General features: G+C 41.9%; 7 protein-coding genes across 8 annotated transcripts; 6 read left to right on the top strand and 1 right to left on the bottom strand.

Annotated features, from left to right (window-relative positions):
* Positions 1 to 4,454: 4,454 nt before the first annotated feature.
* Positions 4,455 to 5,507, top strand: LOC120111201 (flavonol 3-sulfotransferase-like). The gene has a single exon (XM_039127762.1). It carries the CDS (start codon positions 4,455 to 4,457, stop codon positions 5,505 to 5,507), a length of 1,053 nt encoding a protein of 350 aa, XP_038983690.1.
* Positions 5,508 to 11,685: 6,178 nt separating this feature from the next.
* On the bottom strand, positions 11,686 to 13,023 carry LOC120111101 (flavonol sulfotransferase-like). The gene has a single exon (XM_039127573.1). The coding sequence runs from the start codon at positions 12,949 to 12,951 to the stop codon at positions 11,884 to 11,886; it is 1,068 nt and encodes a 355-aa protein (XP_038983501.1). The 5' UTR covers positions 12,952 to 13,023; the 3' UTR covers positions 11,686 to 11,883.
* Positions 13,024 to 17,367: 4,344 nt separating this feature from the next.
* LOC103698193 (cytosolic sulfotransferase 12-like) lies at positions 17,368 to 18,687 on the top strand. The gene has a single exon (XM_039127572.1). It carries the CDS (start codon positions 17,416 to 17,418, stop codon positions 18,529 to 18,531), a length of 1,116 nt encoding a protein of 371 aa, XP_038983500.1. The 5' UTR covers positions 17,368 to 17,415; the 3' UTR covers positions 18,532 to 18,687.
* Positions 18,688 to 25,843: 7,156 nt separating this feature from the next.
* Positions 25,844 to 27,022, top strand: LOC103722316 (flavonol 3-sulfotransferase-like). Its single transcript, XM_008812826.3, has one exon. The coding sequence runs from the start codon at positions 25,951 to 25,953 to the stop codon at positions 27,001 to 27,003; it is 1,053 nt and encodes a 350-aa protein (XP_008811048.2). The 5' UTR covers positions 25,844 to 25,950; the 3' UTR covers positions 27,004 to 27,022.
* A 2,389-nt stretch (positions 27,023 to 29,411) lies between these two features.
* Positions 29,412 to 31,009, top strand: LOC120111100 (probable monogalactosyldiacylglycerol synthase 3, chloroplastic). 2 transcript variants are annotated; one of them, XM_039127571.1, is made up of 5 exons: positions 29,412 to 29,842; positions 29,963 to 30,132; positions 30,234 to 30,296; positions 30,379 to 30,453; positions 30,641 to 31,009. In XM_039127571.1, exons 2-5 carry the CDS (start codon positions 30,004 to 30,006, stop codon positions 30,644 to 30,646), a joined length of 273 nt encoding a protein of 90 aa, XP_038983499.1. In that variant the 5' UTR covers positions 29,412 to 29,842; positions 29,963 to 30,003; the 3' UTR covers positions 30,647 to 31,009. The 2 variants fall into 2 exon arrangements, with proteins under 2 accessions (XP_038983499.1, XP_038983498.1); XM_039127570.1 differs by having other exon boundaries at positions 29,412 to 29,893.
* A 7,649-nt stretch (positions 31,010 to 38,658) lies between these two features.
* LOC120111099 (flavonol 3-sulfotransferase-like) lies at positions 38,659 to 39,888 on the top strand. Its single transcript, XM_039127569.1, has one exon. It carries the CDS (start codon positions 38,698 to 38,700, stop codon positions 39,721 to 39,723), a length of 1,026 nt encoding a protein of 341 aa, XP_038983497.1. The 5' UTR covers positions 38,659 to 38,697; the 3' UTR covers positions 39,724 to 39,888.
* A 20,795-nt stretch (positions 39,889 to 60,683) lies between these two features.
* Positions 60,684 to 63,982, top strand: LOC120111098 (ACT domain-containing protein ACR4-like). The gene is made up of 8 exons (XM_039127568.1): positions 60,684 to 60,933; positions 61,502 to 61,574; positions 61,670 to 61,715; positions 61,812 to 61,926; positions 62,023 to 62,102; positions 62,192 to 62,785; positions 62,895 to 62,999; positions 63,318 to 63,982. The coding sequence occupies exons 1-8, from the start codon at positions 60,927 to 60,929 to the stop codon at positions 63,657 to 63,659; spliced, it is 1,362 nt and encodes a 453-aa protein (XP_038983496.1). The 5' UTR covers positions 60,684 to 60,926; the 3' UTR covers positions 63,660 to 63,982.
* Positions 63,983 to 70,272: the final 6,290 nt, after the last annotated feature.

The following is a 70,272-nucleotide window of genomic DNA, read 5'->3' as shown; positions in this document are numbered from 1 at the left end:
CAATTTATAATTGTCACGCCCCGAGCCCGGAGCGCGGCAGACGCTGCACACCCGCACGACGGGCCGCACAGTCATGCAAGGTAGCAGATCATATCAGAGCAAATACAGATATTTAAAGATGACATAATTATTTAAGTTGGTTAAAAGCAGTCTTACAAAATTTCAAAATAGCACATGCCAACATAATTCAAATGTCCAAGCTAATCTAACTAAAATGCTGATAACTGAAGAAATCATCGAAAAATTTAACGCACTCCCCGATCCCGTGCGATCAAGCCTCTGGATCTGAAAAATAGAGAAAATAAAATAATGAGCTACACTAGCCCAGTAAGCAACAAAATACCCCAAAGTAGGGTCAGAGCATATCCGATCAAAATAAAGGATAATGTCTGGAATAAATCATAAATAACATCGTTTTACTATTTTCAAAACTTATTATCATTTTTTCAAAAACTCTGATACCAGAATCTCAACATAATAGGCTACGGCCACGTAACCCAGCGGCATGGGTTGCACAAAGTATCAAATCCACTATTTTTACCCACCGATGGCAGCTGGTGTCCAAATCCACTATTCCAATCACTGGTGGCACGGTGTCGAAACCGGTTTCTCACAGATTATAAGTCGACATGTCCAACGTATAATCCTCATTGGCGGGGCCAGAACAGAACATAACGGATCATAGCTATGCTGAGAATGCATATATATAAAAATAGATTTCATAAATTGTCCAGTCATATTCACGGATTTCAGATCATATAACATGATTTTCAAATAAAATTTAACATGCGTGACCCATTTTACTGAATACAAAATATATTTCGAAATTTAATTCACTAATAATTATTTTACCAAATAATTTCAAAAATGCACTTTGAAGTATTAAGTTACTTACCTCTTCTCGCTTAACTTCTACTTCAGGTAGGCGGATCAGGTTCACCTGTTTAAATTTAATTAATTTCTTTGTTAATTTCAGAGCTAAGCAAAAATCAAAAATAATACTATTGGGTTTCGGGTTCGGATTTCGGGTTTCGTGTTCCAGATTTCGGGTTCCGGGTTCGGATCTGAACTGGGCCCAAGTTGGGCCCACAAGGGTACTGCCCAACTGGGCCCAAGTTGGGCCTGCAGTGGACTGGGCCCAAGTTAGGTTTTAAATACTCATATAAGATCAAAAAATTTAAATAATACTTTTTAACGAGCCATTTTTTTGATGAATTTTTAGATTGTGACAAATAATATCAGAGCAAACCCAGATCATGGCTCATATGGGTTAGGAGACACTGCAGCATGGGTCTATTTGAGCTGACCATGAGGAGATCATGATGTTTGTGCTTGGATTTGTGGTTTTTGTAAATAAATTTGAAATATTTGTTTAGTGAGGATGCAAGGACTTAAAAATCAAAAAAGTATGTGAGGATCATATGAGTATATATTTAGTCTCATATCGACTATATATTGCATAGATTTTGGGTACTTATAAAGAGCCATAGAATCTATATATTATCATCTAGCTAGCCTTTTTGGGTGTGGTCCTAGGTTGTTATATATTCTCTCTTAATTTTGTACCCCTAAGCTAAAAACATTTTCAACAGGTGGTGAAAAGATAAAGTATTTAAGCAAGATATATAGGACACATTTGGTTTGCAACCGTAATCAAAATTAAAATCAAAATCTGAATGAATTGGAATGAGAATAAGAATGGTTATATCCCTCGAAACTTTTGGTTCGTGACCGGAATCGGAGTCAGAATGAAATTTGAATACTAGAGGAGAGGGTAGGGATTGGATTTTAAGGGATTGAGACATTTTTATTCTCATCTAAAATCGGAATAGGAATGGAACTCTCCCCAACTAAACAGTTAGAAGCCATGCCTTTCCCTAGGTTCCTTCAAACCCACTTGCGTTACCAAGTTGCCAAATTGTGTGCCTCTGTCGGGATCCAAAGGACATGCTAGCTCCTGGTGGCACTTCAACAACAAGATGATATTGGCGATGGCGAACCCGGTTCCATTTGCAAAGGCCTTTGAGTTGTTCTGCAAAGGTGCTTTTCTGTTTGGAGAGGTATGCGACCACGCTCTCGAGTACTAGGAGGAGAGCTTGAGGAGGCTCGAGAAGGTGTTGTTCTTGAAGTATGAGGATATGATGGAAAAGCCAGCGGCGAACGTGCAGAGGTTGGCGGAGTTATTGGGGTGTCCCTTCTCCCCTGAGGAAGAGAATGAAGGGGTGGTGGAGGAAATTATAAGGTTGTGTAGCTTTCAGAAGCTGAGCAAACTGGAGGCGACGAAGGCTAAATTAGGCTAGAATCACCTTACTGTGACCCCTCAAACATTTGCAGCATTCTTCAGGAAAGGAGAGTTGGGGGATTGAAGGAATCATATGATCAGTTTGGAGATGGCTTGAAAGTTGGACCATCTCATAGAGCAAAAGCTAAAGGGATCCGGTTTGACCCATGGACGTGGGACTGATGGCTGCTGCCACCACTGGTCGTATACCTTGCTCATAACATACAATTGCAATCTGTGATGCATCTCAAGCGATTCATCTTTGGGAACTGTTTGTATGCTTAATTAATCTTATATACATTATATTTCATATATTGCAGTTTTATGATTCTTTGTTGCTTGATATTGAGGTTTCCTGCTTTTTCACTGTTGATGTATTTGGATGTACTCTGAAAAATAAAAATCATGGCATTGTATAATGTCTTGTATTCTTTGAAATTACAAAGTATTTTGGATTAGTTGGTTTCCGATAGTAATAGAAGATTCTACAAAATCTTTCATATGGTGGAATTAGAAAATCTCACTTAAAGTTAAAATTTATATCTCTTATTTTCTCTTGCAATTTTTTTTTGAGCTTCCTCCTTCTAGCGACAAAAAAGAAAAATCAAGTTTTTTATAATATTCTAAAACTTTTGAATTAAGGAGTAGACAAAATAATAATTTTAGAATTCGTAATGTTTAAAGATTATCTAAAATTTTTGAGTTTTTTTTGGCTGCTCGTCCTTCCGCTCATGACTTGTGGGGTGCAATTACTTGCGTGATACATGGAGATAAGCAAAAGAATGATATACTTTTCCAGTTTATTAGGCTTTTTCCATTAAACATCTTTTTCAGAAGGGTAGAATATTATTGCAGCAAGTAGGCTTCACCTAACTCGTCCCTGCAATGTTTCTCTTCCTCCAATCCAATTTTTTTTAGTCTTTTATCGAAATAACGTGTGATTTAGGAACTTTGTATATGATTCATTTTAGAATGATTGATGGCACTCAAATATATATATATTATATATATATATATAAAATAAAATAATAATAATAATAATAATAATAAGCACTAGTTGATTCGTGCACGAAGTAAGTTCAACAAGGACATGCCACCTTTCAAAAAAGAAAACAAAAAATGTTACATATAATGATGATGGATGACAACTGGTAGTTCCATGTGATGCGGGATTTGCACCCCGTCACCAGCACAGCCCACACACCAGCCGAGTAGGGAAAGCGACCGCGTCCTCACCGAGGTATTGTCCGCTTTGGGGATCGGGGATCGTGACCGCTCCCGGGGGTCTGCGCTCTGACGGCGCCCCGGGTGGAACCACCCATTCCACCCCTCACGGATTTGCTCTTCAAAAGGCGTTTCGGTGAGAAGAGGTTATTGAGCCCCCAATTTAAGGCACAGACCTTTCCGCTGATTAGCCGATGTGGGACTAAATTCGGGGAACCCCCCGTAACACAGCCCCCCAGCGGGAAGGTCCTGTGCCCGGGTCGACTCCTTGCTGGATAGGCGGAGGGCCAGGCCCTCCTTCTAGCGCCATCTGATGCGGGATTTGCACCCCGTCACCAGCACAGCCCACACACCAGCCGAGCAGGAAAAGCGACCGCGTCCTCACCGAGGTATTGTCCGCTTTGGGGATCGGGGATCGCGACCACTTCCGGGGGTCCGCGCTCTGACGGCGCCCCGGGTGGAACCACCCATTCCACCCCTCATGGGTTTGCCCTTCAAAAGGCGCCTCGGTGAGAAGAGGTTATTGAGCCCCCCATTTAAGGCACAGACCTTTCCACTGATTAGCCGATGTGGGACTAAATTCGGGGAACCCCCGTAACACCATGATATAATGGTTGTCTTCCCCACCTTTTCTTGTTTCGTTTTCCGCCTTTCTTTTTTTTTTTTTTTATCCTTAAGTCTAGCATGTTTCTTCTGCTCTCGTTAAGAAGAGGTCGAATCCATCATCTGAATGAATTCAGCATGCATGGACTCGTTCAACTGGTTCCGATATGACCCTCGGAAATAGAAGGCATTTCGAATTGGATATTTTTTTAATTGTTTCTGTTTCAATATGCGATTCTAATAGAATTCCAAAATAACCAGGCATGGGCTCGGCTCTACAAGTCCAGGAGGAGACCCGCTTCCCGCGGTTACCTGCAAAAAGCCTCCATTTCGCGTGATCTCGGTCATGGCCACGCCTTCTTCCGTAATTCCCAATAGCGGACGTGCCTTAGCGCCCGAGGAAGCAAAGCGAGAGGATGCTCCAAAACCTCGGAAAGAGTTCGATGATCTCATCTCAACCCTGCCTCTAAATCAAGACTGGATACCCATCCGCCTCCGAAAATACCAAGACTTCTGGATCCCCGAGCACTCTCTTCCAGAAGTCATGGCCATGCAGCAAAACTTCCACGCTCGCCTCGACGACCTCTTTGTGCTGAGCTACCCCAAGTCCGGCACCACCTGGCTCAAAGCGCTAGCCTTTGCCATCATGACCCGAACCCGCTACTCCATGGCCGACCACCCTCTCCTCCGCTCCACCCCCCACGACTTCGTGGTCTGCATCGATAGATTCTTCTCCGGCGGCAGGCCGTCCAAATTAGAGGCCATGCCTTCCCCTAGGATGCTCAGCAGCCACTTGCCATACCCTCTGCTACCGGATTCCATGAAAGGAGCCGGCGGCCGATTCTTGTACGTTTGCCGGGAACCCAAGGACGTGTTCGTCTCCCGGTGGCACTTCAACGACAAGATGAGGCCCGACTCCGTGGAGCCGATTCCATTCGGCAAAGCTTTCGACTTGTATTGCGATGGCGTCAGCCCCTACGGATCGATATGGGAGCACGCTCGCGGTTACTGGGGGGAGAGCTTGAGGAGGCCTGAGAAGGTGTTTTGCCTCAAGTACGAGGAGATGCTGGAGGAGCCGGCGGGGAGTGCGAAGAAGTTGGCGGACTTCATGGGGTGCCCTTTCTCGCCGGAGGAAGAGAAGGAAGGGGTGGTCGAGGAGATTACAAGGCTTTGTAGTTTTGATAGTCTGAGCAAACTGGCCGGGAGCATGCCGCGCAAGCTCAACACGAAGCTGCCGCTGCAGACTACTTCATTCTTTAGGAAAGGAGAGGCAGGGGACTGGAGGAACCACATGAGCGAGGAGATGGCTCGGAGGATGGACGCGGTAACCTCGCAGAAGCTGGAGGGATCTGGTCTGACCTTCGGGATTAGCGCGGGCGTGGAAGCTAATGGAATGTGATTTGCATTTTGCTGTGTTTTACCTCTTCCAATCTTGGTTGGAATTGTTCCCCCAGTAATCACTTCATCTTGGGGTGCTTGGGTTAATAAATTTCTGGCTTAATCCCTATGTATTGCTGCCTTTTGCAATACTTAAATATAATACTATGATCTGCTATCAAGGGCTTGGTGTGATACTCAAGATTTGGGTTGAAAAGTTAGATATGTCCTCCTCCATTCTCCCAGGGTCTTCTATTTTTTTTCTTAATTTTTTATTTATTTCTATTTTTTTGGTTCAAAATCATTTTGTGAGTATTTGTAAGTATGTGTATTTTATTCTACATTGCTATGCATTGAATAGATTTTAGATACTTATACAAGATCAAATAATCCAAATAATATCTTTTCGATGAGTTTTCAAATTATAACAAATGATATCAGAGCAAACTCAGACCATGGCTCAAATGGGATAGGAGACACTGCAGCATGGGGTCTACTAAAGCTGACCATAAGCAGATTGTAGTGTTTGTGCTTAGATTTGTGGTTTTTGTAAATAAATTTAAACCCTTTGCTTAGTAAGGATGTCAAGACATAAACAAAAAAAGTATGTGAGGATCATGTAAGTGTATATTTAATCTCACATCGGCTATATATTGAGTAGATCTCGGATACTTGTAAAGAGCCAAAGAATCTATATATTACCATCTAGCTAGCCTTTTTGGCAAGGCCCTCGGTAAGCTAAAGACATTTTCAACATGTGGTAAAAAGATAAAGTATTTAAGCAAGATATATAAAGCACATTTAGTTTACAACCGGAATTAGAATTGGAATCAAAATCAAAATGGATTGGAATGGAAATTAGAATGGCCACATCCCTCGAAGCTTTTGATTGAATCGAAATCGAAATGAGATTTAAATAATTGGAAAGGATAGGGATCGGATTTCAAGGGATTGAGATATTTCCATTTTCCTTTGAAATCCGAATAGGAATGGGAGTAGCTCTTTTTTATTTCTATCTCATAGTTCAACTTCTTCTAACTAAATATATTCTTAAGTCAATATGCTGCTTTTATTTTTAATTTTTCAGTAATCTGTGCCGTAACTCAATGGCCATACTCTTCTACTCATGAACAGGAGGTCATGACATGCATCCTCTAAATTCTCAGAAAAAGATGATTACTCTTGCGTTAGCGTTCTGGTCAATGTAGCCTTGTTAGTAAAACTACATGGGTTGGCACACCTTCGCAAATAGCTCGTACAAGTTTCAGAGTTTAAATTCTGAATATCGTTGAAAAACTACATCGGTTCGGAATTGGGTTTCTGATTAGTGTTCTGGTCTTCTTTCCTTCTTTTAATGAAGCCAACGCCTGTAGTAATCTTGGAAAAGTGATTCACTAAAACTTACCTTCACGAAGCATCTAGCGAGTGATATTTAATATGAGAATTTCCACAAAGCCTTTGAGACACTAATTAAGGAGGACAACCATGGACCACCTGAGATATTATATTTATTTTCTAAAGCGATTAGTACAGCATCCAAGTATTATATAAGCGAATGGGACGACAGCCAAATCCCTCAAGCAGCCCACAAAAGATTCTATAGGACTTGGTGGTGGACCTCTATGGGGGCGCCGTTGGCTCTGATTGAAACCTACCACAAGGAACTCATAATTGCCTTTCATTCCCTTCCACCTACCCCCAATAATGGAGATCCATTCTTGGGCCTGGATCCCCTCCGATGCCAGATATTTGAGTTATGATGCTAGAGGGAGTCACGAGCGAGTGGAACAACTATAGAATATATCATTCCATTTTTCTAAAAAAAGACTAAATTATATTTTGTTAATTAAATTTAGCAGTTTTGAAAAAATAATTATTAAAAGCTATTAGTTCGGTAGTTGGCACCAAATGCGACATGGTACGATTGGAAACCACGTTGTTGACATAAGAAATAACACCTCTCAAGATGCATGATAATTTCCTCACAAAACACGATACATTCAACATATAAGAGATTGAGTGGACTCGCCAAAAAAAAATGCAGTCTTTTAAGCCCACGAACGGAAAGGAACAGGTTAACTCACCACCAAAAATAAGCACAACATGTGGAAGAAGGCCCAAGATGCTGTCCCAAAAGTATACCCAGCGAGCACTGCGGTCCAAATCCACACATTCTGTGCAACTTTTTTTATTAGACACCTTCATACTTTTGGTTGTATATTTTTTTTTTAAAAAAAAAAGAGAGAGCCTCTTATGCATCCTCGTATCATAGATTTGTCATTATTGCCGCAATCAAAAAAAAGTATATAAGTTAAAGTTGATGAGTTCAGTGAGAGACATATCTAAGCCTTGGTATTGGTATTAGAATTTAAAATTTATTATTTTAGTAGTTAAACGATCATAGAAATTTCTGGTTCAATCGATACATTTCTTTTTGCTGGGGACTTAGAAATAACCATCCCATTTACACTGGAAAACTGGGTATTGCAAATCGCTGTTTTATGCAGCAAATCAGCCATTGAACAAGAATGTATGGTAAGGGATAGAGGTGGTTACAAATTTCAAATTTGCACTATTGGCCTCTCTTTTTTTTTTCCTTCTATTTGGTGAAAATTAAAATGGAGGTCACATTCAATATATTATATTTCCCTTGAATTTGATAATCAAAAGGTATGGGCGAGTGATCACTAGTGGTCTCGGCAAATATGTCAATGTGCACGTAGGCGTGACTTTGGGTTAGGTTATGTGCTTTTAGCTTGATGGAACGGCTTAGGACTATAGACCCAAATCTCTTTCAAGCTGGGTTCAGGCCAAACCTGGCTAGATTCTATCTCAATTCTATTCAATAATATATTAAATAAATTTGCATATCGTAGTTAATATCTCATACTAACAAATAATATCTTTAAAAATACCGGTAAATTCAGAATTGTCCACTAATTCCTTGTTTTAAGAGATATTATCATTGGGTTGTTGATTTATTTGTTGAGAGGGTTGTTGATTTATTTGCTAAGTGATGAGTCAACCACCTAAACATGCTATTTGATTACTCGAGAAGTGTGAAACAGTGATAGTTTTCTCCAATATCTACGCAGACAAATGGATGATAGAATATAGATCACTGTGCAGTGGTCGTTGGATGTGAAGGTAAGCTGTATCCATCCTCGAAGATCTAGCCACTTGTAACAAAAGAATATCCGAATGTTTTATGAACCGCTCATCGTCTTTGTAGCAAAAGATTTGTCTCTGCCGCTTTCTAAAAGAGTTTCCTGAACCACCATTTATTGACGGGCACAGAGACGGGAAGTCACATGGCGTGTTGGTTTGGTAGGTTTTTGGTAGGTGTTGGATCTGCCTCTGGAGCATGAGGGGTCGAATTCATCAGGCTGTTGATGATGAGCACAAAACTCCACTGTATCACCAAGCATGGGTATGGCTAGGGGTACAGCTCTCATAGTATATATCTTGGCCTCTAGATCCACCCTTGTTCAAAGATGCTTGACAACAAGGAGAAGAGAATATCGTCAAATTATAGATTCAATCAGAGCTAGATTCAGCAGTTATGACTTCAATACTAACTTATAAAAATTAATAAAATAATTCAAAATAGGAAAGCTCCTTTAAAATCCCATCTACTATTCAAATTATATCTTCTAGCTTAATTTTTGTTGAAATTAGATTTCTATTATTGTAGTTGAAATTAGATTCTCTAAGCCTTTACCTAAGTCGAGCAAGACCAAAAGAGTGATCCAACAATCTTTCTCCAGCGGCAATCCAAGAAAAAACTCGAGAAAAAGCTTGGTAATCAATTGTGATTACTTACCATTTCCATGGCGGAGTCCATAGGACTAAGAGGATATCCTTTATATAGATGAAATCCTAGGGTTCTAGCCGTATTCAACTTGCCCTCAAACTTTTGGAGTCTGCCGGCATTGGGAGGAAAGAAGGCTTATAACCGGAGTCTTCTTCTCCGCCATCACGCAAAAAGCATGCACGGGTCAATGGGCCCAAACCACTTCTGGCCGGCCCCAAGGAGAAACTCGGCAAAAAGTTCGGTAATCAATTGTGATTACTCGCAATTTCTATGGTGGAGTCCATAGGAGGAAGAGGATATCCTTTTTATACATGAGAACCTAGGGTTCTAGTCGTATTCAACTTGCCCTCGAATTCCTGGAGTCCGTTGGCATCGGAAAGGAAGAAGGCTTATATTCGGAGTCTTCTTCTGCGCCATCTCGCGCAAAGCATGCATGGGTCAATGGGCCCAAACCTCTTCTGGCTAGCCCACTGACCTAAATGTGTTATCAGAAAATGAAACATATTTACTGGAGATGTTAGAAAATTTTAGTCTTTGGATTGTTGCATACCAAATGCAGTGCCCTTAGATCACTGCAGATTAGATAAACTAGTAGATTAGATGAGGTCACAATTTAATCCTATTAAATAAGTCATGGGCAAGGCCTCTTGTGTGGTGCCGGACAGCTATTTCACGTTTTTATTTTTAACTTTTTTTTTGTTATCGTCATTCTTTGTTGGCTTTATAAGAGAAAAAAACACATCTCTGCTAGTCCCCTATCAACAACATCAACTACTGCCTGCTATTAATTTTGCAGGAAGTAATGGTACGGAACCCATGTGCGTGGGGAAGGGAAAAATCCTTTTTAATTTGAAGCCAGGGTTGGTATCCTTTGGATTAGTAGCACCTCACATGGTGTGTTTCTAGACGCACACAAAAAAAGACATGTTTTGGAGAGATCAATTTTCTTGATTTTCTTATTGTATTTTGTTTTACAATGCTAATATTTTGAGAATTTTATTTTTTAAAAAAATAAAAAAAAATCATACAATAGTTCTTTAATTAAAATAATACAACGATATCTCTTTAATTTTTTACCATTTGCACTTAAACACCAAAAATACTATTTTTTCAATTAAATCTTAAAATTTTGATTTTGATTGCAATATGATCCAGCTGCTTATCTCTATGATAATAGATAAAAAATTTCACCGATACCCTTGATAGCTGGATTATAAGAGAAGTTGTATTTTAGCGGAAATAAAAACTCAAGAGTATATTAGTAATTTCACAATTGCGTTAGAGCTCGGATGGAAGTTGGGCATATTGCAACCCATTCGAATTCGTTGGATCTAATTGAAAAAATTAGAATATTTGAGGTGTAAATATAAATCACGAAAAGTGGAAGAGGTACCTATATAATTTTTTCTAAAATAAAACACCTACCATCCTATCTACTGAGTAAGATACTTACATTTTCTATAAATAAAATCTCATATAAAAATCCCTAGAAAATTTCTCCCATAAAGAAAAATAAATCCCGAATGTAGATGAAAAGGTCGACTTTCTAAGGTTTCTTTATAATATTTCATTTCACCATTCCAATGATGTCTAGATTTTCAGATTTTCTTTGTCCACTAGCTACACTGCATATGCCCGTGTATTAAAACATTATATTTCACGAATTAGAAATGCTAAATAAGAGGAAACATGGAAACAACTATTTTAGATAATCATTTGCTAGTAAAACCAAAGCCGATTGACTGTATAAGTAAGCATTCAAACCCAAATCAACTGCAACTCCAATATTTTTCTGCAAAGAATAATTTGCAGGGGATCCAACAAAAAGAGTTTTGAGTAAATGAAGCTTTTAATTAGAAAAGATAAATTAGAAATTTTAATTGCGGTAGAAATTTTAAGAGATATCTTTTTCTGTAAGAGAAGTAGGGTAGAAGAATCTAGTTAGCTTGAAATTTATTTGGTAGCGTGCGCGAATTCTCTATTATTTTTCAAGCGTTTCTTCTGGATGTTGGAAATCAATAGAGTTTCCTCTTTCCTATCCGGTTAATAGATAAAGAGATTCCTACAGTCAAGATTTTTAATGCTTTTGCGATTCATAGTGGTAACAGAAATGCTGGACAAACAATAGTTGGGCTTCCTATCCAAGACCAGAAACTTCATCATCATTTAGGGAAGACGGCCATATTGGAAAGAGGGTATCATGGGCAGCAAAATTTCCATAATTTATTTAAATAATTATTTTTTTCACTATTTCAAATACATAGGCGAATCAGAGTAGGCTCGAAAGGGATTTGGTCCATTTAAGCCCCTATTCTAGCCCATTCACTGCAATATGACTCACTGTTATTTATATTTTAGCAATTATTCTAAAGAAAACAAATAAGTGTAGCATCAATAGCGTGAGACAGAAACATCACAAAGACACCTCGATGGTACAAGTAACAGACGGCTCTGGGGTCAACAAAGGTTGACAGCAAGAGCAGAGACAGAGACGCTATACGGGGGTTACAGGATTGCAGCAACTTCTTATGTAATCTCACACCAAACATCGAAAAAATAAAAAGAAGATCACAAACAACTTCGACTATGCTTGCGCTTGGACATCACAATTGGTGGCCGCGGTTTCCACATCCACACCATTGAGGGTAAGACCGGACCCCTCAAGCTTTTGCTCGGTGATGCGGTCCAACTTCCGCGCCATCTCCGGACTCATATGATTCCTCCAATCCCCTGCCCCTCCTTTCCGGAAGAGAGAATCATTGGTTTGGACGAAGTCGGGATGCAGTTTACCCGTCTTGTTGACCTCCAAGCTCTTCAGGTTGTCAAAGCTGCACAGCTGTATGACCTCCTCCACCACCCCTTCCTTCTCTTCCTCTGGAGAGAAGGGACACCCCATGAACTCGGCCAACCGCTTCACAATCCGCAGCGGATCCTCTAAGATCTCCTCGTACTTCAAGAACAGCACCTTCTCTGGCCTCCTCTGGCTCTCCTCCCAGTACTCGAGAACATGATCCCATATCGGCCCATAGGGGCAATTGCCCTCACAGAACATCTCGAAGGCCTTGGTAAATGGAATTGGCTCCATGGGTTGCGGCCTCATCCCATTATTGAAGTACCACCGGGAGACCAACACATCCTTGGGGTCCCGGCACACATATATGACCTTACAGTCTAAGCTCTTGATGGTGTGTGGTAGGATAGAGTATGGCAAGTGGGTATTGAGGATACGAGGGGATGGCATGGCTTCTATTTCTGAGGCTTGGCCTAAGGAGTAGGTTCTGTCCAGGAAAGGGACGCACTCGTGAGGATTTCGGCGAAGGAGAGGGTGGTGATCGAAAGGGTATTGGGCTCGTGTCATGGTGGCGTAGGCGAGGGCTTTGAGCCAGGTGGTGCCGGACTTTGGGTAGCTCAGCACCCAGAGGTCGTCGGGGCGAGCCTTGAAGTTTTGCTGCATGTCCATGATGCCGGGGAGAGCACGTTGGGGGATCCAAAAGCCTTGGTATTTTCGGGTGCAGATGGGTGCCCAGCCTTCCTCCAAGGGGAGGGTTGAGATGAGGTCGGTGTAGTTGGAAGGAGGTCTTGGATCCGCACCTTTTTTCCCTTGAGACTCCATTGGAGGGGGGCTGTTGCAAAGAGATGGTTGAGCAGCCATTGAAAAACGGATGCTATGTTATGCTCTCTAGCGGGTGTTTGTTTGCAGGGACTATGGTTCAACTTCTCCCGGAGTGGCCTAGTTATCCCCTAAATAGAATAGATATATGATAGTTCCTAGACTCTATCACAAGTGCATGGGTGGTGACAAATAAAATAGGACAAAAAAATATCATTTCCACAACAAGACGATTCAAGTATCAATTTATAAATTTTTTATATTATGTAGACAACCCCAAATTGATGTGATTAAGTACAATTTCTTAACCGAAAAATCAAATATGAAAGGTTTCTAGGGTTTGGATTTCATCAATTAAATTTTTTCAATGAATTTAAATCTGATTGTTAATATTCTGTTAATTACAATGACCGAATCCCTTTTTTTTTTAATGTGATATTCTCTTTCAAGATATAACACCTATACCTATATTAATCCTATATCTACTTTCGTTATCATATAGATTAATATAAATTTATTATGATATGTGAAATTCTTGAATGTAGGTCACAAGGGTATGCATTTATTTCTAAACTACACTGCCAATGTTTGATAAATTCATCAACTAATATTGAACTTTAACTTTCGTTATTTCAGTCAACATCTTAAGCATGCAATTCATGGCCAGTAAAATGCAAGAATGAAAACCGAAATTATCAAATTGTAATTAACAAAGGATATTGAATACAACCATACTCAATTTATATCAAAAATTCAATAACTACGTCCTAGCCCTAGGATAAGAAAACCAGCAAATCATAACTAATAAATCAATCCAATTATTTCTCAAACATAAATTTCGCATTCAACATCCTTAATAACAATTCAGCAAATAAAAAAAATATCAGAGAAAGGAAAAGAACTCTATATTTGCAAAAACCCTCCGTTCCGTTCTTGCTCCTGGAATTCCAGCTTTTTTTCTTCTTCTAGAATTCCTGGCTTTTCCTCCTCTCGAAATTCGAGATTTGTTCTTCTTCCTTATCTCCTTGCCACCCCCCTAGTATCTGCTGGCTCTCAGCTTCTCCCAACCGAATCTTCTTTTTTTTTTTGAATTTTAAAACAGATTTCCCCCATATCTACTGGCTGAAATGCGGAATTCTAGGCTGATTTTATTACTCGACTCCCAGCTAGATTTAGAGTACCAAAACGATACACTTTGGAGTTGGACCCTTCACGAAAGTTTTAGATCTCGTTCTCAGCTTTCCAACGCACCTAGGCTTGCATTATTCTGACGTCTAGAACTCCATGTATAAGCTGAAAGCCGAAACAGGGTCTGGACTGCAGTAAACTTCTGGACAGATTCGGGCTTCTCCGTTTCGGCTAAGTTTTGAACTTCAAAATGGCAGAACTGGGTTTTGTGCTCTTATAAAAGTTTTAAGCCTACGTCTTATCTTTCCAACAAGCCAAACAATACCTAAAACCGAGGTCTGTAGCTCCGGTTAGAACCCAAAAGTCGAATAGTATTCTGGTTTGACTAGACCAGCCCAACTAGGACTTGCTCTTTACGCCTAGCCCAAATTTTACCTTTTCACATCAGCCTAATTTCAACCTAATTCAATAATTAAACACCTGCAAAATATCAAAAATTTTTAAGAATTAAATAAATATAAAAAGTACTTAAATTCTAGATAAATGAGCTAAAAACATATCAAACATCCTAAAACAAAATAAGGAGGGCTAAAAAAAATGTGTGAAATAAATTTTCACATCAATGTACTAAGAGAGTGACATGTTCAAATTAAAAGGTACGGCACGAGGGGCCGGACCACGACATATTTAATAGGTTAACTTGTGAACTCGGCTGTGGCGCATTAAATTATTGTGCCTATGGAGGTATCTCTTGGAGTGATAAGACGGAGTCACGAGCGAGTGAAACAACTAGGATCTTCATTTCGTAAAATAGATATGATTAGAATTGAGTCTCGAAAGTTGGACCATCTCGTAGAGCAAAAGCTAAAGAGATCCGGTTTGTCCCCACTGGTCGTATACCCTGCTCATAACATTCAATTGCAATCTGTGTTGCATCTCAAGCGATTCATCTTTGGGAACTGTTTGCATGCTTAATCTTACATACATTATATTTTAGATATTGCAATTTTATGATTCTTTGTTGCTTGATATTGAAGTTTTACTCTTTTTCACTGTGGATGTATTTGGATGTACTCTAGAAAATTAAAATTACAGTATTGTATAATGTCTCATATTTTTTGAAATTACAAAATAGCATTTTGGGTTAGTTGGTTTCCGATGGTAATAGGAAATTCTACAAAATCTTTTATATGGTGAAATTAGAAAATCTTACTTAAAGTAAAAATTTCTATCTCTTATTTTCTCTTGAAATTTATTTTTGAGCTTCCTCTTTCTAGTGATAAAAAGGAAAAGTCTCAATTTTTTTAAAATTCTAAAACTTTTGAATTAAGGAGTAGATAAAATAATAATTTTAAAATTTATAATGTTTAGATATTATCTAAATTTTTTGGATTTTTTTTGGATGCTCGCCCTTCCGCTCATGACTTGTGAAGATAAGCAAAAAAAATGATTTATTTTTTTCAATTTATTAGGCTTTTCTCATTAAACATCTTTTTCGGGAGGACAGAATATTATTGTAACAAGTTGGTTTTACCTAATCCGGCTCTGCAATGCTTTTTTTTCTCCAATCCGAATTTTTTAGTCGTCTATCGAAATAACGTGTGATATAGGAACTTTGTATATTATTTATTTTGGAATGGTTGATGGCACTCTATCATTGTTCTGTCAAAAAAATAAAATAAAGAGAAAATATATAACAATAAGCACCAGTTGATTCATGCACATTGTAAGCTCAACAAGGACATGCCACCTTTCAAAAAAAAAAGTTAAAAAACAAAAAATGTTATAATGATGGATGGCAACTGGAGCAGTTCCATTATATAAAGGAAGGACAAGACAGCAATAGCAGGAAAAATGGTTGCTTAGCCCACCTTTTCTTTTTTTTTTGTTTTCTGGCCTTTTTTAATTCTTCGGTCTAGCCTCTCTCTTCTGCTGACGTTAGGAAGAGGTCAAATCCATCATTTTAATGAATTCAGCATGCATGGACTCGTTCAACTGGTTCCGATACGACCCTCGAAAATAAAAGACATTTCAAATCGGATATTTTTTTAATTGTTTCTGTTTCAATAATCAATATGCAATTCTAATGGAATTCCAAAATAATTTTTGTATCGGATCATTAGATGCAGTTTAGCGGAGATCGATCTGATGCGATCAAAAACAATTTTTTTTTCTAAGGATCAAAGAAATATAAGCCAAATCTGGGGAGGAAAAGGACGGTTTTGCCGGTCAGCAGTTGGAAAAGGTTGGTGGGAAGCAGTTGTGACGCTCGCTTGTAACTTATTCTGCACCAAAGAAAAAAACGTCTGTTTTATCACATGAAAATTTCCATCTCCGAATTTTCTCAAGATCAACTTCGACGAATCGGTCCTGAATGAAGGTGTGCGAGGTGGTACAGATTTTATGATACGGAGTCCGCACTCCAGAGTGGTGGCAGCAGGAGGCTGTCAGTTGTTCGGCACATCAGTTTCCGGGACAGAGCTACAAGCTGCCTGGGCAGGTCTTCGATGTGCGAGGCAGGTACTGCAGGCTGGCTCGATTGTCTTGGAGGGCGACTCGGCTACAGTTATCAGTTGGATCCAGGGAGGGCTGAGGGGTGAGGGCTCAGACCACCCCTTGGTTCGGGATATTGGGATGATGTGTGGGGTTGGGGTAGCCATTCAGGCCAAACATGTATTCAGAGAAGCTAATGGGGCAACCGACTGGATGGCTGCCTTCGCGGCTCATCATTCAGGGTACACCTTTTGAATGGGGAAGGGAGAGCTGCCACTGGCTCTCCGTGAGTTAGTGTTTTTTGACTTTATTGGGTATATTCGTACACGCACTGTATGAGAACCCGTTTTCAGCAAAAAAAAGAAAAAAAAAATATTGGTCACATCATGAACATGGCGACGGAATTATTTTGAACCGCTCCTCTAAGCAGTGTCAGTACTTTCCATCCTATGTCACAAAATAGTTAGCTTGAAATTTTTGAGGTAGCGATGCACGAATTCCCTATGATTTTTCAAGCATTTCGATGTTGAGAATCATAGAGCTTCCTTTTTCCTAGCTGGCTAATAGATAAAAGAGATTTCTATAATCAAGATTTTTAATACTTTTACGATTCATAATAGTAACAAAAATGCTGGTGCAAATAAATAAGGGGAAATTAATCACCCACCCTCTTTTAGACCACGCTATAACAAAAAGTCCCCGTTGACCGGTCTTAAAATTTTTCGTCCATTATCTCTATTAATTTCCCCTTTAATTTGAACATGTCACTCTCTTAGTATATCTATTATATTTAGGGGATAACTAGGCCACTCCGGGAGAACTAGAACCATAGTCCCTGCAAACAAACACCCGCTAGAGAGCATATAGCATAGCATCCTTTCTTCAATGGCCGCTCAACCATCCCTTTGCAACAGCCCCCCTCCAATGGAGTCTCAAGGAAAAAAAAGTGCGGATCCAAGACCTCCTTCCAACTACACCGACCTCATCTCAACCCTCCCCTTGGAGGAAGGCTGGGCACCCATCTGCACCCGAAAATATCAAGGCTTTTGGATCCCACAACGTGTTCTCCCCGGCATCATGGACATGCAACAAAACTTCAAGGCTCGCCCCGACGACCTCTGGGTGCTGAGCTACCCCAAGTCCGGCACCACCTGGCTCAAAGCCCTCACCTACGCCATCATGACACGAGCCCAATACCCTTTCGATCACCACCCTCTCCTTCGCCGAAATCCCCACGAGTGCGTCCCTTTCGTGGACAGAACCTACTCCAGAGGCCAAACCTCAGAAATAGAAGCCATGCCCTCCCCTCGTATCCTCAACACTCACTTGCCATACTCTCTCCTACCACACACCATCAAGAGCTTAGACTGTAAGGTCATATATGTGTGCCGGGACCCCAAGGATGTGTTGGTCTCCCGGTGGTACTTCAATAATGGGATGAGGCCGCAACCTATGGAGCCAATTCCATTTACCAAGGCCTTCGAGATGTTCTGTGAGGGCAATTGCCCCTACGGGCCGATATGTGAGCATGTTCTCGAGTACTGGGAGGAGAGCCAGAGGAGGCCAGAGAAGGTGCTGTTCTTGAAGTACGAGGAGATGTTAGAGGATCCGCTGCGGATTGTGAGGCGGTTGGCCGAGTTCATGGGGTGTCCCTTCTCTCCAGAGGAAGAGAAGGAAGGGGTGGTGGAGGAGGTCATAAAGCTGTGCAGCTTTGACAACCTGAAGAGCTTGGAGGTCAACAAGACGGGTAAACTGCATCCCGAATTCGTCCTAACCAAGGATTCTTTCTTCAGGAAAGGAGAGGCAGGAGATTGGAGGAATCATATGAGTCCGGAGATGGCGCGGAAGTTGGACCGCATCACCGAGCAAAAGCTTGAGGGGTCCGGTCTAACCCTCCATGGTGTGGATGTGGAAGCGGCGGCCACCAATGGTGATGTCCAAGCACAAGTCTTGTCGAAGTTGTTTGTGATCTTCTTTTTATTTTTCGGATGTTTAGAATGAAATTACGTAAGAAGTTTGCTGCAATCCTGTAACCCCCGCTTGTTGCAAGCTAGTCTTGGCTGTAGCGTCTCTGCCTCGGCTCTTGCAGTCAACCTTCGTTGGCCTGAGAGAGCGTCAATAGGGTGTAACTGCGAAAGACGTCTGTTACTTGTGTCATCGACGTGCCTTCGTGATGTTTTCGTCACATGCTATTAATGCTACATTTATTTGTTTTATTTAGAATAATTGCTAAAATATAAATAACAGTGAGTCATATTGCGGTGCCAGTGGATGGACTGGAATGGGCCAAATCCCATTCCAGCCGACTCTGATTCGCCTATGTATTTGAAAGAGTGTAAAAAATAATCATTTAAATAAATCATAAAAATTTCACTAAATAATCAAAAAGTTTCAAGTCTTGGATACGGAGCCCAACTATTGTTTGTCCAACATTACTGGTCCTTTATTTATTGGGGAAATTAATCACCGGTACATTTATTGACCGGTCTTTAACGTTTAATCCCTGTTGACTGGTTGTTTAACGATCAGTCCAGCCATATTTCAATACTTTATTATGAGACGAAAACGCCCCCTAAGAATATTAAAATGCCCCTGCCCCTTTTGATCTCCCATTCCCAAAAGAAGAAGAAGAAACAGGGGCATCCGCCACCGACCACGGCCCGTCCCCGCCCGAGCTCCCTCCCGCGGTCGCCACCGGCGCCGTCTCGCTCCCTACCGAGCCCCATCCCGCGGCCCCGCCACCTCCCGTGCCCCTTCCCTTCCTAATCTCCCGTTCTCAGAAGAAAAAGAAGAAGAAGAAGGCCCGGCCGCCGCCGACCATAGCTCGCCTCTGCCCGAGCTCCCTCCTGCGGCCGTCGCCGGCCCCTGCTCGCCCCCTCTCGCGGCCTCTTCCCTCCCGAGCCCCCTCCCATGGCCCGCCCCAGTCCGAGCTCCCTCCCACGGCCCCCGCCCGAGCTCCCTCCCGCGGCCGCCGTCGGCCCCGGCTCGCCGTCGACGGCGGCCCCGCCCCCTCCAACGGCCGACACGGCCCGGCCCCCTCCGGCGCCGCCGGCTCGCAGGAGGAGAAGAAAGAAGAAAGAAGAAGAAGGGAAGAAGAGAAGAAAAAGAAAAGAAAAAAAAGGAAAAGGAAAGAAAAAAAAGAAAAAAAAAGAAAAAAAATAAATAATTAAATAAATGCATAAATAAATAAATCAATAAATATAAATGAACAAATAAATAAATAAATAAATAAATAAATAAATAAATAAATAATATATTCTATAATAAAATAAAATAATTATAAATAAATAAATAAAGCCGCCACGGCCGGGCCCTCTCCTGCGGCCCCCTTCTGCGGCCGCCATGGCCGGGCCCTCTCCCCCGGCCTCCGGTGGCGCCGGCCTGCGGGAGGAGAAGAAAGAAGAAGAAAGGAAGAAGAGAAAAAAAAGAAAAAGAAGGGAAAAAAGGAAAGAGAAAGAAGAGAGGGAAAGAAAAAGAAAAAAGGAAAGAAAAAGAAGAAAAGGAAAGAAGAAGAAAAAAAAGGAAAGAAAAAGAAGAAAAGGAAAAAAAGAAAAAAAGAAAAGAAAAAGGAAGAAAAGGAAAGAAAAAGAAGAAAAAGGAAAGAAAGGAAAGAAAAAGAAGAAAAAGAAAAGAAAAAGAAGAAAAGGAAAAAAAGAAAAAAAGAAAAGAAAAAAAGAAGAAGAAAAAGGAAAGAAAAAGAAGAGAAGGAAAGAAAAAGAAAAAGAAAAAAAAAAAAAGAAAAAAGAAAAGAAAAGAAAAGAAAAAAAGAAGAAAAGGAAAGAAAAAGAAGATTCATGTATGTGCAGAGAATACTTAATTGTGTACAGAGAACATTTAACTGTGTGCATCACACAGTTAAGTGTTCTCTGTACACAATTAAGTCTTCTCTGCACACACTTAACTGTGTGATGCGTAGAACACTTAACTGTGTGCAGAGAAAATTTAAATGTGTGCATATAAGACTTAATTGTGTATAGAGAATATTTAACTTAACTGTGTGATGTATAGAATACTTAACTGTGTTGAGAGAAGATTTAAGTGTGTGCACAGAATACTTAATTGTGTGTAGAGAAGGAAAGAAAAAGAAAAATAAAAGAAAAAAAAGAAGGAAAGAAAAAGAAAAAAAGAAGAAAAAGGAAAGAAAAAGAGGAAAAAGGAAAGAAAAAGAAAAAAAGAAAAGAAAAAGAAGAAAAGGAAAAAAGAAAAAAAGAAAAGAAAAGAAAAAAATTGTCGATTAACTGTGTGCAAAAAGCAGAAAACTGTGTGCAAAAAGCACAAAACTGTGTTCGGGGGTAAATTTAGTGTGTGCCAACGTTAATTAAGTATGTTTCCAGGTTACATGCTCTAGGCTTACAACAATAAGTGTGTGCAAATGACACATATCTGTGTGCAGTAAACAATAAATTGTGTGCACAGAGCAGAATGCTGAATTTAACTGTGTGCACATGGCACATATCTGTGTGCAGTAATCGATAAACTGTGTGCAAAAAGCAGAAAACTGTGTGCAAAAAGCATAAAACTGTGTTCGGGAAATTGTGTGCATGGAGCAGAATGCTTAACTTAACTGTGTGCACATGGCACATATCTGTGTGCAGTAGTCGATTAACTGTGTGCAAAAAGCAGAAAACTGTGTGCAAAAAGCACAAAACTGTGTTCGGGGGTAAATTTAGTGTGTGCCAACGTTAATTAAGTATGTTTCCAGGTTAATTGAGTTTGTGCCATGCTCTAGGCTTACAACAATAAGTGTGTGCAAATGACACATATCTGTGTGCAGTAAACAATAAATTGTGTGCACAGAGCAGAATGCTTAACTTAACTGTGTGCACATGGCACATATCTCTGTGCAGTAATCGATAAACTGTGTGCAAAAAGCAGAAAACTGTGCAAAAAGCATAAAACTGTGTTCGGGTAATTGTGTGCACAGAGCAGAATGCTTAACTTAACTGTGTGCACATGGCACATATCTGTGTGCAGTAGTCGATTAACTGTGTGCAAAAAGCAGAAAACTGTGTGCAAAAAGCACAAAACTGTGTTCGGGGGTAAATTTAGTGTGTGCCAACGTTAATTAAGTATGTTCGGGGGTAAATTTAGTGTGTGCCAACGTTAATTAAGTATGTTTCCAGGTTAACTGAGTTTGTGCCATGCTCTAGGCTTACAACAATAAGTGTGTGCAAATGACACATATCTGTGTGCAGTAAACAATAAATTGTGTGCACAGAGCAGAATGCTGAACTTAACTGAGTTTTCTGCTTTTTGTAGAAATAATCCTTTTCTTCTTTTTCTTTTCTTTTTCTTCTTTCTTTCCTTTTTCTTCTTTTTCTTTCATTTTCTTCCTTTTTCTTTTCTTTTTTTTCTTTTCTTTCTTTTTCTTCTTTTTCTTTCTTTTTTTCTTCTTCTTTCCTTTTCTTCTTTTTCTTTCCTTTTTTTCTTTTTCTTTCCCTCTCTTCTTTTTCTTTCCTTTTCTTCTGTTTTTTTTTTCTTTTCTTTTCTTTTTTTTTTCTTCTTTTCTTTTTTCTTTTCCTTTCCTTTTCTTCTTTTTTCTTTTTCTTTCCTTTTCTTCCTTTTTCTTTATTTATTTATTTATTTATAATTATTTTATTTTATTAGAATATATTATTTATTTATTTATTTTATTTATTTGTTTATTTATATTTATTGATTTATTTATTTATGCATTTATTTAATTATTTAATTTTTTTCTTTTTTTTCTTTCTTTTTCTTTCCTTTTCTTTTTTTTTTCTTTTTCTTCTCTTCTTCCCTTCTTCTTCTTTCTTCTTTCTTCTCCTCCTGCGAGCCGGCGGCGCCGGAGGGGGCCGGGCCGTGGCGGCCGTTGGAGGGGGCGGGGCCGCCGTCGACGGCGAGCCGGGGCCGACGGCGGCCGCGGGAGGGAGCTCGGGCGGGGGCCGTGGGAGGGGGCGAGGCCGCAGGAGGGGGCTAGGGAGGGGGCGAGCAGGGGCCGGCCGCGGCCGCAGGAGGGAGCTCGGGCGGAGGCGCGCCATGGTCGGCGGCGGCCGGGCCTTCTTCTTCTTCTTTTTCTGCTGAGATCGAATGATTAGGAGGGGAAGGGGCACGGGAGGTGGCGGAGCCGCGGGATGGGGCTCGGTAGGAAGCGAGACGGCGCCGGTGGCAGCCACGGGAGGGAGCTCGGGCGGGGATGGGCCGTGGTCGGTGGCGGCTGCCCCTGTTTCTTCTTCTTCTTCTGGGAATGGGAGATCAAAAGGGGTAGGGGCATTTTCGGTATTTTTTGAAAAAACAAAAAGGGCTGAAGGACCGGGAATTAAACTTAATAGAGATAATGGACGAAAAATTTTAAGACCGGTCAACGGGGACTTTTTGTTATAGCGTGGTCTAAAAGAGGGTGGGTGATTAATTTCCCCCAAATTAAAAGGTACAGCACGAGGGGCCGGACCACGATGTGCCAATGGGGAGGGAGTCCCGAGCGAGTGGAACAACTAGGAACTTCATTTCGTAAAATAGATATGATTAGAATTGATTTTAAGGTCTTTTAACATTTTCTTCAGCTTTCTCGGGTGCTCCTTGCGAACTTCTAGGATGTTGTTCGGGTTATCTATCTTGCCTTGGGCTTTCTATTTTTTTACTTTTTTATTTATATCTATTTTTTGTTCTAAATTATTTTGTGAGTATTCGTAAAATGTGTGTTTTATTCTACATTGGCTGGATAGGTCTTAAATACTCATATAAGATCAAAAAAATTTAAATAATACTTTTTGACGAGCCGTTTTTTTTATGAATTTTTACATTGTGACAAATAATATCAGAGCAAACCCAGACCATGGCTCATATGGGTTAGGAGACACTGCAGCATGGGTCTATTTGAGCTGACCATGAGCAGATCATGATGTTTGAGCTTGGATTTGTGGTTTTTGTAAATAAATTTGAAATATTTGTCTAGTGAGGATGTAAGGACTTAAAAATCGAAAAAGCATGTGAGGATCATATGAGTATGTATTTAGTCTCATATCGGCTATATATTGGATAGATTTTGGGTACTTATAAAGAGCCATAGAATCTATATATTATCATCTAGCTAGCCTTTTTGGGTGAGGTCCTAGGTTGTTATATATTTTCTCTCTTAATTTTGTACCCCTAAGCTAAAGACATTTTCAACGGGTGGTGAAACGACAAAGTATTTAAGCAAGATATATAGCACACATTTGGTTTGCAACCGTAATCAGAATTAAAATCAAAATCTGAATGAATTGGAATGAGAATCAGAATGGTTATATCCCTTGAAGCTTTTGGTTCGTGACGGAAATCGGAATCAGAATGAAATTTGAATACTAGGAGAGGGTAGGGATTGGATTTTAAGAGATTGAGACATTTCTATTCTTATCTAAAATCGGAATAGGAATGGGACTCACCCCAACTAAACAATTAGAAGCCATGCCTTCCCCAAGGTTCCTCCAAACCCACTTGTGTTACACCATGCAACCAGGCTCGGTCCACGGCTCAAGTTGCCAAATTGTGTGCCTATGTCGGGATCCAAAGGACGTGCTAGCTCCTGGTGGCACTTCAACAGCAAGATGATATTGGCGATGGCGAACCCGGTTCCATTTGCAAAGGTCTTTGAGTTGTTCTGCAAAGGTGCTTTTCTGTTTGGAGCGGTATGCGACCACGCTCTCGAGTACTAGGAGGAGAGCTTGAGGAGGCCTGAGAAGGTGTTGTTCTTGAAGTATGAGGATATGATGGAAAAGCCAGCGGCGAACGTGAAGAGGTTGGTGGAGTTCTTAATTGGGGTGTCCCTTCTCCCCCGAGGAGAAGAGAATGAAGGGGTGGTGGAGGAAATTATAAGGTCCTGTAGCTTTCAGAAGCTGAGCAAACTGGAGGCGACGAAGGCTGAATTAGGCTAGAATCACCTTACTGTGACCCCTCAAACATTTGCAACATTCTTCAGAAAAGAAGAGGTGGGAGATTGAAGGAATCATATGATCAGTTTGGAGATGGCTCGAAAGTTGGACCATCTCATAGAGCAAAAGCTAAAGGGATCCGGTTTGACCCTTGGACGTGGGACTGATGGTTGCTGCCACCACTGGTCGTATACCCTGCTCATAACATACAATTGCAATCTGTGATGTATCTCAAGCGATTCATCTTTGGGAACTGTTTGCATGCTTAATCTTATATACATTATGTTTCATAATTGCAGTTTTATAATTCTTTGTTGCTTGATATTGAGGTTTCCTGCTTTTTCACTGTGGATGTATTTGGATGTACTCTGACACGGGTTGAAATTACAAAGTAACATTTTGGATTAGTTGGTTTCCGATAGTAATAGAAGATTCTACAAAATCTTTCATATGGTGGAATTAGAAAATCTCACTTAAAGTTAAAATTTATATCTCTTATTTTCTCTTGCAATTTTTTTTTGAGCTTCCTCCTTTTAGCGACAAAAAAAAAAAAAATCAATTCTTTTATAATATTCTAAAACTTTTTAATTAAGGAGTAGATAAAATAATAATTATAAAATTTGTAATGTTTAAATATTATCTAAATCTTTTGGGTTTTTTTTGGCTGCTCGTCCTGCGGCTCATGACTTTTGAAGATAAGCAAAAGAATGTTTTACTTCTCTAGTTTATTAGGCTTTTCCCATTAAATATATTTTTCGGAAGGGTAAAATATTATTGTAACGGGTAGGCTTTACCAAACCCAACTTGCAATATTTTTTTTTCTCCAATCCGAATTTTTTTAGTCGTCTATCGAAATAACGTGTGATATTGGAACTTTGCATTTCATTCATTTTAGAATGATTGATGGCACTCTATCGCTGTTCTGTCATCTCTCTCTCTATATATATATATAATAACCACCAGTTGATTCGTGCGCGAAGTTCAACAAGGACATGCCACCTTTCGAAAAAACAAACAAAAAATGTTACATATAATGATGATGGATGACAACTAAAGTAGTTCCATTATATATTTCGTTTTCCGCCTTCTTTTTTTTATCCTTAAGTCTGACATGTTTCTTCTGCTCTCGTTACAAAGAGGTCAAATCCATCATCTGAATGAATTCAGCATGTATGGACCCGTTCAACTGGTTCCGATATGACCCTCGGAAATAGAAGGCATTTCGAATTGGATATTTTTTTAATTGTTTCTGTTTCAATATGCAATTCTAATAGAATTCCAAAATAATTTTTGTATCTGTTCAAATGTAGATATGAAGCTACAAAATTTTGCGGAATATGGATCCAATATCCACATTAGACTTACGCGTGGTATATAGTTTATCAGTCTTGGTATCATATTTATTAATCCGTGAAGCGGGTCACCACCAATAATAACCAGGCATAGGGCTCGGCTCTACAAGTCCAGGAGGAGCCCCGCTTCCCGCGGTTACCTGCGACAGTATAGAGTACCTTCCAGGGCTACCAAGCCTCCATTTCCCGTGAGCTCGGTCATGGCCACGCCTTCTTCCGTAACTCCCAATAGCGGATTTGCCTTAGCGCCCGAGGAAGCAAAGCGAGAGGATGCTCCAAAACCTCCGAAAGAGTTCGATGATCTCATCTCAACCCTGCCTCTAAACCAAGACTGGATACCCATCCGCCTCCGGAAATACCAAGACTTCTGGATCCCCGAGCACTCTCTTCCAGACGTCATGGCCATGCAACAAAACTTCCAGGCTCGCCCCGACGACCTCTTCGTGCTGAGCTACCCCAAGTCCGGCACTACCTGGCTCAAAGCGCTAGCCTTTGCCATCATGACCCGAACCCGCTACTCCATGGCGGACCACCCTCTCCTCCGCTCCACCCCCCACGACTGCGTGGTCTTCATCGAGAGATTCTTCTCCGGCGGCAGGCCGTCCAAATTAGAGGCCATGCCTTCCCCTAGGATGCTTAGCAGCCACTTGCCATACCCTCTGCTACCGGATTCCATGAAAGGAGCCGGCGGCCGATTCTTGTACGTTTGCCGGGAACCCAAGGACGTGTTCGTCTCCCGGTGGCACTTCAACGACAAGATGAGGCCCGACTCCGTGGAGCCGATTCCATTCGGCAAAGCTTTCGACTTGTATTGCGATGGCGTCAGCCCCTACGGATCGATATGGGAGCACGCTCGCGGTTACTGGGAGGAGAGCTTGAGGAGGCCTGAGAAGGTGCTTTTCCTCAAGTACGAGGAGATGCTGGAGGAGCCGGAGGGGAGTGCGAAGAAGCTGGCGGAGTTCATGGGGTGCCCTTTCTCGCCGGAGGAAGAGAAGGAAGGGGTGGTCGAGGAGATTACAAGGCTCTGTAGTTTTGATAGTCTGAGCAAACTGGCCCGGTGCATGCCGCACAAGTTCAACACGAAGCTGCCGCTGCAGACTACTTCATTCTTTAGGAAAGGAGAGGCAGGGGACTGGAGGAACCACATGAGCGAGGAGATGGCTCGGAGGTTGGACGCGGTAACCACGCAGAAGCTAGAGGGATCTGGTCTGTTCTTCGGGATTAGTGCGGGCGTGGAAGCTAATGGAATGTGATTTGCATTTTGATGTGTTTTACCTCTTCTAGTCTTGGTTGGAATTGTCCCCCCCATAATCACTTCATCTTGGAGTGCTTGGGTTAATAATTTTCTGGGTTAATCTCAATGTATTGCTGCCTTTTGCAATGCTTAAATTTAATACTATGATCTGCTATCAAGTGCTTGGTGTGATACTCAAGATTTTGGCTGAAAAGTTAGATATGTCCTCCTCCATTCTCCCCGGGTCTTCTATTTTTTTCCTTACTTTTTTTTATTTCAATTTTTTTGTTCTAAATCATTTTGTAAGTATTTGTAAGTATGTGTATTTTATTCTCTATTAGCTATATATTGGATAGATTTTAGATACTTATATAAGAGCAAATAATCCAAATAATATCTTTTGACTAGCCATTTTTGATGAGTTTCTAAATTATGACAAATGATATCAGAGCAAACCCGTACCATGGCCCATATAGGTCTATTTGAGCCGACAATGAAAAGATCGTAGTGTCTGTGCTTAGATTTCTGGTTTTCGTAAATGAATTTGAATTCTTTGGCGAAGATCCTAGGACTTAAACCGAAAAGTATGTGAGGATCATATGAATGTGTATTTGGTCTCATATCAGCTATATATTTGGTAGATCTTGGGCACTTATAAAAGGCCATGAAATCTACATATTACTATCTAGCTAACCTTTTTGGGTGAGGTTTAGTTTGTTATATATTTTCTGTCTTAATTTTGTACCCCTAAGCTAAAGACATTTTTAGCATATGGGGAAAAGAGAGTATTTAAGCAAGATATATAGGACTTATTTGGTTTGCAACCATAATCAGATTGGAAACAAAATCTGAATGGATTGGAATGAGAATCGGAATGGCTATATCTCTCGGAGCTTTTGGTTCGTTACTGGATTCGGAATCGGAATGAGATTTGAATACTAGAAGAGAATAGGGATTGCATTTTAAGGAATTGAGACATTTTCATTTTTCTCTAAAATCGAAATAGGAATGGGACTCTCCTCAACCAAGCAGGTGGAGTGGGAGTGGCTCTTTTTCATTTCTATCTTACAGTTCAACTTCTTTTAAGTAAACATGTTCTTAAGTCAATATGCTGCTTTTATTTTTTATTTTTTGAATAATCTATATAGTAACTCAATGGCCATACTTTTCTACTCATGATCAAGATCATGGCATGCATCCTCAAAATTCTCAGCAATAGATGATTACTCTTGCATTAGCTTTCTGGTCAATGTGGCCTTATTAGCACTACAGAAAAAGTCGGTTTTACCGACGCATTTTTGCCGACGCTTTTTACCAGCGTCGGCAAGTTTCGGTCTATTGTCAAAATTTACCGTTGCTCGTAAAAAGCGTCGGCAAAAGACGACGCTTGTTATTGCAGTCTCGAACCTAAGACGACGCTAAAAAGCGTCGTCGGAAGCCACCGCACCTCCATCCCAACCCTCTTCTGACCATCCCTCCTCCCTCCTCCCTCCTCCCTCCTCTCTCCGGGTTTCCGATTTCCCGGCCACCGCCCTCCTCTCTCTATTTAACTAGTAGTATTACCCACATCTCTCTCGCCCTCCTCGTCTTCTCTCTCTCTCTAACCCATCAACGGTGCCTTCTCATCATCATCAACCCCCCTCCCTAACCCCCTCCAGATTCAAGAAGCAGAGGCTCCGGCGATGATGTCTTCGCCCGCCTCTTCGCCGCCTCCTTGGATCCCGACTTCGCCCCTCTCTCCCCCGAACCGCGGATCCTCAAGTCCCGCCTCGTCGCCGGCGAGACCCTCTACGGCCTCTTCCTCCTGCGCTCCTCCCCGACCCTCGCCGAGATCGCCGGCCTCGCCGGCTACGACTACGTGGTCGTCGACATGGAGCACTGCTCTGGCGGCATCGCCGAGGCCCTCCCCTGCCTCCGCGCCCTCGCCGCCGCCCGCACCCCAGCCATCTTCTTCTTCCTCCTTAGCATATTTTTCTCTTTCTTTCTTTTCTTTTCTTTTCTTCTTCATTTTTTGTTCCCCAGATTGGGCAAGCGGCACCTGTTTTATGTTTATATGAAGAGGACTGTGATGATTCCTAGGCAAGGGTCTTGCTGCATTGCGAAGTAGAAATGGCTAAGGCAATCTTGGAAGTTCTGCTGCTACCATTCTACAGGCAACTTATGCAGCCGCTTAGGCTTGTAGTTTCAGAGACTTGAATTCTAACTCAATGCTGGATTAAGTGGTGAATCTGAGCCTCTTTCTCCCCTTCTTTGCTTTGAAATTCCTTTTTGTTTCTGTTCAAAGATTCAGCTTTTTCATGGTTTTTCTAATGTCTTTACTATAATTAATTTCTTCAGATTATTTGTTCTTTGTCTCTCCCACAGTTAATACAATTTTGAGACCTTTGGAAGATTGGGGTGGGGATCTTGCATTGATGGTTGCTCAGGTTGTGAGAACCTAAATTTCATATCTTCTATTTTGTTTGTTCAAGATTGGGGATTGTATGCTGGGATTAGGGTTTATTACATTTTTAAAGGTTTTGAATCTACTCCCTTGTAGCCACATATTTTCAATTTGTTCACTCATATTTTCTGGTTCTTTTTTTTAACTTCAATAGCAAAGGTTTTGCTCCTGTAGAGATTCCTCTTTCCTGGCCTACTATCTATTCTCTTCCTTCTTTTTATGACCAATGATTAAGACAACTGGAAAAATATCTAACGCTATCTTTTAGATGTATGTTGCTGTACAATCCTGTTCAGTTAGCAGATTTCTCCGGCACTGCCCTTCTAATGCCACTAGCTGAGGAGCTGATCAGGCTTTGTGCAAAATATGTTGCTGTACATATTTTGCAGCTGCTTCAGCAAGCCGGGGATGGATGGTATACTACTCGGTATCTGTTTGATATTCTGCATCATTCTCATCCTTTCAGGTACATATTATGACCTAATCGCTCCTCTTTCTTTTTCTGATACCTAATCCTCTTTCTTGGTGATTGCAGGTGCTTCCTGGATAGTTTAATATCCAGTCAAGAAGACTGCAATGGCTTTAGGAGAAGCCCTGTTTGATGAAGAGCTCGGCAAACCTATAGGGCAGATTGTTGCCGTATGCGGCCGCAACCAGATACTGAGTTCCACATTGCAGTCAATTAAGTGGAGGGTCCCTGTGAAGGTGGTGTAGCTGGTCTGAGATAATAATTAACAAGCCTGCATTGTTGGTACATTTTAAGCTTTTGTTTGTTGAGAGCTGTTCAATATTGCCTTTGTTGTCAGATTAGAGGATTTGAGACCCAGATGGAGAAATGGATGGGTGCTTGTGATTGTATCATAACAAAGGTACCATGGTTTCCTAGATGTCCAGATCAGTCTGCTAAGGAGTTTTTTTTCAGATGGCTTCAATGTGCTCTCGTGTTTGTAGGCAGGGCCTGGTACAATTGCTGAGGCATTGATCAGGGGACTTCCTATCATCCTCAATGACTTCATACCTGGACAGGTCAGTGTCTACTCCCTACTGTCCTGCCATCTCTGTTTCATTCCAACCTCATTAAGTGCCCATTGACATGTTCAAAAATTTCATGCACCTTGAATTTCATGCACCTTGATTTAAAACCTCTACCGTCTCATTTCATGCACCTTGAATTTCAGCTCAGATAGTTTGCTAATGATCTTGATGCTAACAGGTTTGAATGCAAGTACTAGTCTACGGATAAATCTATGAGGGTGGATGCATGATATTAATAGGGATGAATCAATCATATGTTCATGGAAATTCTTCTCTGGATCTTCTATAATATGGCCCTTTCAACTGGAGCTGTGGTATCTTGTCATAAGGATGGTTCCAGACTGGAGGTTTTGTTGTTTTGTGCTACAGTATTAGCCAGTTTGCTTGCTGGTTGCCTTATGTATATTTGTGCGTATATTATCACAAAGCTGATGAGCTGATTCAAGGAGCTAAATGAACAAGCTCAAAAGCTTATGGGCATATTCGTTTGCTGCATGTATGATTTAAAGTTCTTCTGAAACTAGTTTCATGAGATTCAGGCACAAAAGGTCAATTCAAGTGCAAAACTAGCATGCTAACCGCAACTCACAAGATCACAAGTGAATAGGATTTTTTTGGAGATGTATGAAATGTTTTGCTCTGCTTTGCAGGTCTCTCATAGAAATTCGACAGAATTCAACTAATAGTTCATTCATTCTCAATTCAATTATTATTTCCACCATGGATTTAAGCAGAGTTAATCAATGTGATCTTTCACCGTGCACCGGCAATATAAGTACAGAGAATCTGCTATAATGAATACTTCCATCAACCAGCCGGAGGCGATGTAAGCCTTCTTGCAGGGTCTCAAGGCGTCCCAAAATTCATACCATGCGTTTTAAAGTGCTATATTGCTCACTACATCTGGCTTGGATGAATGATGGTGTTCTTAAACAGAATAGCAACCTGCGTACTGCACTACTGCTAGGTATTCCTCGACCTTAAGCACGGTGTCATCTTCTTGGTCCGGGGAATTCTGGTGTTCTCTACCTGTAAACTGCAATTACTATTTCAACTGAATTATTTCAAAAAAATGTTTCACTTGAAGGCTTGAAGTAACTTTTTAAAACTCGAGCAATAATTCTTTTCTAGAGCCAATGCTTAGTACTTTAGACCAAGATTCATTCGACATTTTTGAAGATACCAATATATCTACTGACCTTTATAATTTACATTCGTATTTTTATTTTTTTTAAAAAATAGCAATCCCGACGCTTTAAAGCGTCGGCCAAAATACATTTGCCGACGCTTTAAAGCGTCGGCGAAAACGCAAAACTCGTTGGCCTTTATCGCCGTTAAAAGCGTCGGAAAAGCCGTTTTTCGACGAAAACGCAAACTGGATTGGGCTTTACCGACGCTTTAAAGCGTCGGAAAAGCCGTTTTTCGGCAAATCCATGTTTTTGCCGACGCTTTCTCTTAGCGTCGGCAAAAACCGGACCCACGCCCACCTGCTCGACGTCGGACGCTCGTGGGGTGGGTCTTTACCGAGCGTCGGCAAAAGATGTAAAAAACGTCGGGAAAAATCAATTTTTTTGTAGTGTAGTAAAACTACATGGGTTGGCACACCTTCGCTACTAGCTTGTAGAAGTTTCAGAGTTTAAATTGTGAATATTGTTGAAAAAATAATAAAGATAAAGATAAAATTAACCAACGTTATCTTGTTTGTCTTGTTTGAGAAGGCAAGTTCTAGTTGGTTTTACGTGATGCAAGTTTCGCTGTACATGGACGTTTCGATTACCACAATGATTTCTTCAGATTTGATAGAGAAATCCCTACGGGGATAAAATTGGTGGAAATTTGGACATAAATTTGCTTCTTTGGCTTGCCAGAAAAAACATTGCCACTAGTTGTCAGGACTATTTGCATAGTCTCGGAAATATATCATTCCAATTTTCAAAGAGACTAAATTATATTTTGTTAATCAAATTTAGCAGTTTTGAAAATATAATTATTAAACAAATTAAGATGGCAAGGACAACAAACAAATTAAGAACAACTCTTTGCGGATCCAATCGGAGCATGATGTATACAAAGAAGCATTTGCCAGTGCACACAGATATAGACCAAAACTAGCGCACATATAGCTGGAACCACCAAGAAACAAGAGACCATTATTTCTATATAGAAAACTTTAATGCAAAAAAATTCCTTGGGATCGTGTCCACCAGATCAACCTTCAAATACCTTCAGGTAATAAGATTAATAAGTTCTTCATGGTAAACCAACATCAAAACATCAAGAAAACATCTTTTTCAGGGTAAAGTTCTCGTTAGGCTATATCTAGAGTTTACCAAATAGGGGTAGTAGATCGGATCAGATATGAATTAGGTCAGATATATAATAAATCAAAAATTTGTCAACTCGAGTTCGATCCATTTATTAAATGGGTTAAAAATTTATATTCGAACTTGATCTTTTTGTTTAATAGGTAATTCAGCCTAATTTATAACAGGTTGAAAAAAACTAAACGGATTGTTTGGTTAATTATTATCGCTTCTACCACCAAATATCAGGAAACAACACCTTCCGAGATGCATGTTAATTTCCTCACAGAACCCGATACATTCAACATATAAGAGATTGAGTGGACTCGCCCATATAGGGTTCTCAAAACCCTTCTAGAGTGCTGATTTGGGGATGTCGAACAACTACAAACTAAAATTTGAGGATGGACCTTCTCAATTCCAGATCATACCGGCTTTTTTTTTAAAAAAAAAACCTTTGTCTTCAAAAATGTCACCACCTAAAGCAATGGGGCGTTAAGTGTTTCCTTCTCCAAAGTCTCCCACGAGAAGTAGCTAGCTTTCTTGTAAGAGAAAAACGCTTCTTTTCCAGAGCTCCCAATCTCAACCAGCCCAACTCTCGTCTTTCTATAAGAAAGACGCCAAAAAATGGAGTAGGCTTTAGTTGGCGGCCTTCTCCATACCATGTAACTAGCCCAAAGTATGAATGGCCTCTTCGTTTCATCAGGAGGGGCACCCCAACAACATCCATCTTCAACTTCAAGCTGGGAGGTCAACACTACTGTACGGACCCATTTTATTTTACTTTTGTGGTACAAACTTAATCTTGGAGTTTGTCCTTGAGGCAGTACTCGGCAGGTGGTAAAAACATGGAATAAGGCCTTTATTCCAATGTTATACCATCAAACACGATTCTTTAGCTCGAAAAATAGTCTTACATCTTGAATAGGGATAAGTAAGGGGGGATATAATTCTATTTCATCAAACAAGTCCTATCATCTACACCTCTCTGGATAATGATGCAAGATGACACACAAGCCAAAATATGATGAATATGTCTAGAGTCCTGTCTTGCCTCGTCAGGCTGGAGGAGATCAATAACCCACAAGCCATCCGTAGTCTCGATATTGACCATGGTCGGCCAAAGTCCCACCAGGAAGGTATCCACCCAAGGGTCCTGCATAACATCGACACTGTGCCTATCTCTAATAAGCCATCTCGTGTTTGCCTGGACAGTGAGAACATACCTATAAATCTCCCTCCACATAAAGGAGCATCTTCAACCACTTTGAAAAGCCCCATCGATGGTTCTCTGGGCATACCGGGCTATCATCATTTGACTCCACGGGTATTAAGACTCGAGGACCAGTCTGGCAGCATGTCTGGTGACTAGTGCTTCTCTCCTCGTAGGCACCCAACCCCCATCCCGAATCAGCTGGCAAACGATACCTCGAGCTAGTAGATGCACTGCATGTCCGCCACCGTATGAGCCCCACAAAAGGCTACGAAACATCTACTAAATCCTCACCAGCACCGCCTTCTGGACAATCGTGTTGTACATAAGGTGGACATGCATAGAGCTGAAGACCAACCTCACAAGAGTCAGCCTATCCATCATAGATAGTGATGCTGCTCTCCAAACTTCCGGCCGCTCTTAGATGCGCTCCACCATACCTAAACACTCCATCGTCCGCTGTCTCCACTCAGTGATGAGGATGCCCAGGTAAACCTAAGGCCCCTCCAGCTCTCTTATGCCCAGAAGCTCTCTGATAGTCTGCTTCATCCGCATCTTGGTCTTTAGACTAAAGCAAATGGTTGACTTGAGAAAGTTCACCTTCTCACACAAAGCCTCGCAATAATCCTCTAGGATGCGTCTGAGAGCCATGCCGTCCCTCATCTCTGCCCTAACCAGGAGGAGGCGGTCATCTGCAAGGAGAAGCTAGGAGATCGGTCTAGCCCTCGAGGTTGGCATGTAGGCGTCCATAGCCTGATCCCGACATGTAGTCCGCAGAGATCGAGATAAAACATTAGCACAAATGATGAACAAATAAGAGGACAAGAGGCATTTTTGCCGCAGCCCGATCGTCGAGTGGAAGAAAGGCGAAGGTGTCTCATTGATGAAGATAGAATCCATATTTTACGTAGGAAAAAGAATAGCAAGGGCTCCTCTAACCCTACAATCAAAAGCTGCCAGGTACCCAAATTGCATGATTTTTCTAAAACATCAACTTCAGAAAATCTGCTGCCATGGCATGGTTGGCGAGCATGCTGGTTGTGGCTATATAAGAGACCAAGGTAAGAAACCTCTCTTGCCACTGTCGGGATCCAAAGGACGTGCTGTCTCCTGGTGGAACTTCAATTAACAAGATGATATCGGCGACGGCGAACCCGGTTCCATTTGCAAATGCCTTTGAGTTGTTCTGCGTCGGTGCTTTTCCGTTTGGAGCAGCATGGGACCACGCCCTCGAGTCGTGGGAGGAGAGCTTGAGGAGGCCCGAGGAGGTATTGTTCTTGAAGTCTGAGGATATGATGGAAAAGCCAGCAGGGAACGTGAAGAGGTTGGCGGAGTTCTTGGGTTGACCCTTCTCCCCCGAGGAATACAATGAATTGAAGGGGTGCTGGAGGAAATTACAAGGTTGTTTAGCTGCCATAAGCTGAGCAAACTAGAGGCGACGAAGGCTCAATTATGCTGGAATCACCTTGCTGTGACCCCTCAAATATTTGCAGCATTCTTCAGGAAAGGAGAGGTGGGGGATTGGAGGAATCATATGATCAGTCCAGAGATGGCTCGAAAGTTGGACCACCTCGTAGAGCATAAGCTAAAGGGATCCGATTTGACTCTTCGACGTGGGACTGATGGCTGTTTCCACCACTGGTCGTATTCCCTGCTCATAGCATACAATTGCAATATGTGATTGTGATGCATCTCAAGTGATTCATCTATGGAATATGTTTGCATGCTTAATCTTATATACATTGTATTTGATATATTCGATTTTTATAATTCTTTGTTGCTTGATACCGAGGTTTCTGTTTTTTCACTGTGGATGTATTTGGATGTACTTTGAAAAATAAAAATCACGGTATTGTATGATGTCTTAAATTCCTTGAAATTACAAAGTAACATTTTGGATTAGTTGGTTTCCGATAGTAATTGAAGATTCTACAAAATCTTTCATATGGTGGAATTAGAAAATCCCACTTAAAGTGAAAATTTCTATCTCTTATTTTCTCTCGCACCTTTTTTTTTTTTTGAGCTTCCTCCTTCTAGTGATAAAAAAGAATAATCTTATTTTCTTTTTAAATTCTATAACTTTTTGAATTAAGGAGTAGATAAAATAAATTTTAAAATTTGTAATGTTTAAATATTATCTAAACCTTTTGGGTTTTTTGGCTCCTCGTTCTTCCGCTCTTGACTTGTGGGGTGCAATTGCTTGCGCGATGCATGAAAATAAGCAAAAGAATGATTTACTTTTCTAGTTTATTAGGCTTTTCCCATTAAGTACCTTTTTCAGAAGAGTAGAATATTATTGTAACAAGTAGGCTTCACCGAACCCAAGCCTGCAATGTTTTTCTTCCTCCAATCTAAATTTTTTAAGTTGTTTATCAAAATAACATGTGATATAGGAACTTTGTACATCAATCATTTTTGGAATGATTGATGGCACTCTATCGTTGTTCTGTTAAAATAAATAAATAAATAAAATGTTAACAATATGCACCAGGTGATTCATGCATGTAGTAAGTTCAACAAAGACATGCTATCACGCCTCTAGCCCGGAGCGCGGCAGATGCCGCATGCCCGCACGGTGGGCCGTATGGACGTGCAAGACAGTAGAACATATCAAAGAAATTACAGATACTTAAAATTGACGTAATTAATTAAAGTTTTCAAAGCAGTCTTATGATTCAAAATAACAAATGACAACATATTTCAAATGTCCAAGCTAGTCTATTTAAAATTCCAAGAATTAAGCAAAATTTTTCAAATTTAACTCACTCCCCAATCTCGTGCGATCAAGTCTCTATATCTGAAAAATAGAGAAAATAAGATAATAAGCTTCACTAGCCCAGTAAGCAACAAAATACTCCAGAGTGGGGTCAAAGCATATCAGATGATTAATCAAAACACAAAATAATGACTGAAAATTAAATCACAAATAAGCATATCTTCTTTCAAATCCACTATTATTAATCATTGGTGGCAACAGTATCTAAATCCACTATTTTAATCACCGGTGGCACGGTATCGAAATTGATTCCTCATATATATAAATCGACAGAGCCAACGAATAATCCCCATTGGTGGGGCCAGAATAGATTATAGCCTTGCTGAGGATATATATATATATATATATATATATATATATATAAACAGATTTCATAAATTGCCTAATCATATTTTACGAATTTTAGAGCATATAACAAAATTTTTAAATGAAGTTTAACATGCGAGACCCATTTTTACTAAGTATAAAATATGTTTCAAAATTAAATCCACCAATAATTACTTTGTTAAACACTTTGATAGACACTTGGAAAAATACATTTTAAAGTATTAAGTTACTTACCTCTTCTTGCTTAAATCCTACTTCAAGTAGACGGATCAGATTCACCTATTTAATTGTCATTAATTAAATATAACTATTTTTTAAAAAAAATTTAGAGCTAAGCAAAACCTAATTTACTATTGGGCACCGCCCAATAAGGCCTAAAGTCGGCCCATAAAGGGCATGGCCTAATAGGGCCCAAAATGACCGAAGTGGGCCTACAATGGGTACGACCCTAATAGGGCTCAACACAGTTGAAGTGAGTCCAAGTTGGGCGCACAATGGGTACGGCCCAAATAAGGCCCAACAAGACTGAACTGGGTTCAAGTTGGGCCCACAAATGGTACAGGCCAACTGGGCACATCACGGTTGAAGTGGGCTCAAGTTGGGCTCACAATGGGTACGGTCCATCTGGGCCACCTTTGTAAAAAAAACAAAAAATGTTACATACAATGATGATGGATGACAAGTTAACAACTAGTAGTTCCATTATATAAAGGAAGGGACCAGTCGGCAAAAGCAAGACACATGCGTCGGCGGCGGCGGGCAAATGGTTGCTTTCCCCACCTTTTTCTTGTTTCGTTTTCTGCCCCTTTTTTTTTGTCTAGCATTTTTCTTCTGCTCGCGTTAAGAAGAGGTCAAATCCATCATCTGAATGAATCCAGCATGCATGGACTCATTCAACTGGTTCCGATATGACCCTCGGAAATAGAAGGCATTTCGAATCGGATATTTTTTTTAATTGTTTCTGTTTCAATATGCAATTCTAATCGGATTCCAAAATAATTTTTTATCTGATCAAACGTAGATATGGATCCAATATCTACATAAAACCTAGATGTTAAAATGTGCCAAAATAATGGTAGAAGATGGAATCATATCCCTGCCTTAGTTGACAACTTTAACAGTAAAGGCAATATTGATTAGTGTATCAAAATGGCGGTTTATTATGCTTAATAAAATCTTTTCTTGTTGGTGTAATTTAAAATATGTTGCTAAGCTTCAGTAATTATTTTTTTGATAAAAAATAATTCTTTTTCCCTATGATAGAAAATAGACAAAATAAAAAAACTTTATTTTATTTTCTAAACTTTAGAATTTCTAATAGAGAAAGATATCAATGACCTCTAAATATGTGACATTGTGTATAACTTTAAAAGTTTTTTTATTTTTTTACAAAAATAGGTGATTTGTAATTATTTTTAATTAAGCCATAATTAAGTTGCCGTGACGCTCGCTTGCAACTTGTTCTGCACCAAATAAAAAAATGTCGGGTCAGTGGGCACATGATGAACGTGGCGACCGAATTATTTTGAGCCGCTCCTCTAATCGTTGTCATTACGTATCAAAAGTTATTGCTTATAAGAGCTGAAGATCAGCATTGGAGCTTCCTCCATCCCGTCATGGCCACTTATCCCCCTCGCTCTGGTGCCCCCATTCCGTTCAAAGTAATAGAAGAACAGGAGGACCACCCTTCTCAGCCACGTCTTGAGGATTACGATGACTTCATCTCAACTCTCCCATTCGAGAAAGGATCGGTTCCTTCCAGAAAATACCAAGGCTTCTGGTACCCGGAGGGCTTTCTCCCGGGCGCCATGGCCATCCAGCAGCGCTTCAAGGCACGTCCCGACGACCTCTTCCTTGTATCCTTCCCCAAATCCGGCACCACCTGGCTAAAAGCCCTCGTCTTCGCCACCATGACCCGAAAACAGTACCCTCTGGCTCGCCACCCTCTCCTTAGCCTGAACCCTCACGACTGCGTTGCTTATATAGAGGAACGCTTCGCCATCGGCCAAGCCTCCAAAGTTGAAGCCTTGCCTTCACCGAGGATCCTCTCCACCCACATGCCTTACTCCTTGCTCCAGGACTCGGTCGCGGGCTCCGGCTGCAGGATTATCTATATTGCCCGGGACCCCAAGGATGCCTTGGTCTCCTTTTGGCACTTCACCCAGAAGTCTTCTCCGAAGCTGAACAAAATTCCATTTACGGAGGCCTTTGAGGCTTTCTGCGAGGGGAAGTTTCCTTTTGGGCCCATATGGGACCATTTGTTGGGGTGGTGGAGGGAGAGCTTAAAAAGGCCCGAGAAGGTGCTGTTCCTCAAGTATGAGGGGTTGTTGGAGGAGCCGGTGGCCAACGTGAAGAGGCTGGCGGAGTTCGTGGGGTGTCCGTTCTCCGAAGAGGAGGAGGAGGGAGGGATGGTGGAGGAGATTGTAAGGTTGTGCAGCATGGAGAGCATGAAGAGCTTGGAGGTGAATAAGGTTAGGAAACACGGGCCGATTTATCAGTTTGCCAATTCCTCGTTCTTCAGGAAAGGAGTCAAGGGCGATTGGAGGAATCATATGAGTCCGGAGATGGCTCGGAGGTTGGACGTCATCATCGAGGAAAAGCTTCAGGGATCTGGTTTGACCGGTTGGAGTTCCCAAGCTTAGGGGGATTAGAAGCTACAGCGGGCGATTCCACAGCTCGCGGGGTGTGATTTTTCTTCCAAATGCGTCCTTGTAAACTTTGTTAATCTTTTCTTAGAAAAGATTAAAAGCAAAGTATGCCTCCATCATATTTTATGATCTTAATAAAAGTTCCATGGAACTTACCAATCTTTTCTTTTTTCTGATAAATTTACCAATCTTCTTCTGGAACCTCCTCCTCTTCTTGTTTTTCTATTGAAAAGAAAAAAAAACTAACTTCATGATGCCGCTGCCTAAATGAGCAGAGGCGGTGCAGGGAAGGAAGATGAAGATAAAAAGAACTTTCACTTAATCTTTCCTTGAATGGAATTCTTCAAAAGGATGTAAAGGATTTGCATATAGCGGCCTCTAGCGGTGGCAACGATGATGGCCCTGAGCAACGAGCTGCGGCAGGCAGTGGTTGACAAAAAGAAAGGGAGAAGTAGAAAGCAAGGGAGACCTTGTTCATGCCCATCTGGCAGCTCGCCTGAAGAGGTGGATGGAGAAGAAGAATATTGTAGTATTTTTCACTAAGGAATGAAGAGGACTTTTCTCTATATTAGATTTCTTCAATTCTCTTCATTACAAAATGACTCAAATAACAACCCTTTATAAAGAGGATTTTACAACCCTTCAAGTAACCTCTATACAAAATACTAAGAGTCATATTTATGAATGACACTTCGGTTTCATTCATGATAAGGAATTCTAAGTAACTTTCATAGATAAGATAAAAGGTCTTTTAGGAAATACAAATGTCTTAAATAATATCTCTTGAATCAATGCACAATTAAGTTTATCTATTTCCAACATCGCCAGCCCAAATCAAGTACTATAACATTGGAAAAAGAAAAGAAGAAGAGGAGCTTGGGCCTTTATCTAAGTCCAGCAATCTTCTCCGGCGGTAATCCAAGGAAAAACTTGGCAAAAGGCTTGGTAATTGATAATGATTCCCCGCAGTTTTGGTGGTGGAGTCCATAGAAGGAAGAGGATATTCTTTTTATAGATTAGAACCTAGGGTTTTAGTCGTGTTCAACTTGCCCTCGAACTTCTGGAGTCCGCCGGCGTTGGGAGGGAAGAAGGCTTGCAATCGGAATCTTCTTCTCAACCATCACGCGCAAAGCATGCATGGTCAATGGGCCCAAACCTCTTCTGACTGGCCCACTGACCTAAATATATTATCACAATATGGGACATATTTACTGGGGATGTTAAAAAAAATTAGCCTTTGGATTGTAGCATACCAAATACGGTGCCCTTGGATCACTGTAGATTAGATAAACCAGCAAAAAGAGACCACAATCTAATCCTATTAAATAAGTCATGGGCAGGGCCTCTTGTGTGGTACCAGACAACTGTTTCACATACTTCCTTTTATTTATTTTTTTTGTTGTCGTCATTCTTTGTTGGCTTTATAAGAGAAAAAAATACCACAAAAAAAAAGGCATGCTTTAGGAAGATCGGTTTTCTAGATTTTTTATTATATTTTGTTTTATGATTCCAATAATGTTGAGAATTTTAAACTATTTTAAAATAATTTTTTTATCATAGTTATTTAATTAAAATAATACAGCAATATACCTTCAACTTTTTATCATTTGCACCCAAACCCTAAAACTTCTATTTTTTCAATTAAATCTTATAATTCTGATTTTGATTGCAATATGATCCCGCCGTTTATCTTCATGGTAATAAATAAAAAATTCCTTCAATACCCTTATTAGTTGGATTAGAAGAGAAGTTGTATTTTAGCAGAAAGAAAAACCCAAAAGTACATTGGTAATTTTAGCGTTGGAGCTGGAATGGAAGTCTCGGCCATATTGCAACTAATTCGAATTCGTTGGATCTAATTGAAAAATTTAGAATATTCGAGGTGTAAATATAAATCACGAAAGGTGAGAGAGGTATCTATGTATTTTTTTTCTAAAATAAAATACCTTCCATCCTATCTCCTTGATGTAAGATACTTACATTTTCTAGAAATAAAATCTCATATAAATTAAAGTCCCTGGAAGATTTCTCCTATGAAGAAAAATAAATCTCGAATTTAGATGAAGAGGTGAACTTTCTAAGGTTTCCTCATGATATTTCACTCCACAATTCCAATGATGCCTACATTTTCAGATTTTCTTTGTATGCTAGCTACACTGCATAATGCTCGTGTATTAAAACATTATATTTTACGAACTAGAAATGCTAAATAAGAGGAAAAATGGAAACAACTATTGAAAAGAGATGAGGTCGGTGAAGTTTGAAGGAGGTCTTGGATCCGCACTCATTTTGCCTTGAGGCTCCATTGGAGGGGGGCTGTTGCAAAGAGATGGTTGAGTAGCCATTGAAAAAAGGATGCTATGCTATGCTCTCAAGGGGGTGTTTGCTTGCAGGGACCATGGAGGTACAGTACAAGAGAGAGTGACGTGTTAAAATTAGACTCGATGATAAGAGAGTGACGTGTTATTCTCTAAATAAAATCGATGATAAGAGAGTGACGTGTTGTCCGCTAAATAAAATCGATGATGAGAGAGTACAGTACAAGGGGCCCAGACCATGGCATGTTTAATAGGCTAAGTTGTGGCCTCGGTTGTCGCACATTAAATTATAAGTATCTCCTGCAGTTGCAAAAGGTGCCGAGAAACAAATAAACGGACGCAATTGGTTGGCTCTTGATATTTGGGAATCCAATGGACCCGAACCTACTGGAGGCGAAGAAGGCTGAATTAGGCTGGAATCATCTTACTGTGACCCCTCAAACATTTGCAGCATTCTTCAGGAAAGAAGAGGTGGGGGATTGGAGGAATCATATGATCAGTCCGGAGATGGCTCGAAAGTTGGACCACCTCGTAGAGCATAAGCTAAAGGGATCCGATTTGACTCTTCGACGTGGGACCGATGGCTGTTTCCATCACTGGTCGTATTCCCTGCTCATAGCATACAATTGCAATATGTGATTGTGATGCATCTCAAGTGATTCATCTAAGGAATTTGTTTGCATGCTTAATCTTATATACATTGTATTGCTGGAAATTGGACCCGGGGGCTGCCGCGAACCGAGAGGGGAGGAACTCCGCTGCCGGGGCGGTGGATGGCGGTACGTCGACTGGTGGCGTCCTCCTGGAGAGTCCTGCAAGAAAGCCGGTGGCCGGGCTTTCCGGCGCCGGCCCTCCGAAGCTTAAGTCAGAGGGGGCTAATATGTGGGAGGAGTAAAGGAGGAGAATCTTTGTTCTCCCTTTCTCCCCCTATTTTTCGTGTGTTTGTGTTTTTTTTTGTGTTGTCCCCCCTGTCCCCTTCCCCAGGTTCCTTTTTATAGAAAGATATTATGTTACCTGGAAGGTGACAGGGGAATTTGTCCTCTTTTGTGATAATTGGGCACGATCTTGCTTATTATGGCGTAGTGGAAAATAAGGCTGGATCAGACCGGAGTCAGGGAGCTGTCACGGTTGATCGAACCCGTTGGGGTGGTTGAACCGCCGGCCGTGGTGGGCCTGGGGTTCGTAGACGGCAAGTGCATTAATTGCTGAGTGAACCGGTGGTCAAGGTGAGCCATACGCTTTGATGGTTCAGTGATCCGGAGATCGTCTTGAGCCGTGTTCATTTAATGACTGAGTGCATCGGAGGCCTGAGGGAGTCTTATGCATTAATGATAGGTCGTGCCGAGTTCCTGCGGAGATCTCGTGCCTTGATGACTTAGGGATGGTGGCAGATTGTAGTGGAGTCATGTACTTAGTTGTCAGATCTTTTAGAGGGTTAGGCGGAGGTTGGGTATTCGGCTAAGGCACGGGCCCGGCACAGGTGCCGAGCCGAGCAGGTCGCCTAGCGGAGTGTCCAGTGGCGGGGTTGCTTCTGGTCGGCGCTTTCTAGTCAAGCACCTCTCTGGTCGGCGCTTTCTAGTCGAGCGCCTCTCTGGTCGGCGCTCCCTAGTCGAGCGCCTCTCTGGTCGGCGCTCCCTAGTCGAGCGCCTCTGAGGTCGGCATGACTTGGGTATTCCCCCAACACTACCCCCCGACTTCCGGGTTCCAGCTGGCTACCAGCTTGAGCGCGGGAAGTAGTTTTAGTTGGGTCATTATGGATTCTGAAAATTTTAAATTATTGCGCGTTTCGAATTATCGGGCGCTTCGAGGTGCCTTTAATAGGCGGCGTTTCTTCTTTTCCGAAATGTCTCATTATTGGGACGCCTTCTCCGAAGCGTCCTCGCATCGTGGGCTCATGATGGGGCCGCACGATCCGATGGGGCGCTTCGGTGTTCGAAGCGTCAGTCCGAATTAAATGTGGCACTCCGTCGTTTGGGCCGACACGCGTCGTAATCTAAACGGGGTGCAGCGTTTTTCTCGTTGATCTAGGCCGTTGGAGGGGTCTATATAAGCCCTCACCTGGCCTCCCGTTCCTTTCTTATTGTCTTCTTCCTCCAGCTTTTCTCAGTCCGAAGTTTCCTTTCTCCGGCATTTTCTACAGGTCCCTTTCTCTCAATCTTTTTCTCTTCCTCCTAATGGTTTCCGGTCTAAGTGAAGTCGAGTCTACCATGAGTGTACTGGAGGTCGAAATGACCGAAGAGTGGTTTTTTCCTCTAGAAGGGTTTCGTTTGGAGCCCGCCAGGCGGGGGGATCGGGTAACCGATCCTCCGGTAGGCCGGATTGGAGTGTATTTGGAATCACTCTGGGCCGGCCTACGGTTTCCTCTTCACGGCTTTATGAATGAGTTGCTGACGGTATACCAATTGGTTCCGGCGCAACTTGCTCCGAACGTCTGGAGGACAGTGGTCGGTTTCCTGTCGCTGTTACTGCACGGGATTCCGACCTCTGTCAACGTTTTCCGGCGACTTTTTGTGTTGAAGTCGAATCCGGGAGATGGAGAGTGGCTCTACATCGCCCTTCGGGCGGGTCGGCCACTCTTTCAGGGTGCTCCTTCATCCATTCATGACTGGAAGAAGAAGTTCTTCTTCCTAGGTTCTGAACGGACATGGGGATTTGACCCTAGGTGGGGGTCAACCCAGCTCAGGTCCGTCAACAAAGCCCCCAAGCTTTCTCCGCGTGAGCAGGGGATCATCGACACCATCCGCAGCCTCGGGGACGGTATTTTACTGAGCGGCCTCATAAGTGAGGACGCTCTAATGAACGTTGGCCTGAGCTCGGCGCGTCCCCATGGTAAGAGTAACAGTAGGGTGTCTTTTTCATTTTGTTACAGTTCTAAGTTTTAATCCTGCTCGTCCTTGCAGATATCGCAAAGATGGTGACCAAGAGCGAGGTCCTATACGCCCGGTTTCAAAAGAGGGCGGCCGAGCTCTCGGGAGAACCAACCGAGCCGAGGAAGAAGGCGAAGACCTCGGCGACCACAGCAGTCGAGGTGAGCGCTCCTCGCCCCGTGCGCTCTGAAGCTGGTCGGGGTGAGGGCGCGGGCTCTAGTGGAGCTACGGTGGCGCTCCCGTGCCCGGCGCCAATTTCGCAAATTCCTGGTCGGCAGGAAGCTCCAAATACCGACCAGGGAGGGAGGACTTCGGCGGATTTGGCACTTGCGCGCCCCGCCTCCACTTTGCGGCAGTCAGGTCGGCCGCCTGTCCGACCCCAATTCCCCAGTCTCGAGCCGGGAAATAGTCAAGAAACCGCGGGGTCGGATCTGCCCAGGCCAGCCGAGGCCGGCCTTCCGGGCTCGTCGGGCCTCCGGGAGCAGGTGCCTTACGCTCCCGAGTGGGCGGTTTTCGAGGGCGACTCGGCCCTCGATAACCCATAGGTAGCGCGTGAAGTTCTTCGGGTCGCGCTGCTCCCGGCCGACCTGGCCAAGATCCGGTCCATGAACTACGGCGCCTTCATGGACTCTGTCATTTGCTCTTCCATCCGAGTAAGTCGACCTTCATTTCCGTGTTTAAGTTTATTTTGGATTAGATTTGTTTCTTATGTCCCCCTTTTGCAGCACCTCCACGAAACCGAAACAATGATGCACATAATCCAAGATTATCGGGACCAAGCCCGAAGGCATCAAAAGGGGCGTGAGGAGGCCGAGGCGAAGTTCCTTGCGTCCGAGGCCGAACAAAAAGTGCTTCGGGCGAAATTAGAGGCGGCCGAGGACGAGGTTCGGGCTCTGGTCGCCGAACTCAAGGAGGAGAAGGGCGCGCACGCTTTGGCCAGATCTGAAGTGCGCGCCGCGGAGGCTCGTCGGTCGGAGGCCGAGTCATCGCTCGCTATCCGCGAGCAGGAGGTGGGGGAAGCTCACCTAAAGGCCCAAGAGCTCGAGGCCCGTCTGCTCGACGCACAATCTTTGCTCGTCGATCGCGAACGGGAAATAAAAATTTAGAGCGAAAGGCCGCCTACCACGAGGCTCGGAAGAAGGAGGCTCGGGAGCAGGCCTAAGACGCTGTCAAACTCTTCCGTGAATCGGAAGAGTTTCGCGATTTACTGGAAGAGGAGGGCGTAAACGGGCTTATCCAGGGCTTCAAGGACTTCCGCAACCAGCTGCGGCGACTTCTTCCAAACTTTGACCTTAACCTGCTTCAACCAGGAGCGGGGGTCGAAGATTCAGGGGCGGAGGCAGAAGCTCCATCTAACGGGGCCGACCAGGAAGGTCCAGCCGGGGCGGGCGAGGCTGCTCTTGAGGTCACCGAGGCGGCTCCCGAAGCTGCTGAGGCCACCGGGGGAGAGGCCTCGATCGCAAAGGAGCCAACTGCTCCTGAAGTCGCCGAGCCCGAGCCTTAATATAGTTTTTTTTAGTTTTTTTTTTTTTTAAGTCGGGGTGGCCTCTATACTTGTTAAGGCCGAGTCCGAACTTTGTACTTAGCCTACGGGCTTTTTTTTTTGAAATGAATATACATATTCGTTATAACTTGCAGCTTGACTTGTGCTTTGATTTCATTTTCGGCTGACTTAGATTTCTTTCGTTTGGATCCACTTTTAGGTTCCGAGGAATTGGGCTCCACGGCCCCAACTTTGTCCATCGCATAGTTGGACTTGCGTTTAGGCTCGGCACAACCGAGCTTAGGTCCTAGGACCAGTGATATAGTGATGCTTATGTCTAGGATGTGCTTGGGCTCGGGGGGGTCTTTCCGAGCTTAGCTCAGAATTTGACCGAGCCCTAGGACTAGGTCACTAGACTTAAAATTCCTTAGCGAACTTTGAGCCCGAACCTCGGGTTGCCGAGGCGCTGTTAACATATTCTTTCTCTTTCTCTTGAGAAGAGTGAAGAAACATCCGGGTGATCAGATTAATTAACCAAGAATGAAAATAAATGAGATAATGTAGAGACATTAATTGAATGGGTACCTGGTACCGTGAGCGCTCTTATGCCGAGGCTAAGAACTTCGCCTGGCGACTGAAGACGCTCTTCTGCTCAGGGTCCGCTCTTTGGGGACGCCGATAAGAGGAATCCGATTGTCAATCACGGACTTTTCGTTGATCACGAACAGGTTGAGTCGAGCTCTGTGATCGATGGAGAACAAGCCGAGTTTGTTGGCCAATGGAGAACGAGCCGAGCTCGTTGGTCGATGGAGAACGCATCCCAAAATATCGGAGCATCCCGACCGCGGTCGGGGTAGGAGAACGAGCCGAGCTCGTTGGCCGATGGAGAACGAGCCGAGCTCGTTGGTCGATGGAGATCGCATCCCGCTGTATCGGGGCATCCCGACCGTGGTCGGGGTAGGAGAACGAGCCGGGCTCGTTGGCCGATGGAGAACGAGCCGAGCTCGTTGGTCGATGGAGATCGCATCCCGCTGTATCGGGGCATCCCGACCGTGGTCGGGGTAGGAGAACGAGCCGAGCTTGTTGGTCGATGGAGATCGCATCCCGCTGTATCGGGGCATCCAGACCGTGGTCGGGGTAGGAGAACGAGCCGAGCTCGTTGGCCGATGGAGAATGAGCCGAGCTCGTTGGTCGGTGAAGATCGCATCCCGCTGTATCGGGGCATCTCGACCGTGGTCGGGGTAGGAGAACGAGCCGAGCTCGTTGGCCGATGGAGAACGAGCCGAGCTCGTTGGTCGATGGAGATCGCATCCCACTGTATCGGGGCATCACGACCGTGGTCGGAGTAGGAGAACGAGCCGAGCTCGTTGGCCGATGGAGAACGAGCCGAGCTCGTTGGTCGGTGAAGATCGCATCCCGCTGTATCGGGGCATCCCGACCATGGTCGGGGTAGGAGAACGAGCCGAGCTCGTTGGCCGATGGAGATCGCATCCCGCTGTATCGGGGCATCCCGACCGTGGTCGGGGTAGGAGAACAAGCCGAGCTCGTTGGCCGATGGAGAACGAGCCGAGCTCGTTGGTCGATGGAGATCGCATCCCGCTGTATCGGGGCATCCCGACCGTGGTCGGGGGAGGAGAGCGAGCCTGGTACCATGAGACAATTTAGAAGAATTGGTGATTTCGAACAAGTACACAAACCATCATAAGTCATAATAAAATGAAATTTATGGTTGAATAGTGGGGGGCCCCTTGGGGTTCTACTGGTGGTATACGCGGAGATTTTCAGAACTCCAGCTTCGTAGAATGGGAGTCCCATCTAGAGACTCTAGCTTGTAAGTTTTGGGTCGACAGATGCGCGTGACTCGGTAAGGTCCTTCCCAGTTTGGAGCCAGTTTCCCTTGCTCGGTTGGTCGGGAGGCCTCGGCTCTTCTGAAGACAAGGTCCCCCGCTTTGAAGGATTTGACTTTGACCCTGGCGTTGTAGTACTGAGCTGTCTTTTGCTGGTACCTCGCCATACGAACTCGGGCGGCCTCCCTTGTCTCCTCGATCAGGTCAAGGTTGTTCCTGAGCCAACCAGTAAAGATATTATGTTACCTGGAAGGTGACAGGAGAATTTGTCCTCTTTTGTGATAATTGGGCACGATCTTGCTTATTAATGGCGTAGTGGAAAATAAGGCCGGATCAGGCCGGAGTCAGGGAGCTGTCACGGTTGATCGGACCCGTTGGGGTGGTTGAACCGCCGGCCGTGGTGGGCCTGGGGTTCGTAGACGGCAAGTGCATTAATTGCTGAGTGAACCGGTGGTCAAGGTGAGCCATACGCTTTGATGGTTCAGTGATCCGGAGATCGTCTTGAGCCGTGTTCATTTAATAACTGAGTGCATCGGAGGCCTGAGGGGGTCTTATGCATTAATGATAGGTCGTGCCGAGTTCTAGCGGAGATCTCGTGCCTTGATGACTTAGGGATGGTGGCAGATTGTAGTGGAGTCATGTACTTAGTTGTCAGATCTTTTAGAGGGTTAGGCGGAGGTTGGGTATTCGGCTAAGGCACGGGCCCGGCACAGGTGCCGAGCCGAGCAGGTCGCCTAGCGGAGTGTCCTGTGGCGGGGTTGCTTCTGGTCGGCGCTTTCTAGTCAAGCACCTCTCTGGTCGGCGCTTTCTAGTCGAGCGCCTCTCTGGTCGGCGCTTTCTAGTCGAGCGCCTCTCTGGTCGGCGCTTTCTAGTCGAGCGCCTCTGAGGTCGGCATGACTTGGGTATTCCCCCAACACATTGTATTTGATATATTCGATTTTTATAATTCTTTGTTGCTTGATATCGAGGTTTCCTGCTTTTTCACTGTGGATGTATTTGGATGTACTTTGAAAAATAAAAAACACGTTATTGTATAATGTCTTAAATTCCTTGAAATTACAAAGTACCATTTTGGATTAGTTGGTTTCCGATAGTAATTGAAGATTCTACAAAATCTTTCATATGGTGAAATTAGAAAATCCCACTTAAAGTGAAAATTTCTATCTCTTATTTTCTCTCGCACCTTTTTTCTTTTTTGAGCTTCCTCCTTCTAGTGGTAAAAAAGAATAATCTTATTTTTTTAAAAAAATTCTACAACTTTTGAATTAAGGAGTCAACAAAATAATAATTTTAGAATTTGTAATGTTTAAATATTATCTAAACCTTTTGGGTTTTTTGTGGCTGCTTGTTCGTCTGCTCATGACTTATAGGATGCAATTGCTTACGCGCTACATGAAGATAAGCAAAAGAATAATTTACTTTTCTAGCTTATTAGGCTTTTGCTATCAAATATTTTTTTTACAGGAAAGAAGAATATTATTGTAACAAGTTGGCTTCACCGAACCCGGCCCAGCAATGTTTTTTTATGTTCCAATCAGAATTTTTTAAGTCGTTTATCGATAAACGTGTGATATTGAAACTTTGTACGTCATTAAAAATTACCTTAACGTTGCATCCAGTGAGTGACGTTTAATATGAGAATTTCCACAAGGCCTTTATGAGATATTATATTTATTTTCTAAAGCGTTTGGTACAGCATCCAAGTACTATATAAGCGAATGGGACGCAACCCAAATCCCTCGAGGAGCCCACAAAAGATTTCATAGCCTGCCGTTGCTGTCGGCCTTCTTTCAAGCGGGCAAGAAACATGTGGACTTTGTGCTACCCTTTCGCCTAATAATGGAGATCTATTCTTGGGCCAGACATTTGAGTAATGATGCTATAGGGAGTCACGAGCGAGTAGAACAACTATAGAATATATCATTCCAATTTTCTAAAAAGAGATTAAAGTATATTTTCTTAATTAAATTTAGTAGTTTAATTTAGTAGTTTTGAAAATATAATTATTAAAAGCTATTAGTTCCGTAGTTGGCACCAAATGTGACACGGTACATTTGGATACCACGTTGTTGAGATGGAAAAGGACAACAAGCAAATTTAGAACAACTATTTCCAGATCCAATCGGAGCATGGTATATACAAAGAAGTAGATACCCGCGCACACAGATACAGACATATATATAGCTGGAACCACCTAGACACAAGAGACCATTATGTCTTTATTGAAAACTTTAATGCGAAAAAAATCCTTGGGATTGTGTCCAGATCAACCTTCAAATATTTTCGGGTAATAAGATTAAGAAGTTCTTCATGGCAAACTAATGATCAAAAGAACATCTTTTTTGCAGTAAAATCCTCGTTAGGCTATATCTAGAGGCTACCAAATAGGGATGGTAATCAGATCGAATTAGGCCGGATATATAATAAATCAAAAATTTATCAACTGGAGCCCGATATATTTATTAAATAGGTTAAAGATTCATAACCGAACTTGGACTTTTTATGTAATAGGTAATTCAACCTAATTTATAATATGTTGAAATAAGCTAAATAAATTGCTTGGTTAATCATTGCCACTCCTACTACCAAATATTAAGGAACAACACCTCCTGAGATGCATGATAATTTCCTGGAGATACATTCAACATACAAAAGATTGAGTGGACTCGCCCATATAGGGTTCTCAAAATCCTCCTAGAGTGTTGATTTGTGGATGTGGAACAACCTCAAACTAGGATTTGAGGATGGACCTTCTCAATTCCAGATCATACCAGCCTTTGTTTTTTCTTTTTTTTTTAACCTTTGTCTTCACAAAAGTCACCTCCTAAAGCAATGGGGCGCTAAGGCTTTCCTTCTCCAAGTTCTCAGCCACGAGAAGCAGCTTTCTTCTAAGAGAAAAAGGTTTCTTTTCCAGAGCTCCCAATCTCAACCAACCCAACTCTTTTCCTTCCATAACAAAGACGCCAAAAAAGGGAGTAGGCTTTAGTTGGCGGCTTTCTCCAAACCATACGAGTAGCCCAAAATATGAATGGCCTCTTCGCTTTATAAGGAGAGAGAGCCCAACAACATCCATCTCCAACTTCTAGCTGGGAGATAAATACTACTGTTGGGACACATTTTATTTTACTTTTGTGGTACAAACTTAATCTTGGAGTTTGTCCTTGAGGCAGTACTCGGTAGGTGGTAAAATCATGGAATAAAGCCTTCATTCCGCTGTTATACTATCAAACACCGTTCTTTAGCTGGAAAAATAGTCTTGCATCTTGAATAGGGATAAGTAAGGGGGGTTATAATTCTATTTCATGAAACAAGTCCTATCCTCTACACGTCTGTGGATAATGATGCAAGCTTGGTCCATGTGCTAGCTGTTGAGAGAGAACAAGCGCATGGAATAAGAAGAAGAGAGTGGAAGAGAACTCCATGAAAATTATATTGATCAAGCAAAAGGATCCATAGCAAACTAAACCCTGATCTGTCTTATATAGACGAGCCTTGCAAATTCGATTGAAAATGAGAAACTTGATTTAAAAATAAAAAAATATATATATATACTAAGATTGTTCGACTACAAAATCTGAAAATATGATGAAAAACTAATATTGTCTCTAATGAATTTTTTTTAAAAAAAATTGATCAATAGAATGGATCAATCGATTATGGCATCGTTGGGGCCTTCCGCTGCAAATCCGTTGGCTCCTCAAAGGTTTGGCATGGTCCATAGCCAAAGAATAACTAGAAGCGGAACTTAAAGCACCGTAGGGTAAGATAAATGAAGTCTTTTAAGCCCACGAACGGAAAGGCCCAGGTTAATTCTCTACCAAAAATAAGCACAACATGTGGAAGAAGGCCCAAGATGCTGTCCGAAAAGTATACCCAGCGAGCACTGCGGTCCAAATCCACACATTCTGTACAACTTTTTCTATTAGACACCTTCATGCTTTTGGTTATATTCTTTTTTTTTAAAAAAAAAAAAAAAACAAGAGAGCGTCTTATGCAACCTCGTATCATAGATTTGTCATTATTGCTGCAATCAAAAAAAGTATACAAGTTAAAGTTGATGATTCCAGTGAGAGACATATCTCAGCCTTGGTACTGGTATTAGAATTTTATTTTAGTAGTTAAACTTGTTCATAGAAATTTCTGGTCGAATCAATACATTTCTTGTTGTTGGGGATTTAGAAATAACCATCCCATTTACATTTGCAAGCTGGGTATTACAAATCACTGTTTTATGCAGCAAATCAGCCATTGAACAAGAATGCATGGCAAGGGATAGAGGTGGTTACAAATTTCAAATTTGCACCATTGGCCTCTTTTTTTTATTATTTGGTGAAAATTAAAATGGAGGTCTCATTCAGTATATTATATTTTCCTTGAATTTGATAATCAAAAGGTATGAGCGGGTGATCACTAATGGCCTGGGCAAATATGTCAAATACGCCCGTAAGCGTGACTTTGGGTCATGTGCTTTTAGCTTGATAAAACGGGTTACGTCGGGTCAGAATTATAGACCCAAAGCTCTTTCAAGCTAGGTTGAGGCCAAACCCAACTAGATTCTATGTCAATTCTATCCAATAATATATTAAATAAAATTTGCATATATTTGCTAAGTGTTGAATCAACCACCTAAACATACCATTTGATTACTCGAGAAGTGTGAAACCACAATAGTTTTTTCTCTGAGATCTAGGGAGACAGATGGACGATGGAGTATGGATCGCTTTGAGATCTGTGTAGTGGAAGATTCAATGGTCGTTGGGTGCGAAGAGAAGGCCCATCGATCCTTGGAGATCTAGCCGCTTGTAAGAATAGGATATCAGAATGTTTTATGAACAGGTCCATCTTTGTAGCAAAAGATGTCTCTTCCGCCTTCCAAAGGAGTCTCATGAACCAACATTCATTGAGGGGCACAGAGACATGACGTCACATGGCATGTTGGTTTGGTGCGTTTTTGGTAGGTGTTGGATTTGCCTCTGGAGCATAAGGCGTCGAATTCATCAGGCTGCTGCTGATGAGCACAAGACTGTTGAATCACACTCACTTTGAAGGAGGCGGTAGATATCTTTCACTCTAACTCTAGAGCTACAGAACATATTCCAAACTCACATCTGGACTAGCAATCTCCAAAATAAGCAGCGATCGGACTCTCTCTATGAGGTGCTCTCCAAACAAATAGCTGATCCGACCGATATCCCACCCTGCCTCCTTAAGGCAGAGAAGATCGCAAACCTGAAGTCCGCCCGCAGCCTTAACGTTAACCATTGTCGGCCAGAGCCTTACTAGGTGAGTGTCCACCCAAGGGTCCTCCACCACATCTATACTATACCCGTCACTGATCAGTCACCTGGTGTTAGACAAGGCAACGACCACATACCTGTAGATCTCTCGCCAGAGGAAAGAGCACCTCCAGCCACCTTGAGCTACCCCATTCGCCGTGGCTAGTCCATAGCGGGCAATCAGCACCTGACTTCAAAAACACTGCGGCTCAAGTACAAGTCTTACAGCATGCCGAGCAATCAATGCCTCTCTCCTAATAATAAGAGACTGGACACCCAACCCTCCCTCGCGAGATGGTTAGCAGATCGTCTCCCATGCCAACCGATGCACCCCGTGACCATCGCCATGTGAGCCCTAGAGGAAGTTCCGGAGAAGCCGCTCAGTCTTCAGGATGATAATATTAGACATGAGATAAACCAGTATGTAGCTCAGAACCGACCTTATCAGCGTTAGCCTACCCGTCATGGATAACGAGGCTGTTCTCCAGCCCTCCAGCTGCTCTTGGATGCGATGCACCATGCTGAGGTACTCTGACACCCACAGTCTTCTCCCCATAATGGTGATGCCCAAATAACTCCACGACTCCTCCTGCTCCCTCATACCAAGTAGCCCCCTGATAACTTGCTTCACCCACAACTCCGTTTTTAGACTGAAACAAATCATAGACTTGTGAAGGTTCGGAGGTTACCGGCTCCTTTAGAGTGAAAGCACCTGAGACAAGACTGTGCTTGGATCTGGAGATTTGGTCTTCACCTGAGGGTGGCCCTGTTCCTCGGGAAGGTAGTTTGGGGCCAGTTGCCAACGAGATCGATGCTAAGTGGTTGGGGATTGGGCATCTAACCTCGGTGCCCTAGGTGCAAGTTGGATGAGACCATGGACCACCCTCTATTTTAGTTCGAGCAAGCTAGGAGGTCTAGAGGCTAATCGGTATCCCGCTGGATGCTTGGTGCCACCCGGGCCCTTTCATGCAAGCGCTCAGACAGTGGGCCACCGCCTCTCAAACTCGGCAAGTAGCTATAGTGGCAACTTATTCTGCTTACCATATCTAGCAAGCCAAGAATGCCTGAATTTTTGGAGAGAGCTATCCTACACCTAGGTTTGTCGTGGAGCGGGCCCGGGGTACATGCAGCAAATATTACCAGTGCAGGTCCATTGGACAGGACTTTGATAGCTCGAGGTATCCGGGGCTCCACATCAGCTCTTGTAGTGCTACGGGTGGTCTCTTTCACCTGAGAGCCTCCACCCTCGAGTTTCCTCAAGGTCAACTTTGATGGATGCGTGCTAGACGGTGACAGGAGGGGTGGTGGAGGCTTCATCATCAAAGGCTTGGACTCTAGAGTGGTGGTTGCCGGTGAGTGCCGGATTTTTGACATCTCTATTATGGGGGCGGGGTGGAGGACGGCTTGAGTAGGTCTATGTCAAGCCCGATGCGTTTTGCGGGCTAGTGCAGTTCTGCTCGAAGGTGACTCGGCCATAGTAATCGGCTGGATTTAGGGGTATCAATGATATGGGTGGCTACCACTCTTTACTTGGAACATTCGGGCTATGATAAGTAGAAGCGTTGTCTTTTAGGCCAAACATGTGTTTAGACAGATCAATGGAGCTGCAGATTGGATGGCCTCGTATGTAGCCGACCACTCGGAGGCTCTATATGTTAGCAATAGGAAGTTATCTGCTTTATTAGTTTAATTTTTTTAAATTTATTTATATTAAGGATACAGGTGCCATCTCGTGTAGAAAAAAAAAAAAAAGTACCCACGAAAATCCAAATTTGGCAATAATATTACCATGCTGTTATTTTTTGTTCCTCGGCATCCGAGGGGGCAAGGGACATCAGGCGTGCGGTGCGGAGCCGGCAAGTGACGGGAGACACGCTTGTGTGGGAGACCGGATCCAAGCCACTGACTCTGACCCAAAAACGAAGACACCGTGGAGACGAGCGATTCCGTGTCCAATCAAATATTTATTGGATTTGACAGTATGCATCAATCGGTGTCCGATTCAAAATTTATGGGGTTGATATATTGAAGCTTGACCCAGACACTTGCCCGACCTAATGCAAGACTCCACGGTAAACAATCCAGCCCAAGCCCAATTCCAAGCTGTATATAAAAGGAATCTTGATTTAGTAGTCAACAGTAAAATAATCAGATAATGTTGTTCAGTTTTCTTATTATCAATTATGATCACTACTAGCTAAATATCCTACAGCAAGCATTAGTTTATTGTCAACTGAGTTTAATTCAATGTTGAATTAGTTTATGGGATGGTTTTATAATAAAAGAAATAACAATTTTGGAGGAAGTCCATCATTTGAAGTAAATTAGCATCAATGAGACCTTGTACACTAGGGGAGATGTGGTTTAGCCCAGTATACAGTTTTTGGATGAAGATGGGTCGACCAGATTCGCTTACGATCGAAGCAGGTTCGAATTCTGGTTCGAGGCATCGTAGACTTTTTTTTCCGACGAGATATCGCAGAATTTATTAAAAGATCCTAGATCCAAATTTGTGAGGTTTCTGAGCTCCGACGTGGGAGAAATCCATTGGTAGATAATCTGCATCATGCTATCATTTTAGAAGTAAGTGGCCAATGAGTTATGGCGTATATATAATGTAATAAATAATTGTTGCTCTTCTGCTTTTAGAATAAATAATTGTCACATAATGACATGACATCAAACTTGGGCAAAACTTGACGATATAATACATGACATGATGAAGCGTCATGTTGCCCGCTTTGAATCTTGACCTCGACATTGCAAAGATGATATGGATGAAACCTTTTTATATCGTTTTCAATAGACTTTAGGAGTCAATTGGGCACAACATCCGAATGCATAAAAAAAAAATACATAATAGAAATGTGCACATAGGAAAGCCACTTAAAGCCCCAGTCACACCTGTTCAAATGGAGGCTGAAGTCCTTTATGTTTCCACTAAGCTTATTGCCCTCCTTTAATGGACCAATCCACTTCCCCAGTTGGACTATGTAGAGATACACACGGCCACATAGCTTCATCCATTAGGGTGGGGGGACATCCAATATATATCCTTTGGCAATTTCCAATTCTCCATCATTTATCTATCCAACTGGGCATTCAGAGTCATTTTGGAAGGCTGTAAAGTTGCCATAATACTTTTCTTCAACCTTTTTTTAAAGGAAGTTAATACCATCAACTTAAGAGATTGGATATACTCGATGCCATGTTAAAGTGTAAGACCATTCCAACAAAAAAACTTTGAGAAGTATGTGCTCCAATTCAGGATTCAACTGGAGAGACTCAATCCCTTTCATTATTTTGTTTTTTTTTGAAGGCACGGGTAGTAGCAGAAAGGCCTCACTTTTTTAACATTCAGTCCAGCTGCAATATTTCTTTTTTTTGAAAAAATCCTGGTCCTCTAAACAATCCAGTAACCATACTACCCCTCCATATTTCTAGTTCAGATCCCCGATCCTTCTCCCCCGACTTCATTGCCAACAATCTTGTCTCTCAAGTCTATCATTTTTAATTTTCATCTCAAATGTGAGAATATTTTTTTGAGTTCCTTAGTCTTACATAAATATTTAAAATTTTTTTACGAATAACTGATATGAGACTAAACATACTTCAGCACAAATCTTTATATTTTGAATTAAAAATTGCTTCCTTGCAAAGTGCTAATATAAAGATGCACACACTTGCAATATAATAGAAACAAATAAGCCAGTTATGCACACACTTTCTATCTCGTTGGACACAGTTAATATGAAGTTGCACACAATTATCGAGTGATGAACATGCACATAATTACTATATTATGGACACCGTTAAACCAAATATGCACACACTTAAGTTAGTGTCTCTCAAAGTAAAAAATGTTTCATTTTTTGTTATAGAATGTTAATCTGTCTCACGTTTGATAGATGACTGACATATCCAAATATCTAGTTATTTGAATTTGCATATATTTCGTTTTCACATATAATATTGTAAACAAATCTATTGTTATATTTCTACATGTGACTATTTTTCTGCGATTTGCGACGTTGACGCGCTGTAGATGGTACGGTCAAGCACCAACACTGCGAAGTCGAGGAAGGAAAAAAAAGCATAGGGCTCAAATAGAAGATGAGTACCTTCTGTTGACCCCAAGAATAGGGTCAATGAAAGGTACTATTTCAGGCACATTGTCAAGTTGGTAGTCCTCTTTATTGAGTTGATGCCCTCTGAGTAAAAGCAAAGGGTGACTGCCACTTCCTTTGAACATCTCCTAACACTTCTGTACATCAAGCAAAGCAAGCCCTGTTTTGACGCTGTCTGTCCTTTTGGGATGATGAGAATAGGATTTTTTTTTTTTGCTGAAAAAAAAGGGGAAGGGGGGAGGAAGGGACAAGCCCCACCCCCGCGTTGCAGCCCCGACCACTGGGCCCCCACCCCGCCAGGAGAATGTTCGATGCGGGTAGACCGAGTCGTGTGTTGGGCACTCCGACCTATTTTACTCATACCCTCCCCACCCGTGGGCCGGCTCAGTTTTATCCGACCCGACCCTCCGTGTGAGTACGTCACACCTGGCACCACCCAGGCTACCAGCCGACCAGTAGCGCTTCCAGATCCCGTGTCCAGGCGTGGGGCATCCGGTCTCCGAATTTAATCGACGCCCGCGCGTTTCGAACCTGGAACCACTTGGTTGGAAGCAAACGCCCCGTTCCAACTGGGCTACCACCTTGGTGGTATGAGAATAGGATTTTTGGTTTGGAAAGATATTTGTGCCCTTCATGGGGATTTATTTTGCCCTTATCCTTGGACTAAGAGCCACTAGTGATGAGGCCAACCTAGGGAGGGAGGGGAATGTCTAATCCGGCCTCACCACTGATATTTTGAGGGCAGCCACAAGAAGGCAGCCAGAGATGGGGGTGAAGAAAAAACTAAAAATTCTTGTTGGAAAGGCTGGGCAGTGAGATGTGTAGGATTTATCAAGCTATGGATACCATTTCTTTTTGTGACTATCTTCTTCCCATCCTTTTATAAAAAACTTTCTCTTCCCAACCATACAATATCATATTCCTAAGAGATTATGTGCATACATCGTTGGTCTAGACGATCTATGATTGTATGGTTGGGGCTTCCTAGCTTCCTATCTTTGCATTCTTTTGCCAGCAAATTTCTAATCTAGCAAAGAGTGTAAGGAGAAAAGAACTTCATCGGCAAAAATTTTGCACAGCATATGGAGGGCTGAACATTTACCTTGTGCCATCCAACATTTCTTATAGCATCCATCAATGCAATGTTAGCTTTTGTTATGTTAAATTCTATTATATATATGCCAAACCTGTTTGGGTGGAAAAATATATGCTAAATTTTTTTGGCTAGAGTATCCTTCACTTTTTGTAACTTTTTCGCTTAACTGTACATATTCCATCGATCTTTTGATACCTCATAATTCTTTCTTATTATTGGAGTAATGTGGTTCTTGGTGCATTTACCATGCCATATATCTATGCTTAAGCCTTTTTATCTAGCTTCTAAATTGATATCCTCATATCATAGTGAAAAAGAATGGACATGTGTCTTTATGATCAATTTTATTGCTTCATGAAGTTCCGGCTCTTAAAACCATTAAGGAACACAATCCTTAGTAGACCTTTTTGTTTTTATCTTAATTTACCCATCAATGAAGGCCATGATTTGTTATTTATAGTTCAACAAACAACTACACATTAGATTTTCTTTTTGGTTCTTTTGATTTGAAGTTGACACTTAGCTAGTTAACCACAATTTAAATATGTTACGGACCCTTTATTTATATACTCGTAGGGTCAACTTAGAGAAAAATTCTTATCGAAATTTTCAATTTTTATTTGCCCTATGGAGAGATAATCTAATGATTAAACCTCTAGAATATTCTTTGCTTGGATAAAGTTTGATTATCTTTTACTTGGTCACTAGTATGATTGCTCGTTCTAGTCAATTTTGCACACTTGTCACAACTTGACCAAAGACCTTTGTGATTATCATCTAGTTGGTATTAGAAAGAAAAATCTAAAGACACTCACATAAATCACTTTGGCTTTCTTTCCTTTCTCTACACATTCTGACATTTAGTAGGAGGTGAGCCTGGATGAAGATGCTGAACCGCAAGTGTGTCCAAACACTTGCCGACCTTATCAAATTTTTAGGTCAATTTTGGAAGTTCCATTGCTCTTGTCATCCAAATGACGTATTATTTAAAAACTCCAAATAATGTAATGCCATTCAAGGAGGACTGCGTAGGAGGAAGGGATAGGTTTTGGGCAGATGCAACTAAATACATAATTGATTTGGTTGTGAAATGACATGCCTCTATAAAAGGTGAGACATAAGGTAATGAGAAAGATAAAGGAGTTGGTAAGGAACTCAAACTATCAAGTTGAGGTTGGTTTTGATAGGATAACAGCCTAAAATCGCAATAATTTCTCCGCCTAATTTGTTATACATCAATTTTAAACGATAAAAATGTCCTATACTTTTCAGATTACATTATATCAATTTGGACCATCCCTCATATAATCAAATCTTCAACATAATTTCAAATGCTTTATTAGGTGAAAGTAACAAAAAATATCTTAGACACCAATGGAGTTTGCAAAACATAAAATTCACTTTAACTCCACACCAGAAATATATTAAAGACATAGTTGTATTATTCGAATGCATTATCCACATTCATTGGTCTGTATTATTTTCTGTTTAAACAGAATATTAGTCAATCAATTTCCTGAGGATCGATCTGGCCTAATTAATTTAGACAAAATATTGCCATCAGCATCACTACATGACCATCTGAATCTTGATCACTCCTACCATTCCTCCAATAACATATTCTAATTTACCAAAAGAAAAAATATTAAAGATCACCTTCGAAATCTACTCAACCCATGAATCCACTTCCTATACTTCCAAAAATTGCGTATCTTACCCTAACCCTAAACCCAATCCGAGTCGCTCTAGCCTTTCCAAATAAAACCAGCAACAAGGTGTCGTAGCTCATATTATCATAACAAAAAAAGCAAAAAAAAATTACACCCTCTCTCTTCTTTTAGGCTAGAACCGCCCCTTGCTAACATGCGCAGTTAGGCCACCGAGTGCCAACTCAGAGAGAGAGAGAGAGAGAGAGAAACCCCTCTGGAAAAAAGGCAACGTTATAGAGCGACAGCGCACCTCTTTCTGCCATCGGAAACGTTCGTCTCTCCTCCCCGCCCCCCTCGCTCTCGCCTCCTACCCCTATTCGAGCGAGCGAGCACCAGAGAGATATCGGTGGTGGCCGCTGTCTGCCCTCCAAGACTTCTCTTTTCCTCCTCTTCACCAAGCGAGCGAAAGAAAGAAAGAAACAGAGGAAAGAAGGAAGGCGGAGCGCCCTCGGTTCGGCTTCGATTCCTTCGCCCATGATGGGTATCTATCTCTTCTTATTCCCAGTCCAAAACCCACCCTCCCCCTTTATTTTTCCGGCTCTTTTGAAGGTTCTGTAGTTTCTTTAATCGGTATTCGTGGATTCTTGGAGGATTCCTTGGTGGGTTTTGAGTATGTTAGCAAATTGTTCTTCTTCTTCTCGCGTTTTTGCCAATTTCGTGGGTTTTACTTGCTGTTTGGCTGGTTTGGTTTATTGGATTCGTGGGGTTTCCTTTTTTTCTCGCTGGAAATCTTGAAAATTTCTCCCCTATTTATTTCTAGTGCGTGCTAGGTCATTAGGTTTAGTTTTTCTTCGTTTTCCTCCCTTTCCTTGCCGGAGATGCTGAAAAAAAATCTTGAACTTTTTTCCTTCCGTTTTTTGGTTAAAAATTGGTCTTTTGCATTAGTGCTTGGTAGGTTTTCTTGTGACTTGATGATTTATGTTGTGAATAATTGAAAAGTTTTGCTTCTTTGTGAATTATGATCATCTCTTGTCTCGGTGCCTCTTTTTTTCTATTTTGTTCGAGAAAATTTGTTTCTGGTGTCTGAGTACTGGGGTTACTTTTTGTAGAAGGGGATCTGAGTCCATCGTGGGACAGCGATGATGAGATTGAAAAATTCATCCGAAGGATGAACCCTCCAAGGTAATTTTGTGATTCTTTAGGGCAATTGCTATTAGATTTTCTATTCCGTTCCAGAATCTGATATTGTGAAACTCTTCATCTCGTTCACTTGTTAGGGTCGTGATTGACAATGAATCCTGCGCTAATGCAACAGTTGTTCGGGTAAGAGTCGATTTCTTCCTCTGTTGATTCCTTGTTTTGAATACATGTTTTGTGGTTGTTATGCTGATAACTTGTCGAAATTTTGGGTCTTTTTAGGTTGACAGTGCAAATAAGTATGGAATTCTTTTAGAAGTAGTTCAGGTCCTTACTGATCTGAACCTTATCACCAGGAAGGCTTATATATCCTCTGATGGTGGATGGTTCATGGATGGTAAACAATTTTTTTTTCCTTATTGCTCTGTCTCATTTACTGCAATCAATAGTGAAAAATCTTTTCCTCACTGGAAGTGATCGTGGATTTTGACAGTTTTTAATGTGACGGATCGAGATGGAAAGAAAATAAGGGAAGAAAGTAAGCTCCATGAAATAGCGGATTATATACGCAAGGTGGAGTATTCATGCCTCACTGTAATGCTTATTTCCTATAATTATGTGCCTATGTTGATGAGCCATGTATGTGGTTGGGTTTATTGCAGTCCTTGGGGGCAGATTCTTCTTTTGTACCCTCACGCAGGAGATCGGTGGATGTAGCACCTTCCTCGGATTATACGGTAATCGAGTTAACGGGGACCGATAGACCTGGGTTGCTTTCTGAAGTGAGTGCGGTGCTCACGAGCCTGAAGTGCAATGTGGTGAATGCGGAGGTGTGGACACACAATACTAGAGCGGCATCGGTGATGCAAGTGACCGATGAGGAGACAGGTTTGGCTATCACTGAAACAGAAAGGCTTTCTAGAATCAAGGAGCTTCTCTGCAATGTGCTTAAAGGGAACAACATTACCCGAGGAGCCAAGACAGCAGTTTCTATGGGGGTCACCCACACAGATCGAAGGCTCCATCAGATGATGTTTGCCGATCGGGATTATGAGAGGTCTGATAAGGATACTGGGAATGAAAGCCATAGGCCAAATGTGACTGTTGTCAATTGGTTTGATAAGGATTATTCTGTGGTGACCATTCGGTGTAAGGATAGGCCAAAGCTTCTTTTCGACACAGTTTGCACCCTGACGGATATGCAGTATGTGGTTTTCCATGGTAACGTCGATACTGAGGGCCCAGAAGCTTATCAGGTACATCACAAGGTTTCAACTTTATTATTGTGTAGTTAGTATGAAGTTTTTAGCCCTTCACTTCAAAGAATGTTATCCTTACATGTTTTATCTTCTTATCTTCCTGAAGGAATATTATATCCGGCATATAGATGGGTCACCAGTTAACTCAGAAGCTGAGAGACAGCGTGTGATCCAGTGTCTCGAAGCAGCTATTGAGAGAAGAGTGTCTGAGGTAATTACTAAAAAGATAATCTTTGCTCAATTTTTTTTTTGCCGGCAATTCAGTTTCGAATGGAGAAGAAGGCTTACATTGTGTTAGATGAAGTCCTACATCTCATTCTGCTTTGAGCTTGGAGCCATGGAAAACAATGATAATATGACATAAAACTTTTCACATATAAGAAGAAATAGAGATTATCTTTACTACAACCTTTGTTGGTCCCCTGCTAATACATGCACTGAATGCTTGATCTGGTTGAAGCATCTTACTGAATTTCTTAGAAAAAACCAACACTGCCTCAATCTCAATCATATTATATATGGCTTGCAGGGTCTGAAGCTGGAGTTATGTACGAGTGATAGAGTAGGTTTGCTATCAGATGTTACTCGCATCTTCCGTGAAAATGGCCTAACTGTCATAAGAGCAGAAGTATCAACGCGAGGAGGAAAAGCCGTCAACACTTTCTACGTCCGTGATGCTGCTGGTAATTCAGTTGATGCCAAGACCTTGGATGCTATCCGGCAGGCGATAGGCCTAACTGTACTGCAAGTGAAGGGCCATGTAGATGAGCCCAAATCTCCACCTCAGGAGGCTCCTACCAGATTTCTCTTTGGTGGTCTCTTCAAGTCCAGATCTCTTTATAACTTAGGCTTGGTCAGGTCTTACTCCTAGAATTTCCTGGTCCAGTTCTGTACATAAGGTTTCACCAAAATAATATCCCACAATATACAGCCTCTCTGCCAAAGGTAGGGAACCTATGGGAAAGTGAACTCGAAGTACTGATTAGCCTTTCCATCATTTGTTTAACAGGGGCTCCTCTCCCTTGGATTAGGAATAGAAAGAAACTCGAAAACCTGTACAGAATCTGTCATCTGTAACCATAAAATGATGGTCGGTCTGTCCTTATGTTGCAGATAGGAATGTAAATATGATCTACACTATAAAGTGCTGTGATTCCAAATTGAATTTCTAATCCTTTTCCACGTTTTGCTTTATGGTCGTGGATAAGAATGCTCTAAAGTTTGGCACCACACTTTTTGAACGTTCCATTTGAGAGCAGTGTGAAGGATCCCGAAAAGCCTGGCTAATTTCACTGCTTCTACCTTTTGAATGCTAGTCACTCCAGAGATATATCTTGGATTTATTATTTTCTGACTTTATTGAATGTATTTGTACTAAAAATATATAAATCTTTTGTTTCAGCAAAAAAAAAGGGAAAAGAAAAGATTTAGTATGGCCAGCTTTTGATGGATGTGATCTTGTTGAGGAGCTGTAGTGGAAGCGGCAATATGAATATTGAAAAGGTGACTCAGAAAAACAGAGAAAGAACATATCGTGTGGAATTTGGGACACTTGACTAGTGCCGGGCTGAAAGGTTTGAATGTTGCTGGTAGCAGACAATCTTTAGGATTCAGCCGCCAGTGTAGACTATGGACTTCCTCTCTGTCTAGTTGATATTGGTGTCACAGGTCCGATGACACTGTTAGGAGATGGATTTGGGTAAAAGCGACAAAACCAATGATGGTCTCCACTATGGCTTTCTATATCAAGTTGTCAGTTGCCCTCCACTTGTGTGATTCTGAGTCCATGTCTAGGCTTCTGGTGCTTCTGTAAGGAATGGTCGTGATTAATCTGGCGGTGCGTTCTACGGCACCGGCTCGGTGCACTCACAGTGTAAACGATACCGACAGGTAAATGATGCCGACACGATTGTCCTTTTGTTAGAAGAGAGGAGCAAAATCTACCCGCAAGAAGTTTTTCTCATTTGTGTGCGGCACGAGCCATGGAGCCCATGCATGAGTTGGAGAAGGATGTGGCACATGCCATGTGTGGGTGATGGAAACCTGCAACAATGTGTACATAAGAACATGCCTCTGGTGAGAATATGCAGGAGGCAACCATGAATAATTGAATTGCAGGGTCCACTTCTCCACCATCTACTAGGATGCCTCTCCTCCTTCACTCACCTATCTGCTGGTGGACCAATCTTAAAGCAATGCAGTGATCCCGCATGGCGCTAGATCGGTCCTCTGATGCTCTTCTCCTTCTCAACACCATCATAGCTGCTCTCACTAGAAGCTCTATCCAAGTTCTCTCATTTCCCTGCAAACTCAACTGTGGCTACAACTCATATTAACTCCTTTCAGTTGCTTCTCTTCCATCAGTTCAGGACAAGAAATTCTGTTCATGTAGGATTAACTGGTTGAGCAAGTGTTTTTTTTTTTTTTTAACTGAAACAGATGTATCATAGAGTACGGGTACGGATGCAACTAAAAAAAATCAAAAAATAATAGACTTTGAAATGCAACGCTTTTTTTAAATCTAAAGAATATTTTTGGGGCAAATGTTCAAACTCAAATGTGGAGCAGCACAAGGAATTGGAGGGCAAGGAGGTATCCGAGGAGTCACCGACGATAAGAGGAGGCAGTGGAAGCCAACCAACTCGGAGCCAATCAGAAGAAAATGGTGGTGTCGGCTTCTCAGATGATTGACTACCTTATTCTGGGTGTCTCGGGGGTAGGTATTGGGTGGTTTTCACGTGGGCTGCTTGAATTGGTAATCTCGATGGCAGTTAAAAAACCAATTTTTTTAGTGGCTCGTAGTCCGAATCCATAGCTCTGTCCTTGCTACAATCTAAATATTAAATACGAGCTCTTAGGCTGAAACCTGGTCAAAGTCGGATGTTGGATTCCATGCAATCCTTGCATCACATGGTAGCTGTCCTTTGTGAGTCTCTCGTCATTAAGATTAATTAATGTTAATTAGACAAAACATTTCAATATTATATAGAAGGGGATCATCTCTATGTTTGGAATCTATTATTATTTTTTGAAGTTTCGATTCCTTTATTAAATTATTAGTAAGGGCGTGAGGCTCCCTTATTCAAAGAGAATAAAGAAAGAACAGCCGTGGATTGTGACCCTTCTTCTTCCTTTTTATCTTTAGGACATGGGTTGGGATTCCACCTTCATGCCACCACAATGGACTGAGACCACAATTTCTCTAGGGTTTCCATCAGGCTGCTGTTTTCTTTCCTAGCGTCTACAGACTAGGTGTTTGCTCAAAAGAGCGTCCGCAGGGTAAGGGTGTTAAAGGGTGCCTACATAATATACCATAAAGGAAGATTTTATGCTCTACTTTTATGTCAAACGACAGGATGCAAATTGAATGGATAGTTGATAACGTAACTGAATAATTAAGGTCTTGCAATAAAGTGCAAGAATAAGTACAAACGCAAAAGAAGACCTCAATATGCTTTGGTTCTATCCCTATTTTTTTTTAAAAAAACTTTGATACCATGAGAATCCGTGCCCATATTTGTTTATTCATATTGACTATGTATTAGGTAGATATTAGATATTTACAGTGGGCTAAAAAAAACAAATAATATCTTCAGATTAGTCTTTTTAGATAAAATTTTTTATTGTTACAAATAGTATCTGAGCAAGCTTGGTCTATGGCCTATATGGACTACCGACCATTGTACCTATATAAAACAAAAAAACCAAATAATATCTTTCAGCTAGCTTTTTTGGATGAGGTCGTGGGTTATTACATATACTACTAGGATGCCATGTTCATGGGAAGAGATAAGAGAGGTTCCATCCTAGCCCCTAAAAGATACTTGCTGGCGTAAATTAATCATCAAAGCCTTTCACCTTGCCCTATTTTTATGTAAAATTATCATTAGATTTGATCTTACTATACTAGCTATATTTCAATATCTTGGTTACTATATATCGCAGAAGATATCAAGAGATCAGGATATCCCTTTCAACTGAGATAAAAATTTTATTTTGGTGGTTGATCTTAGTGTCATCCACCCATCAAGTTAACTGAGATATCCAAGATCAAAAACTTGTGCCCTGTCTGAAATTTTCCTCTTACAGGCGACAAAACATTACAAAAAGTATAATAAAACAGAAACGCAGTAACAAATTTAGTAACTAGAGAAAGCAAGTGATACTAATATCAGTGTCTCTCTCTCTCTCTCTCTCTCTCTCTCTCTCTCTCTCTCTCTCCATCATTTCTACTTCCCTCTCCCAATACATACCCGACATGCCGACTCTGGTAATGTAGAAATGTTAGAGAGCCAAGAAGACGACTTAAACATATCTGACACGAGTGAAAAAGAGAAAATAAGGAGAACATTCTACAAGAATTGGAAATATTTTATAGAAAAAGAAGTGCATTGAGTGTTCTAAGACCCTAAAGAAACTTCAAGTTTGGAACATGGTCATATAAAGAGTCATTCTCGGAATAATATTTTGCAAGGAGCTAGGTCTTCTCATTTTCAAGAAGATCCCTAGCTCAATTTGGTTTAGTATCAAGGATAAGGGAGTGCTATACAAAGTAAGTAGAAATCTTTTCTCTCTCGATGAACCTCCATAAAAAAAGATTATCATTTGAAGAGCCAACCGAGATTCTTTCCTCGAAGTGAGCGAGCATGAGCCAGGCAACAAGCCATAGCCAAATCTCAATAAGGGAAGAAATAGCATTAACTTTTTAAGGCCATAACTTGAGATTGCGCCAACAAGTGAGGCTCAAAATCAACCCCAATTGACTCGATCAACAAGTTGTTTTCGGATTTCAGAATGGTAGAAGAAGTTGAAAAAATAGAGTATATGAACGGATTCATCTTTTTTCTTTTCTTTCTCATTTTGCTCATGCTATCAGTCATCGGTTAAACTTAAACACTTTTTCTCGCACCGAAGGAGGGAGGAATTCAGCCGATTGGCTTTCACCAGTTGGTCATGAGAGTTCGTCAATCTTCCTACCATAACGAGAGTTAGTCAAAAATAAATATTGGTCTAGAAGTCGAAGCAGAGTCCTGTCCTATCAGAAAATACTATACTAAAATATTTTTCTAAAGAATCTCCCTTACCAAGTTCTTGTTCTCCATATTTTGATCTTCTGATGATGCAAGACGATCAGCCTTAAAAAAGCTTTTAGTAAAGCTATTGTAGAGTGGTTAAAAGGTGAAGATAAGATCGAGTCATTCTTTCTCTTATTACAAATAGAAAGCCAAAACAGACATGGGCTTTCCTCGAGAAGGGGGATTCAAAAAATATGAGTTCTTTAAAAAGGTAAGGAGTTCGGTTCCGCCACGAAGGAAAAAAGAAGTACTCGAAAAAGAAAGTCCTTCTTCGACCAGAGATCTATTGGAGTCGAGGTCAGCTAAGGTTAGACAAATAAGGTCAGTCCATCAATACTTCAAGTTTAAATAAATTCCTTTTTTACCCTTCATAGTTAGCGACAATGCCCCAAACTTCTTAAAAAATCAGACCAAAATCAAGGCTTTACTTTACTGGATCAGCAGCTGGGTCAGCGAGATCCTCAGTCCCAAGTCTTTTAGCCCTAGTTTGTGAGGGTGTAGTCTCTCCAGAGAGAAAGTTCCATTGAATCGAGAAATCCCTGGTCTGCTGGACAAAGAAAGTCAGATGGAAAAAAAGGGTTGTTCCTTTTGGAGCAAACAAAATCTTCATCTTGTCTCAGTCCCACCGATGGAAAAAATAGAGTAGAAGGAAGCGCCAAGACCAAAAAATATAGGAAACTCCTGTGATTCAGAGACTTGACCAGCCAGAAACCATAAACCACAGTCCTCGAAATGCCCTCTGAAAATCATTCCAATGCATCACAATTGAAGAAGAGAAGGAATTTATGGAGGAATAGATAAGTTCTGGATTAGGAATAGTTTTTGTTCTTGTATAGGCAAGTGTAGCATCCGAAGCCGTTCAATATGTTTTTCAAGAATGGGTACTTTAAGGATTCGAAATGGAAAGCTGCTCATGGGTAGAGCGATCCACAAAAGCCAGTTAGACGACCTACTATGGATGAAGTTTGATCATTAGCTGCTTCAGCGACAGAAAGGGCGCTGAGAAATGGCTATAAAGAAGAACATGGGGCCGAAGATAGCAGTAAACAAGGAAGGGGCTAAGATGCACTATCTCATAAGGAATGAGGAATTATCCTTCGCTCTTCACATTGAAACAATGATTCTCAATCAATTAGATAATGATGTGACAAGATTTTTTCTGACTTTTTTTATTGTATAGTGAAACTCTCGAAAGTCATTTTTCGTATCTCGAAATGACATAGATAGAGACGGAATGGAATCTCCATAGTAGCAGCGGCCTTATAAAATCAGTGGTGATTGATTTTGGTCGAACGACTTTGAAGAACGAAACTATCTTCCCAGACCACTACAAGTAAAGTCAAAAGTGCTTATATGTTTGACACATTTTTGTTTCAATGACAAGTTGCTCTTTTATTGTCTGATTTTTTTGTTTGATGAATACACTCGAAATTATGTATCTACTTATTGTCTTTTTGCCTCTGCTCAATAGTTCCGTAGCCGGTTTTTTCAGATGTTTTCTAGGATTAGAAGGAATCGCTATAATGACCACCATGTGCATTTCATTTTCTTCGATCTTATCTTTGATTGCTTTTTATGAAGTCGCACCGAGAGCTAATGTTTGCTATCTCAAAATAGCTCCATGGATCTCAACGAAAATATTAGATGCTTCTTGGGGCTTCTTTGGCAACCGTGAAGTCACCGGATGAATTGCTGAGTAGATAGATCAGATCCGGGTGATGCAGTTGCTCTGCGGCGATATGGACTCCACTTGCTCCTACCCACCCCCGGGGTATCATAACATGTTGAGAATCGAGGGAGGACATACTGGACATAACAACTCCTATCGGTTAGGGGTTGTGTCGCCTTTCTTTTCAATTGATGCACAGTTGAAGAGGCCGATCACAAATACTATAGGTGTAGGAGCGATCCTGGTCAAGGAAGGCTAAGATGACACCTTGCATATGGGTGGCAAGAGGGCACTTATGCCTTGACGGTGGGGCCTTATGGGGAAGGACCCAACCCAATAGGGACAGCACACCCCACATGAAGTGCACCTCTGTATCGACTAAATCACTCGATCTAAGGGTAACGTTAGTGGAACCGGCGAATTACGTGAGCTGGTTAGATACGTGCAGCAGAGGGCTAGTAGTACCCCTCTTTTCTTGATCCAGCCTTTTCTTCGCTTCGGTAGTTAATCACCTAAAATCCAAGGAAGCTGGCTTGCATGCCATACCAATACCCATACAGTGTCAGGCAGACAAGCGGCAGACTCTTAGTTTGATTAGGGAAGGAAATAAGGGGCCTAAGCATGGCATATGCCGTACACTTTATTGGCAAAGAAAAGCAAGACCATACCTGTTGCTGGAAATTGGACCCGGGGGCAATCTTCGGTCGAAGAGAGGGAGCGGATGTGAGTCCTCACGGCGG

Source organism: Phoenix dactylifera, chromosome 6 (assembly GCF_009389715.1).
Source record: "Phoenix dactylifera cultivar Barhee BC4 chromosome 6, palm_55x_up_171113_PBpolish2nd_filt_p, whole genome shotgun sequence".
Lineage (NCBI taxonomy): Eukaryota > Viridiplantae > Streptophyta > Magnoliopsida > Arecales > Arecaceae > Phoenix > Phoenix dactylifera.
The sequence above is the reverse complement of the archived record's forward strand: the minus strand, read 5'-3'. Positions and strand labels throughout refer to the sequence as shown.

Excerpts from the sequence above, each read along its gene's own strand:
- LOC120111201 (XM_039127762.1), top strand. The coding sequence starts at position 4,455 with ATGGCCACGCCTTCTTCCGTAATTCCCAATAGCGGACGTGCCTTAGCG.
- LOC120111101 (XM_039127573.1), bottom strand. The coding sequence starts at position 12,951 with ATGGCTGCTCAACCATCTCTTTGCAACAGCCCCCCTCCAATGGAGTCT.
- LOC103698193 (XM_039127572.1), top strand. The coding sequence starts at position 17,416 with ATGGCCGCTCAACCATCCCTTTGCAACAGCCCCCCTCCAATGGAGTCT.
- LOC103722316 (XM_008812826.3), top strand. The coding sequence starts at position 25,951 with ATGGCCACGCCTTCTTCCGTAACTCCCAATAGCGGATTTGCCTTAGCG.
- LOC120111100 (XM_039127571.1), top strand. The coding sequence starts at position 30,004 with ATGGCTTTAGGAGAAGCCCTGTTTGATGAAGAGCTCGGCAAACCTATA. Across the intron at positions 30,133-30,233 it reads AGTGGAGGGTCCCTGTGAAG|ATTAGAGGATTTGAGACCCA; the intron begins GTGGTGTAGCTG and ends CTTTGTTGTCAG. Across the intron at positions 30,297-30,378 it reads GTGATTGTATCATAACAAAG|GCAGGGCCTGGTACAATTGC; the intron begins GTACCATGGTTT and ends TCGTGTTTGTAG.
- LOC120111099 (XM_039127569.1), top strand. The coding sequence starts at position 38,698 with ATGGCCACTTATCCCCCTCGCTCTGGTGCCCCCATTCCGTTCAAAGTA.
- LOC120111098 (XM_039127568.1), top strand. Across the intron at positions 61,575-61,669 it reads CGAAGGATGAACCCTCCAAG|GGTCGTGATTGACAATGAAT; the intron begins GTAATTTTGTGA and ends TTCACTTGTTAG. Across the intron at positions 62,103-62,191 it reads TAGCGGATTATATACGCAAG|TCCTTGGGGGCAGATTCTTC; the intron begins GTGGAGTATTCA and ends GGTTTATTGCAG.